This window comes from Rattus norvegicus, chromosome 19 (assembly GCF_036323735.1).
Source record: "Rattus norvegicus strain BN/NHsdMcwi chromosome 19, GRCr8, whole genome shotgun sequence".
NCBI classification, from domain to species: Eukaryota; Metazoa; Chordata; class Mammalia; order Rodentia; family Muridae; genus Rattus; species Rattus norvegicus.
This window is the reverse complement of record NC_086037.1, coordinates 33765277-33837365: the sequence shown is the minus strand read 5'-3', so window position 1 is coordinate 33837365 and position 72089 is coordinate 33765277. Positions and strand designations below refer to the sequence as shown.

At 44.4% G+C, this 72089-nt stretch overlaps 1 long non-coding RNA gene across 1 annotated transcript; it reads left to right on the top strand.

Moving 5' to 3' along the window:
* Positions 1-37153: 37153 nt before the first annotated feature.
* Positions 37154-71579, top strand: LOC120098563 (uncharacterized). Its single transcript, XR_005496886.2, has 5 exons — positions 37154-38115; positions 57456-57881; positions 60659-60740; positions 61322-61687; positions 61887-71579. It is a non-coding gene; the product is annotated as an uncharacterized LOC120098563 (long non-coding RNA).
* Positions 71580-72089: the final 510 nt, after the last annotated feature.

Sequence of the window (72089 nt, the reverse complement as noted above, 5' to 3'; positions counted from 1 at the left end):
ATGTCTTCAAAACAAATGCAATTTGGGAGATACTTATACATTACCAAGTCTGGCTAACCATGGTCTCTCTTGGGCTATAGCTTCTGGGTGCTCACCTCAGAAAATACTTTCCATAGAATTTCACTTCAGTGATACTGGTTTCATCTTAACCACAGCTAAATTTTCAACCCCAACTAACTGATATCATTCATCCATATTAAATAAAGATTTCATTTTAGTGGTTCTGGTCTCTTGTTGATCATAGCCAATTATTTATCAACAGCTGTTCAGAACTGCAGATTGTTATTATTATTATTATTATTATTATTATTATTATTATTATTATTTTCACACGAATCCAATCACAGTCGTACAGGATAGTCAGAATTCCTCTAAAACTTTGTAAGTCAAGAGTCCATCATCTGCACTGTTGTCAGCATTATCTTCCAAGTTTCAACAATACTTCATAAAACTCTGAACAAGGAATTTTCCAACCCAGATGTCTAAACTCCTCCAATCTTTCTCAAAATATTGTGGTTAGGTCTGTTGCTTCAAAACCCCACTCCTGGCACCAATTTTGGTTTTTGTTTCTTATTGTCTAAAGACAATGGGGTGAGTGGTATATTTATCTTGACAATCACAGAAACTAAAGCAGAGACCATGGAGGGGTACTGCTTACTTGCCTGATCTTCACAGCTTGTTTAGTCTGCTTTCATATACAACTCAGGACCACTGGCCCAGGTATGGCACTGCCCACAGTGAACTGGGCCTTCTCATGTCAATCATTAATCAACACAAAGTCGCACAGACTTTCCTATAGGTCAATCTTTTGGAGGCAACTCCTCAGTTGAAGTGCTGTCTTCTAAGATGATCCTCACTCATGTCAAGTTGACAAAAAACCAACCAGTACAATTCAGACCCTTGAAATGAAGCTAGCTATTGATTGATCTTTTTCAAAGGTTTAAATACTGAATTTATAAAGGCTAGATGTCTACCATTTCACACCTCCATAGTCCAGCATGAGAAAAGGGAGTCTAGGAGTCTAGAAGGGTCATAGATTCTGGAAAAACATGAGTAATAATGATCTCCCTTTCTTGTCATGGCTGTGGACTTTCAATAGGTGACTTAAAATTTCTTTAACATTTTTCAGGAAAATTGGTGTTAGCTGAATCACATGCCATGGGAAAACAGATTATGTACAATTCCATACTTGGTGGCTTTTAAGTAGGCAAACATACTTTTTTGAAAAACAAATCTTATTCTACATGACCCACTGCAAGAAACAAAGGGCAGAGTCTAGAGCAGAGATTGAACAGGGGAGGATTGCAGTAAAAGAATATTTCCATTCTACTCCTGTGTCCAGCACTTCTCAGCAAATAGGAGTTTCCATTCCTTCATCCTTTCATCTACTTTCCCCCATAGACATTGACTGATGCCTATTGATCTCTATAGAGACTAATGACAAACACCAATGTGAATTCAGTAGAGATTGAAATCATAGAGTAGTAGTGCCCTTAAGCCTACTAAATGAACTCATTTTCAGCTCTCTGGAACAATAAAATCTGTGATATTTCACCCAACCATGCAACCAATAACAAAAAAAAAGAAAAGAAAAAGAAAACTTTCTAGCTGTACCATGGCTAAAAGACAAAACATGCATTATGCTTACCACAGGGTTTCCTCATGATACAGTACATCTCAGTATGAATAATGATTGCATCTGCTACTACAACTACTGTGTGATGGCCCTTTAAAGAACTATGGTGTTGCTGGGTTGTGGGGCACACCTTTAATCCCAAGTTCTGTGGGTAGAGGCAAGACGATGTCCATGAGTTTCAGGTCAACCTGGAAGAAGACCTTAAAACCCAAACCAAAACTCCCCTCCCCAACAACAGAGCTATGATGTTGACGGGGATATTAAGCAAAACTTGATTCAGACATGGCATGGCCTCATAACCGAAGACAACTGTGGACCAATTGTTCAATCCCTCTACGCTTTGATTTTCCATATTTGTTAAATGACTATGAGCTGAGTGCCTGACTCACAGGGTTGTTGTAATCGTCAAGTGATGCTTTGTCTGTCGAGCCACTCACATAGCACCTGAAGTGTAGCCATTTCTTACTGCAACCAACAGAGTTACTGATGAAGCCTGCATCTCCTTGTGCATTGATGACAACCTTTCATTGACCGGGTCTCATTTCATGTTCAGAAAATGATAGAAGGGTTACAGACTATTATTGCCTTCATCCATTTTACCTGTTGACGAGAAGGGGTCAGAGATTTTCTAAGGTCATCTGGCAGGCGAGCAGTGTTGATCCCGGCAGCTATCACTGGGTTCACGGATGACTGTTGAAGTGACTCTTTGGCCTGAAGATTGTGTCTCAGTTTCGATGGTCGAGGGACTCAGCAGTGACCAGGGCATCTCGGAGATGTCCTTACTGCATACACATTTTGGTGAGGAATGAAGAGTGTGAGTTTAAAAAAAAAAATTTCTGTGTGGCAAGATGAGGAACCTGGCCATGGATGCCATGGGTGTGGCCTTTGCTGTTCTTGTGAAAAATCTTAGTTCCTTTGCTTCAGCTTCAGGCAAAACAAAGATATGTGGGCGTCTAAGCTGCTCCTCTAAACATCTTTCCTTGTTGCTGTGGTGTCTCTTCACTGTAGCCATGCCAACTCGGTTTCTTTAAAACACTAGGAGGAGGAGGGGGGGAGGAGGAGGGGGAGGGGGAGGAGGAGGAGGGGGAGAAGGGGGAGGAGGGTGAGGAGGGAGGAGAAGGGGGAGGGGGAGGAGGGGGAGGCAGGAAGGAAGAGGAGGAGGGGGAGGGGGAGGGGGGAGGAGGGGGAGGGGGAGGAGGAGGGGGAGGGGGGTAGGAAGGAAGAGGAGGAGGAGGGGGGAGGGGGAGGGGGGAGGAGGCAGGAAGGAAGAGGAGGAGGGGGAGGGGGAGGGGGGAGGAGAAGGGAGAGGGGGAGGGGGGAGGAGAAGGGAGAGGGTGAGGAGGAGGCAGGAAGGAAGAGGAGGAGGAGGGGGAGGAGGAGAAGGATTCTTTTGCAGCATCTTCTCCCCAGACAAGGATGAGAGACAGCGAATCACAGTAAGACCCAAGTCTAGCCTTTGCAGACCTTCTGGCAGTACACATTTTAGTATAAAATGTACACATTTACAAAACAGACTCAGAGGAGGCAAATATGGATGACCATATCACCTGGGTGCGGTCATCTCAGCTGTGACCACATGTGTGATTCCCTTCTGAGAGCTCTGTGAGCTAAGAAACTGGATTCGCAACCCACGAGAGCAGAGTAAGCCGAGGAAGGACAGGAGCTGGTCCTGTAGGAAAGAACATCGACTCAAGTCTACCCTGGAGGCAGAGGTCAGGGAGATAGGAAGAGGTGGAATCCTGTTGCTCATTAGGAACCGGTGGGGCCAAGAGCCTACCAAAACCATGGCATCTTGAAGGAAACCGGCTAGAAGTTGGGACTTTGTATGGCACTGCTTATTCGACTCAGACAAACACTTCTTATTACTGTCTTGTCACCACGGAGCCTAGTCTCAGTGCAGCACCAAAACAAGGGAGTTTCTGCTCTATCAGACTGGATTGAGGGTCCCGCTTCCACTCTTATGACCTCTCCTGTCTAATCCTTTACCCCTAGTTTTTTTTTTTCATTTTACACCTAAATGCCCCGTTTTTAACTGTCACTGACTAAAAATCAGGAACGTGTGACATTAAAACAAAAAATTAAAAGACCCAGTTTTTCATTTGTTTGTCTGTTTTTTGTTTTGTTTTGTTTTGTTTTTTTCTGGGAAGCATTAGGGTTGAGGTGCCCAGGGTTGTTTACTTTTATATCTACCTAAGGAAATACTTCCCCCTTTCTTACTGCTGACATACATTTTGAGAAATGCCGCCCTCGGGTTGCTGTTCTGTGCTCCTTGAGGTCACTGTGACTTGACTGCCACTCGTTTGATGGCAAATTGGCATGGGATTCAAGCAGTGTCCCTGAAAAGATATTGGCATTGCCCTGCTCCCCCATCCAATGCCCCCACCCTCGACAGGTTTGCCCCACTCCAGCCATTTTAAGTTTCCAAAGCCATCCTGTTGAACGGTGGCCTTGGTTGGTGGCAACTGTCCCTAGGTGTGGGTTCTCCAAAGGCCAGTATACATTTGTTATCAGAGAGACAACCAGAACATCCAGGTTGTCACACTGCCACCATGACTTTAAAGGGAACAGGATTGAGATAAGAAATCGCATACTGAAGAAAGAGTCCTGTATTGATCCTGGGAACGCAGAGCTCTTATTATAATGTACAGTGTTCTGGATTTAGGGGGATTCTGCACTAACTGGATTATCTATCGAGCCTTTGGCCCCACCCCCTTCTTTCTTCAATGCCAGCAATTTCTTTCTTCTCATCTTCTGCTCTTACTTATTTATCCTCTGAAAGGAGAATAGAGACCACCCTTAGAGAGGCTAACTGTGCAAACCCCCGGGCCCTGTGGACATGGAGACTTGACTACTCTTGGGATGAATGAGTTTGTGTGCTGCTGGGTAATGTGTGTTGTTTTCTAGGCAAGCTGAATTTTTTTCTGAAGAATCGGATTTTGCATCTGGCCCTTTTGCAATGCTGCAACTTTTACCCCTCTCTCTCTCTCTCTCTCTCTCTCTCTCTCTCTCTCTCTCTCTCTCTCTCTCTGTCTTTGAGATGGCAAATAAATCATTTCTTTCAGATTAGATAAAAGTTGGCCTTGCTCTTTGGAAGCAAAAGACTTCTAGATAATTCCATGTTTTCATTGTAAACTATACAGTCAATTGCACATTCGTGGGGGGAGTAGATTCAGGCCAGATTTATGCCCCAAGAAAGTTCTATTTTTTCCCCCATGATTTAAAACAAAAAAAAATCTGTCTGCACAGTTTTCCTCAGCCTAATTTATATAAAACCGGGGTTCTGCCACCTGGAGTTTTAGGTCTGCTCTGTAATGAAAGGACCTAGCAAGAAGGGGGGATGAGTCAACTCACTCGAAAGAGAGACAGGCGTCCCGGCCAACTGAATGGGGTGCACTCAACCAGCTAGGAGGGAGGCTTCTGCACTGTGCCTTTAGTATTGCTCTTGTGTACAAGCAGAAAGGCATCTCTTCCTCAGGGCACGCTTGTCGCGGTGATCTGTTCCCGGAGACTTGTGTGCATCTCAAGTGACCAGTCCCTTACTCACCCGACAGGTGTTGGTTGCTCCGTTCTCAAGCCCACAGCATCTCGATCCCGAGCCCTTCCAAAGCCCACCTGCATCTGAGAGTGTGTGAGAAAGAAGTGGACCTAGAGCAGTCTCTGGCGGTCTGGGATCGTTCACATTCATCCTTACCCAAGCAAAATGTGTACACCGTACTTTGGTTTTGCCTCATTTTGAGCAGTAGACATCCTCTTCTAAGGCACTCTTTGTGGGTGACTGTGCTCCGTGCTTTCCTTGTATGGGGGCTGTTTGTCCAAGATCTGCACATTTTGAAGCTGGCGGGGCCTCTCCAAAGGTCTGCTGAGTACTTTTGAATGGTGGTTACATGTTCTAGTCTGGCAGCGCACCTCAGGAGCATGACCCAGGGATGGATGAAGTAGATGTGTTCATTGTTGCTGAGGAGATCACAGCTGAAGAGAAAGAACTTCAGGTCCCGTCACCACAGTGAAACGCACAGTCTGCACAGAGTCCTGTCTCTCTCAGCACTGGGTGGTGTTGGTGACACCGCTGGATCTGAGACAAGACGTATGCACCAGAAACCTGAGTTGTCAGTCCTTGGGTAAAGCCATGTAGCTCTTGAAGGATGCCCTTTGACCCAGTTAGCGACCATGACTTGAGTAAGAACACTCTGCATGCCAGTAGCCATGTTGACAAGAAGACTCTCCTGCATTCAAGAAGCACTCCTCAGAGTTCTGAGTCTGAGGGTCTGGGCCTGACTTCCAGGTCTGCCTGATACACAGCTCATTCCTCCAATTCTTTTCTCTTTCCTCGTCTGTGGGATGGGAACAGAAATGACTGCTTCTATACAGGGATGCACGGAGATAAACTTCAGATCAGTATATAATATGTTTGTGCAGAATAAAAGTTACTACAATGATGGATTCTTATTTCGTCTTTGAAAGCACGTCTATAGGAGTGAAAGAAAAAGAGGTTTTCCTCCAGTACCCACCCCAAATCTTTTATTATGAACACACGAAGAAAGAACCATAAAGGTTGTTCAATCGTGCATAAATGAATCCATTCAAAATATTTATTTATTACGTTTTCACAGTGGTAGAAGGCATTAGAGAGGAAAAGGGGGCTCTGAGATAGGATCCCTGCCCTCAGGGTCAGGTAAGCAGCTTGAAGAGTGCCCTAGTTTCAGAGAATCGGTGTGAGGACTGGGGTCACAGGGAATTGTTAACAGTTTTACTTTTTTGCTTCCTAGGTGGGCAAACTGAGATTGGCCTGTGAGATTGGAAGCTGAAAAGTAGCTCCCGGTGATTCCTGTGCATTTTCTGCCCATGATGAGTGACCAGCCAGCAGCCCCAGGATTAGCAGTGTGGTCTAGTGACCAGTCAGAGTCCCTGGAATTAGCAGTATAATCCTCGTTCATCCCCTTTAACCTACTTTGACAGCCATCGAAAGATCCCTGCAGAGGCCTGGAGAAAACTTTCCACCCTGTTTCTTTCAGGAAGAACAGAAAGGGTTCCCATCTCCCAGTATTCTCTGAAAGTTTCATTTGTTTTTGGAGATAGGATCTCTGCGTATATCCCAAGCTGGCTCAAACTTCCCATCCCCCACCCTTAGCATCTCAAAGGCACAGATTACAGATGCACACTGCCATACACACACACACACACACACACACACACACACACACACACACACACACACACAGAGATTTAAAAGATTTTTCCCTTTTTTTTTCTTTTTTCTTGGAGCTGGGGACTGAACCCAGGGCCTTGTGCTTGCTAGGCAAGCGCTCTACCACTGAGCTAAATCCCCAACCCCCCAAGTTAAAAGATTTTAATCTTACATTTGTGAACGTGTCTCTATCTGTGTGTATGGCACACATATGTGAGTACCCTCAGAGGCCAGAAGAGGGAGCTGGGTCTCTTAGAGTAGTAGTTATGGGAGGCTGTGAGCTGCTGGGCACGTTTGGTAGGAACTGAAATCTTCCAGGGAAACAGAACTATGTTCATCTTCGAATAGCAGCCAATGGTGTAACCACTGAGCTATCTCTAACCCCATCCTCTGGAATTTTATGAGTTCATCTGAGGTAGGAATGATGCGGGGTACAGGCAACTGGATGTCCCATTCCTTAATGGATGGAGGGCTTGCTTTATGGACATTTCTAAACGCTTGCCAGCTCCTCCTAGCTCAGGTGTCCCATCCCAGTTGCAAGCCCTCCCCCCACCTCGCAGAATGTGGTGGGTCTCTGGGCTTAATTATCTGAAGTGGTCCTTGCCATATGGTCATAATGCATGCTTTACTCTCTAAAGGGGTCATGGTCTAGAGACAATGAAAGCACTCTCAGAGGATATGGGTGAAACCTACACCCCGAAGAAACGGCTTAGAAACACCCACCTGGCACCTCCCCAGCCAGACTTCACTTAGCTGATGGTTTGGAGAGTGCTTCTGTCTTTCTGGAGGACCAAACTCATAATTTCTCAACAGCCCACGGCTGGTGGCAAGTCATTTGTGATTCGTTCACAGGTAAATGTGGAGAGATTGCACAGAAGTGGAGCCATGCTTGGTCCCGAAGTCCTGAGGAGGTCGCAGGCGATGTTACCCCTTCAGGTTGTACCATGCTTCTCTGGAGGAGAAGCTCTCCCTGTTGGGGGCTCTCCCTAACCCTGCAGCTGGGCCAGTGTCTGGGATCCTTCTGAAGTGGCACAGAGCTGGCTTTAGAGCTTGTGGAACTAACTTTGGCTCCCTGTGTTGGTTTTGGGCAATTACTCTGGAAGTCCTTCCTGTAATTAACCCCAGCTTCACCGACATTGCTATTTGAGCATCTCTCCTAAACACGCCTGCCTCTCTGCCATTATTTCCTGGGAAGACGAGGCCCCCAAAGGAGCTGCCTTAACTCAGGTTGTAACCAGCTTTTGTCTCCCAGAGAAAACGTGTGGTTGTTACTAGGGATATTTCAAATCAGACACTTCTCAGCCCCACTTCAACTTTTTCTTTTTCTTCTTTCTTTCTTCTTCTTCTTTTTTTTTTTTTAGAAAAATAACATTTTCTTCCTTTGCCCTTTTATATTTCTTCCTCTCCCTCCCATATTCTTTCATGTATTCAGGATGTAATAGAAACAGCATCAAAGCCCAGAGCCCTGGCGAATCCTCCTCCCCTATAGGAAGTGTGCCCTTCTCCTGTCTGATCATTGACTCAAAACCACAGAGGTTTTCAGGCCTGGGTTGGGAGGGGAAGGCTGAATAAGCAGGGACCACGGTCTGCAGCCCTGGGAGACAAAAGTGGAGGATTTGTTAAACAGGACTTTCTACAACCCAATCCCCCCACCCTACCCCCCCTGTCGGAGATAATTGTTCAGAACTGACCCGGGGGTGGGGAGGGGGAGGGGGGAAGCAAGCCTACCACCCCCACTTTACCCACTAATGATTCCAATGTAGTGAGACTCATCTGGTCTGGCTCCAGGATCCTGAGGCCAGGGCAGCATTTTACAACCACCTACACCACCAAGACGCTCTGTGCGTTATTTAATTCCTTGGCCCTGGAACGTGCACACGTCAGTTGCCTACTAAGTGTTGGGCTTTTAGTGGGCAGGTGACAGCCAAAGGCTTCAACACTGAGGGGAAGTTAATGTCCCTGTCTTTGAAGGCAGACTTCAGGCCAAAGACAGCTTGGCTGTAGCCCACCAGCCAGCACCCCCCCCTCTGCCTCCATTGTGGATGAATGGGGACCACATCTGTTTCTTTTCTTACTAGAAGTAAGAGGCTAAGACCCTAAAATGTGGACAGGCCAATACATACCTGGGTGGTCTTTAAGTCAGAAAATACGGTTTCCTCCTCCTCCTCTTCCTCCTCCTCTTCTTCCTCCTCTTCCTCCTCCTCTTCCTCTTCTTCCTCTTCCTTCCCCCCTCCCTCTCTTTCTCTCTCTCCCCTCCCCGCTTCGTTTCTTCGTTCCTTCCTCTCTCTTTCTTTTTAGCAGAGTCCCTCATCTGGGCTTTTGTTCTCAATACTCTGCTCTCTGCCCCTGTCTGTGCAGAGTTGGCATGGGGCAGGGAAAAATCTGGATGGGTTCTTTGTTCCAATGTCCTCTTGGGTGCAGGCCCACCCCTACTCACCACACTTGCAGCACTGGAATCCCTGGTGGGCTAAGGAAGCATGCTTGGGGGTGCTACCCTGCATAGACAGAGGCTCTGGGTCAGGTGACAGAGAGGCCAGTGTTTCGTCTTCATCATCACTGTACCCTTCAAAGTTAAACTGTCCCTAGAGTGTAAGCCCAGGATCTAGAATCAGACTGTATGGCCTGAATCTCTATTTCATAGCTGCATGGTTGCTAGATGCTGTATGCTCTAAATTCTGCCTCAGTTGTCTCATCTGTAAAATGGGAATGGTGTCAATTCTACCTCACTGGGTAACTGTGAGTTAATCCTGATGTTGGCTGTTAAGTTTGGCAAAGTGACAGCCTGAGATGATCTCTCTCTCTGCCTTCTTGGCTCACATGGAACCTCCTTCAAAGAACTCTTGCCTTGTAGAGAATCCTGGAAATGGCAATTCCGCTCAGCAATCCCCCTTATAAGATGCACAAGGCCAGCACTCTCCTAGAGTCCAGAAGCTCCATTCTGGGCTTGGACTGAATGTATTTGCTGATTACCTGAAGTTTAAATTCAGTCAGGCACCAGTATTGTTATTCACTGAATCCATAATCTAACCTGGGTGTCTCCTCTGGTGACTGCTTTGCTGTCGTGCCATGCATGCTCTCAGCTGTGCTCTCAGAACTGGCTCGGCTAGGGAAGTCCCAGATCAGGCAAAATCCAGATTGGGGATTTCAGCAGAAAGTCAAGGCAAACCCTGTTTCTCATCAAGTGAGTAAAGGAGCCATTCCCAGCATTGCTGTCTATGGCCCCGCAAGGGATCAGAATACGCCCTCTGAGAGGCTGGTGGGTTTGTAAGACTTGCCTGTAGTGTGGAACCTAGAGACGGAGAGGAAGAGGAAGATACAGACAAAAGAGGGAGGCAAGAGAGACTGAGCCAGCAGAGTGGCAGCACCGACAGGCGTTATCCACATAGTCTGTCTGGGTTGAGCTGGGCTGTAGAGTGCGAGCATGTGGCATATGTGCCTTCTGTTTGTGCATAAGCACAGTGTTTAGCTACATGGCCAAACTGTTTGGTGTAATTCACTGAAGCTCTCCATGTTCCTTTTGCTCTGTTAATTTTCAAATTACCAGAAGTTCTAAGTCCTCCCTGAACAGAAGAGATCCCATGGGGGGGAGAGATCAACTCCAGGGCTAGCTGCTGTGCTTGTGTTTTAGAATTTACCAAGGGAATCATGTACGGAGCCTGTCTAGGCTTTTGCAACCTTATCGGAGGGTCAGCTAGCAAAGATGGACTATTATAGCTGCTTACACACGTCAGTGAATACAAGGCAAAGTTGTAGGGAGGTTCACAAAGGGTGTTCACTTTATAGAGGACGTTTCCCACTGAACCAGATTGTCATCTGCTGGCTGTGACACCATATAAGAAAGGCTAGTGAGAAACCTGTTAGTGTGCGTGTGTGTGTGTGTGTGTCTGTGTGTGTGTGTCTGTGTGTGTATCTGTGTGTGTATCTCTGTGTGTGTGTGTATCTGTGTGTGTATCTCTGTGTCTGTGTGCATGTGTCTGTCTGTCTGTCTGTCTGTCTGTCTTGTCTGTCTGTCTGTCTGTCTGTATCTTTTTCTTTTCTGGAAGAGTGTTTCGTGTCTGGGCACCACAGTGGTGCGATTCAGATCCTAGTGTTTACAGAAGCACACCAGTAGACGTAGCAGCATACTAATGTGGAGGACAGTCTGAAGAGGACACAGAAGGAAGGAGCCATCACCCCTGGAGATGGTTGAAGTGCCCAGAGACCAAGGGAGGGTGGGGCTCAGCTAGAGGAGCATCCAGTCTGCATCTCTGTAAAGGAAGCCTGAGTGGGTGATTATGTTTTCTAACTTCTCTCTAATTTACACAAACTCCAGAGGAACATGTGAAAATAAATCTACCCCTTGCTACAGGACTAAATTCTCATCTGAGGGCCCCCAACGAATAAGTAACAGAATAAATAAACGGCAAAGGGGAGATCACGATGCCTTCCTGAGATCTTGAGAGGTGACAGCTAGGCAAGGGCTCACTGACATTTAAATTCCAGTCTGTGTTTAGAGCTGTTAGAGAAATCCCAGCCTCGTTGTACCCGACTGCCTTCTAAAACCCTGTGCTCATTAATTATGGTCCTTCCCTTTAAAGGACAGGGGTCGAAGTTATAGGCATGAGTTTGTACGGGGCAGGAAGCCAGTGACCAACAGATTAAAGGACCTGGGGCTTGGTGGTAAAGAGTCAATGGAAGCCACATTTTTCTCTCTCACAGAAACTGCCTGTAGCACATCCAGTTCCAGGGGGCCAACAACAACACAGTTTGCATCTCCTTTCTACCTGCCACTTCCTCCCGGTTAGCTGGTTTGACAATGAACCTTCCTAGGAATCACAAGGAACTTTGTCATGAACTTTGCTCCAACCGAACTTTCCCAGAAGTCTGGTTTCTAGGCACAGGAGCACCTGCACTGTGGGGTGCCTCTCCCCCCCACACCATTTAATTTTTTTTTCTTTAACTTAGGCACAGAAAGATGGGATCTTCCTCTGTCAACAACTGTTGGTACCTGCTGGCTTACCCTACTCCCTCTGACCCAAGGCCCATCCTTTTCCTTCTCAAATCCTATTTAATTTTTGCATTTCCTGATTTTTATCTTGGGAAAACAAAAGCCAGCTGCAGTCACTAAGGAAACAGCTGAGGGTGCTGGCAGGTAGAGACCTTGCAGGTTTGCAGCCCACACCCGTGAGAACGAAATCGACGTGTCAGATGGCAGGGGTTTGTCCACGCCCCAGAGCCTGTCTTCTGTATGTGTACACACACACACACACACACACACACACACACACACACACACACACACACCATCCCCCCCCAACAGTGTGTACACACACAGTCTCCCTCCTCGCCTCTCACCAGGCGTCTTCCTCAACTCCCTACAGCTGGGTCTCCAATCAGCAGAAACAGCATCTTGCCTGCAGCCCACACTCCTTTCCTCTGCATTTTTAACCTTCTATCTTATGCATGGATCACTGGTTAGCTTAGAAATGCGCGGACACAAAGGAGGAGCTGACATGTGAGGTTTGACGGCCATAATGGCTGTTTATAAGCCTAATCCATCACGTTTAGTGGACACCTCCATTTTTGTCCCTCTGAAAAGGTATAAATAATAAAATGGGATAGCTCGGGCTCGGAGGTGCCTTGGTAAATATTTTAACTATTTACAAGCTCGCACCACCAACAATAGCAGCATCTGTAGACTGCAGAGCTCCCCTCACCCCCTGCCCCCCACCCCTACCTATCATTCTGGGAGACCCAGATGGCCCCTACCATTCAGCCAACAATAACATTGCTCCGTGGTGGAGTTTTCGGTACTTGGGTTACATTTCTTTTTTTTTCTCTTTTTCCATATCACGTTATGATATTCTGAACTTGTCCCCATTCATTCTCTACAACCCCCAAGCAACCCTTCCAAAGGAAATATCCCTAAATAGCTTTTCCAAAAGCAAGCAAAGAGGGAAGTCTGGGAGCAAGCTGGCAAAGGGCTGGTTTCAAAGTGGAATTCAGACACGAGTCTCAACAGTTATAAACCAGCCTCCTCAAAGTCCAAATATTGACAGGGCCCACTCATTCTGTGGTCCAGCTCAAGGTTAGCCTTGGGTAAACACCCTGCTAAGTTACCAATCTGCTGCACCAACTCCTATAGGTGTGAATGTGCCCCTGGGCTGAGGCACAGAGTGGACGGGGTTGCAGGAGGTTGGGGGTGGGGGTGGTCCGTCAATTCTTTGGAAGCTAAAGGTACTTTCCTTTGAGGACACCATGTCTGAAGACCAGTGATGGAGGCATAAGGCAGCTTTTTTTATTAACCCTTTTATTCTTTCTCGTTCTGTGTATCAACAGGCAAGGAGAATCTGCCGCAGACCCTTGAAAATCCCACTTTTACCCAAGCTCCCAAGGAGAACTCTACAGATGCAAAGAGAGAGGCAGCCAAGTGGCTTGTTCAGCAACCTAGGCTCTGGGGTCAAGGAGTCCCACTTTAAGGCACTACACTGGTTCACACTTGTTTTAATCTATAACGTGGTCAGGAAGAGATTGCAGGAATTACTGGGTGGGGTGGATTTGAGGCCGGGAGTTTATAATGGCTGTGGCAATAAATACTGACGAACCTATCTTAAAGATATTGAATCTTCTGAGTCTAGCACTGCGTTTCGTTTCGCAGCTTCCTCTAAGGGCTGAAATGAAAACAAGACAAAAATACAAAAGGCTAAACAAAACGAAACAACGAAATGAAACCCCCTAACCAACTCACCCTGTGACCACTCTCCAGAACCCAAAATGGCTATCGCTCTTCCAGAATTCCCATTTAATTACGGAGCTCCCTGCTTTCCAAATTCGGTCAATAAAATTAACAGCCGCCCTTTGAGTGGCTCGTCACACCTCCAAATGGGCTCAAGCTGGCCCGGGTGATTGTCCTGTGGAATGTGAGGGTTACATTTCACAGCTCCTCTCCCAGGGATGGAGGAAGAGCTTGTAAACAAACTCCTCTCTCCCCTTGTTCTGTGGCCCCCCAACCTGGGGTGTGTGCTGCAAAGAAAAATATTTATCCTGTTTGTGTGGAGCTGGGTTCCTGAATGGCCCACCAATAAAATAACACCACAAAGGGCATTTCACAGCTGAGCTTGCAATTTAATAAACAGATGCAAACAGGAGGCTTTGGGGGTCAACAATTAAAAAAAGAAGCAGGCTAAGGTTCTGTAAAGTCCAGGAGCAGGGCCCTGCAGCTGTGGCAAAGGAGGGTGCGGGGTAGGAAACACCATTTTCGGACACAGTGCAGAGCTCGGGGAAGCCTCAAGTGGCCTGCGGGATAGGTCCAACAACCCGGTTTCTAGGAAGAGAGGGAACCAGTGAAAGCCAAGGGATACCAGAATGAGATGGGAAATCCGTGGAGCATCTCTCACTGACAGGGCTAATGCTGTGTCCGTTTCTCTATTTTTCTGAGCCAAAAGCAAATGATCAGAGACAGTGAATAATCAGTCACTTTTATTTAATTGGCTTTGGAATATACCTCTTTATTTAAGTCAGTGTGTGTGTGTGTGTGTGTGTGTGTGTGTGTGTGTGTAGAATGTGTGTGTGAGTGTGTATATGTGTGTGAATGAATGAGTGTGTGTGTGTGTGTGTGTGTGTGTGTGTGTGTGTGATGTGGCAAAATTGCAAAAGAAAACCAGAAAAGCTGAGCAGGCTTTTCGATATCTGCCTCTAACTTGACCCTCATAACTCTGTAGTCACTGTAGTCACTGCTCTGTCCAATATGGGCACAGCTCTGACTATCACTCCTCCTGCGGTACCTCAGGCTGTGCCCTCTTCCTGCCTTAGTTTGCTCTTCTGTGCAGTGGGTGAATAGTAGTGCCTTGCTGCTTGAGACAATGTCTGCTAGTAGCCAGGATTCCACATGTCGGTTTGCTTTAGGGGTAATGTGTGCTTTAAGGGCTCTTGTTTCTGTGAGTCTGGGTGATTGCACTGTGGTAGTCAGGACTGACTTGGTGTGTGTGGGCATGTGGATATGGAGGCCTGAGGGCAACTTGAGAGCTATTCTCAGGAGCACTGTCCAACTCCTTTGAGATAGAGTGTCCCACTGACCTGGTGCTTACCAATTAAGCTAGACCAGCAGGCTTACTGAATGGAGCCCCAGGAATCATCTTGTCTCTGCTTCCACAGCACTGGCACGAAAGGTGTGTCCCATTCCTGACTTTCCCACGTGGGTGCTGGGAGTGGAACGCCTTGTGTTTGCAAAGTGAGTCCTTTACCAACTGAGCCACCCCCTCAGGCTTTGCTATATGCTTTATTTGTTTGCTTTGGTTAGTTTTTTAAAAAATTTTATTTGTCTCACATTTGGAATGTTTAGTTCTTTCTTTCTTTTTTTTTTTTTTCCCCCGGAGCTGAGGACTGAACTCACGGCCTTGTGCTTATTAGGCAAGTGTTCTACCACTGAGCTAAATCCCCAACTCCAAGGAATGTTTAGTTCTTAAAAAATGTCTTCTTTGGTTTACTTGGCATTTCTCTGCCTGTGCCATTTGCATTTTTTTTTTTTTAATTTCGTATGGGTGAAATTATTTGAAGCTTCCAGGAATTGAGAGCGATACCTATTCTGGATCTCTGAGAGTCTACAGAGCTCACCCTGGTGGCCTTCAGGATGCATTTAACCTACACTGTTTAGCCTGGAGAGTTTAAGGATGCTTAAAGCCAATATGGAAATCAATGGCATCCACCCTGATCCATGCCAAAACCAAACCAAAGCAAACCAAACCAAACCAAACCCAACCCAACCAAACCAAACCAACCCAACCAAACCAAACCAACCCAACCAAACCAAACCCAACCCAACCCAACCAAACCCAACCCAACCCAACCAAACCAAACCAAACCAAACCAAACCCAACCCAACCCAACCCAACCCAACCCAACCCAACCAAACCAAACCAAAGACAAAATCCAAACCAAGAATTTTATACTGACATGCTCTGCTAGAATCCTACAAATGGGTGGTGGTGCTGGGCCTGGGCTCCTACAGCACCAGTGAAAATGTATCCGTGGAGCAGTTGTCTGTTCTAAGGGGCCCATAGCACCCTCTGTGCCTTCCCTGATCCTGGGACGAGCATTGCCTGCCATTTGCAATAGCACTGATGACACTGTTTTCTGACAAGGGAGAAATATTTCCTTAAGAAAAATAATGGAGCCACAAATGAAGCTGAAAGGGAATTTTCATCTATTTTTCTAGTCATCGAGGTTCTGATGAAAGTCTTTATCCAGTGCAGAATACAACCTTACACCCTGTGACTCGGTTCTCAGCTTCAAGCCTCTGCTGTGAGTGGAGTAAGGTACACATCTCTGGCTTTCCAGCCCTTTAGGCCCCATTTAACTCTTTTTTTTTCCCCAGCCACACCTCCTGCTGTGGGTATCTGTGAGGGGTAAGGCTTAGAAATCCTGTGCAAACAGAAGTACCCGTATCTTTCAAGCCTTGCTGTTCACTCCGTGTCTCCTAATTTGGGTCCATGCTTCTGCTTCCTACAAATTAGTCAGTTTCCATCTCTGCCTGTGTTCTGTGTGTCAACTTGACACAAGCTGGGGTTATCGCAGAGAAAGAGCCTCAGTTGTGGAAACGCCTTCATGAGACCCAGCTGTACGGCATTTTCTCAACTAGTGGTCAAGGTGGGAGGGCCCAACCCATTGTGGGTGGTGCCGTCCCTGGATTGGTGGTCTTGTGTTCTATAAGAGAGCAAGCCGAGCAAGCCAGGGGAAGCAAGCCAGTGAGAAACATCCCTTCATGGCCTCTGCATCAGCTCCTGCTTCCTGACCTGCTTGCATTCCAGTCCTGACTTCCTTTGGTGATGAACAGCAATGTGGAAGTGTAAGCTGAATAAACCCTTTCCTCCCCAACTTGCTTCGTGGTCATGATGTTTGTGCAGGAATAGAAACCCTGACTAAGATACTGTCTTTCCCCTATCTCCTCCCCTTTCCCTCCTTTCCCCTCCCTCTTTCTTCTTTCCTCCTCCCCTCCTTCCCTCTCTGAGATGGCGTCTCACTCTATTAACCAGGTTAGTCTGGAACACATATGCCTTGGCCTCTGAGTAGCTACACTTAGAGGTTGCGTCATTGGCTTGCCTTTTGTCTTCCTAGACCATTTTTCTGCTGTTCCTTCTCATAACTGTCACCTCTGTGCTCCAGGTTGCACCAAAGTGTCTCCACATACACGGCCTTCCCTGGACCCCACACCCTGTGTCCATCGCCCGAGGTCTTCTGCATCATTACGTTCATGCATTTCCATTCTAAAGCATAATTCCTTCTGCTCTGACTTATGACTATGTCCAAAACAAGAGACAGCTAGTGGTTACGGAGTGCTTAATGCATGCCAGGCACCGTGCCCCCTAGTTGGCTTGTGGTTCCTTCATTCCCACAGCTGCTCCTTGAGTCAGACAATGCCTACTGTCCCCATTTTACAGATGGGACTGTGATCAGAGAGGCTTGAGGTCCTAAGGCTGGGATTGTCACTCCCAACATTTTGGCCTCGGGCCTCAGAAGTCTACAGACTATGCGCGATATATCTGTAGAAGGTGATCAGGTAAGAACTGTCTGCCTTTTGTTCCTTTTCCCAGTTGACCTAATCAGTGTTTGAAGCATATGACAGGTGACAGAGGACTCTGCTATGACCTGCTTCTGATCTCATCTCTCTTTTCAGAGGTGCACTGGCCTGGCCGGGGGTAGAAGGCTACCCTTCCACAGGACTTTCTAGTGACTTCCACATTTGTTACTTCCAAAAGAAACAGCCCGGATAGATGTAGGCAGGGTATAGGGTGGTCCCAGACAGAAAGAAACACACTGCATTTGTTCAGTGGCACAGTGTATGGTGCTGAGAGTGAACAGATGAGCAGGACTCCTGTCGATGAGCTCACAGACACTCTTGTTTATTCACTCTGCAAATGTCTATCCCCATGACTGACATAAACCGGGGGGCACCTAGACTGTGGAGTGTCAGCCAGGAGCACCAGAACATGCAGGAGGAAACAAAAGGTTTGCTGAGGTGAGAGAGTTGTAGCCAGTTGAGGCAAGGTTTCCCAAACTTTGCAGGTCTGACCTGTGCTTTGGAGGAAATGGTGTTGGGAGGAGGAGAAGGGAAGGATGTAGAAAGGGAGTCAGGCCAGAGGGAAAGGACTGCATACCGGCTGGAGGCAGAAAGGGCCTGGTAGGTACATTGGAATTTGAAGTTGGCTCTGGCTCGATCACAATGTTAGAGAAGGTTGGGAAAGAAGCTTTCAGGGTAGGCTGGGCTGAGAATGCAAAATGGGTGGGTGAGTTACTTAGTTTAAACTTCTGAAGTTTGAAAACTGTAGGTACCAAGGTATCCATTCCCTTGAAGGTGCCTTATGTCACTTCAAGACTTCTTGGCTTATTTTGGCTTCAGTGCTGATATTGGTCAGGACCATGTTTTCTTTCTCATCCCTGAGGCCAAGGAGAGCCCGTCTTGACTCCTGCCCTTCCTCTTCCTTCTGAAGTATTTGCAGAGAGATTTCCACTATTATGTGGTCAGTTTATGGAAGGGGAGGGGCTCTGAATAGCTGTCTTTTCTATTCTCTAGGTCACTCAGTGCCTGTACTTTAGTAGAAACTCTTACAGAGGGTGTGAGGATTCCCAGACTGTGGCAGGAATATGCCAGACCTCATTAAGGCACCAAATCCCTTCCCTGAAGATCTCACAGCCATGTTGAGAAGCCAACACCAATCTGTTCAATTTCCAAGTGTCACTTACTCCTCTAGAAGGTCTTAATAGGTTTTCGTAGCAGGAAATCTCTTTGGCCATATTCTTACACTTGACCTCCTCTCTTCAATAGGTGTACACTAAGTAGTGGCTAAGAAAACCAGTGGGAGTAGCCCAGACTTTGAATTTCATAATTACTAGCCTTTCAGGTGTCTGCTAAGTTTTGCTACAGTAACAAAGGACTAGGAGATTTCAGAGACTCAATAAGTTTATTTCTCACTAATGTCTTCTGGCCCTCTAGGTAGGAAGTTCTCTGTTTGTCGCGCACATACACCAGGATTTGTTTTAGAAAACTAGCCCATCACACAGTTAATTCTTATTTGTACTACTGTGCAGGTGTAGACCCCTGACACTGGATTAACAGGCAGCTGTGTGCGGCCATGTGGGTGCTGGGAATTGAACCTAGGTCCTCTGGAAGAGCAGCCAGTACTCTTAATCACTAAGCCATCTCTCCATATTGCTTTGACAGACCCGTGTTTACTCTTCACATCTGGTTTGGTGGTCTGGCTTGTTTTATCAGTGGGATTGTGAGAAAGGGGATAACAGAGATTTGAACACTGCAGTCAGTTGTGTACATCTGACTTTCCTCAACCCTATGGTAGACATAGATCTCCACAAGCTCCCCAGGTCTTCCTCTGAGCCTGTGAGCTGAGTAAGTGTATATGCTCTGTATCCCCTGATACTCTGTGACTGTGAATTATGCAGTAATAACTAACAGCTAGAGTGATGTGTGTCAAAAGCCACACAAAAGGGCTGGAGAGATGGCTCAGTGGTTAAGAACACTTGCTACTCTTCTAGGGGATCAGAGTTCGATTCTCAGTAACCATATCAGGAGGCTCACAGACACCTATTCTCCCCATTCCAGGGGATCAGAGACCATCTCTTGGCCTCCTTGAGCACCTGAATGCATACTTGATGTGTTCCTCCTCTCTCCATAGATACACACATGCACACATATGCATACACACATTAATAAAAATATAAATCTCTAAAATGTATGTCAAAGGTGGGAATGCCCACCCCAGTCAGCTTTCCTATTTTGCTCCAATACAACTGAGAAATTGTCTATGGTTCCAGAATATTCTCTTGGGGTAAAAAAAGAAAAAGTCAAAGAACTTAATGTCTAGAGATGATAATTCTAGCGGTGCCTGTTGACTACGTTTACTAAGCAGAATTGTGTCCTGGGCTTTGTGACTGGTGGTGGAGAGGGATCACACTTATGAGTTAAAACTCCTCCATCCACCAGTCTCCTCTGCCCTGTGCTGTTGGAAAATGGTGATGCCTACAGGGTACCCATATGCAGACTGTGCATGTTTTGGTTCCTGTCTAGACCATTCAACCCAAAACCGAAATAGCTGAGCTGACCAAGTAGCTGAATAGGGAGCTAAAGTTGGGGGGGTTGGGGGGTACAGGGGAGAACAGGGGGAGGGGGCAAGACCAGGAGGTAGGCAAGACCGGGAGGGGAAGGGGCCAAGATGCTTAAAAATAGTGGGAAACACGTTGCCCAAGGGCTCAGAGATAAACAGTGCAGTTTCAACATCTAGTCCCACCACTAAGGTCATGGGACTTGGGGAAATTGGTTGTTTCTGGGTCAAAGGTGCCTATAAGGGAGGGACTAGAGGAGTGGGAGGAAGTTGGTTGGGGATGGGGGTAGGAAAAGGTCTTCACTTGCCTGAAAAAGTAAGAGGTGAATAGGAAGAGGTCACAGTTGGGTAGATCCTATCAGCCAATAGTCCCAGTTGTAACTAGCACAACGCTCAGCTGTATCAGGAGAATGCTGTGGTCATTCATTATCCAGTGAAGGCCAAGACGGATGGTGGTGTTTGTAGCCCCTTTCATCAAAGCTCCGGGAACTTCTTCCCGTCTCGCTTCCCACCAGCCCTTCTTAGATGCTCAGGCTCCCTGCCCTTGTGGGAGAAAGAGAACGGTGGCCTTGCATGTTCACTTCCAGGAGCTGGGGAACTCCTTTGAATGGCGTCCTATAAGTTTACCGGCTAATGCTTTGTAGACTGCTTGCTGTGTTCTTTCTGTAGCTCTGAGAACTCCCCACATGGTGACTTATTTAATCCTCAAGACAAACCAACGGGCAGCGCAGTTAGGACTCTCATTAACAGTTAAGCAGTGAGGCACAGCAGCTCCTTGAACTTGCCCAAGAGAGAGCTGGGATTTGAACCTGGAAAGTCCAGCTCTAAAACCTGTGCTCTTAACTACTGTGTTGGTAAGGACTCTGTGTGGTCAGTTAGAGTGCTATTTACCCAGGATGTGCCTGCACTTTGTACATTTTCTCCAACTGACACCAAAAGAAGCTGTCATGTGTGATCATTACGAACCTCTACCTGTGGAAACTGAGGCTCGGTGAGCATCAACAGTGGTCAAGTCACAAAGCCCATAGCAACAGACTACACTTTGGTTTTGAGCATAGACCCAGGAAACAGAGGTTAGCATTCAGCAGAGAATGTTCAGGAGGAAGGACATTAGTGAAAGAAACGGAACATTGTGTGGCCTTTAAAACATCAAAGCACGAATAGTATTTTTGAAGCAACGTTTCATATGAAAAGCAAAATTAAATACCCAATTACACACATACATACCTCAAATCCCCCAATTCATTTAAGTCACATATAAAAGAATGCATCTGACAGAAAAAAAATGTGATAGATATAAAATTCATTCCAAGTTCCCAACAGCAGAAAAGTAAGGATAAATTCAATGAGGAGAGAAACTAAACTCTCCAAAAGCCAGAACACCAAGGACAGTAAGGTGGATGGCAAGTTATGAACATACAATTCTTTGTTTCTAACTCGATAACAAGGTGGCCTTGTGCCTCTGAGATGTTCATGGCTGGAGAATATCTCTGTTCTGGGGAAACGTTTCTTCCTGACTCCAGTGCCGTGTTTCCAACTGCGTGTTCCATCCCGCTGTGCCAAGATTCCCAGGCTGTGGTCTTTGGTCAGCTCAGCCTCCTTCCCAGTGGCAGGCAGCTGCAGTAGAAGGCAGGCCTGAGCTGTGTGGTTCGATGATATTCCAGTCTCTGATCAAGAGTTAATGCTCCTATTGAACAGACAACGTTTTGTGAGTCAGGCCCATGATAAAGAGAAGCCAGAGCCATATAGGTAGCCTCAGGAGGCAGACGTGTGCGTGAAGACTTCTGAGCGGAGGCCTGAATGGCAAGGGATTGGTATCTTCCATCAGCGGTCCAGGGCAGATGTCACTGTGAATGACGAAGATTTGGCTAGAAGTTACACAGAGAAGTGATTCCTCACAGGCTCTCCTGCTTTGCTGTGGCATGAGGCCACCTTGAGAAGTCAGGTGATGGCCAGAACAGAGTAAACTGATGTCTGAGTAGAAGCATTGAGGCCTGAGAAAGAGGCAACAGGGAGCCATGGGAAGTGCTTGGGAGAGAGATCAACTGGTTTGCTTGACTGTGAGCCTCAGCTAAGAAGTCTGGCTAGGTGACAGGGAGGGAGATGGTGGCAAAGCGCTGGGAATAAGGGTGGTGACTGTCCCTTCTCCCTATAATGTTGGGAATAAGAATATAAGAAATATAAGAATATAATAAAAAATAAGAATATAAGAAAGGGATGAGAACTTTAGACAGGGAGAAGGGGGTATTAATGGAGAACCCCTGGGGGAAGTACACACTCAGGAGGCCCCAAAGACCATGTTTTGTTTTCCGGATGGAGATTTGGGGAAGCCTTTCAGGGTTTAGTCTTTAGAACCTTTGCCTGAATGCTTTGTGTAGTCACATCAGAGAAGTGAAGAAGAAGCAGGGAGAGAGAAGGGCAGAGGAGAGAGGGGATAGAGGGACGAAGTGACTGTGTGAGAGTGGAAGAGGTTGATGGGTGAAGACTGGCATAGAGGAATCAGTTAGGACTCCTGAGAGCAAGTCCCTGACCTATGGAGCCAGCTACGGCTGACTTGTCTGGAAGGGGACAGAAAAGACAGACCACCATCTTTATAGCTCCTTCCTCTTGGGCCATCCCAGTGGAACTGTTTTTCAGTGACTACAGCACGGAAGGAGCCAGCCTGTGCAGCTGGGTCAAAACCTTTCAGACTGATTTTGTTGGTATCACAGGCTCACTCCCTTAGTTCTCGGTGTTGCCAGCTTCTTCTCTCTGATGTCAAGCCAGTGACCTTTGCCTCATGTTCTTAGCTTCTCCCTCAGACTGGCTTGACATTCTACATGCCCAGCTGTGTGTGTGTGTGTGTGTGTGTGTGTGTGTGTGTGTGTGAGAGAGAGAGAGAGAGAGAGAGAGAGAGAGAGAGAGAGAGAGAGAGAGAACAAATTGGTGTGATGGTCAATCTTTGTGCCCAAACTGGGTATTCTGATATTTGGTCACTGATAGATGTGTCTGTGAAGATTCTCTGGATGGGACTCTATTCCCAATTGTGATGTGGGATCAAAAAGATTGCCCTTCCCAGTATAAGCACCTTCAGTTGGGGCCTGACTGGAGCAGAAAGGCTAAGCAGGAATCGTGTGTGCAAGGGTGAACAGAGATTTGGGTCTGTTCTTTTCATTGAGACACCAGCTCATCTCCTTTCCCGACTTGCCAACTGCAAATCTTGGAGCTTTTCAGACTCTGAAATCAACTGCACCATCTCTGTAGGAATAAAGACATATATGTGTCTGATCATTGCATTTTTTGGAGGCTTTGAAGATTGTTCTAGAAAGGAGGAAGAATGTAGATAATTATGTTGAGTTTTGTGATTCCAGACTAGGAAGTGGTGGTTTGGAGAGAAGAGTGCTCCAGTAGGAGTACCCTATGTTAAAGGCTGGAGAGCTTAAGATGGTGGATAAGTACTTGTGGATGGAGGTACCAACATGCCCTGTTGCCCCTGTGAGGAGGATTCTGACAGCAGCACAACTGGAGAGTCTGCAGACACTGGACCATGTGAGGCCCTGGCTGGGCTGTCTGGTCAGTTTCCTGTCTTTCCAGAAGTTATCTTAGGAAAGGGATTCTATTGAAAACCAGGACAGCACTTTCAAACATAGAACGACCCAGGCAATCACAGCGTGAGCCATGGGAAATGGCCTGGAACATTCTAAAGAAAGACATGACATCCTCTTATCAACGTTTTAAGGCTTCTGGTGGCTTCTGTGTGGAAGGCAGAGAGGAAACTGTAGCCTGGTGACAGAGAGCAGTGAGGAACATTCATCTCTGAGTCTGCTGCTCAGAAATTCACTGATTATGCTACTCTGAGTGTCTGGGACTTCAGTTAACACCCTTACCCATGTTTCCAGCTTGCTGTACTGTCCCAAAGATTCCAACTTGATAAAGTAACAGCAGAATTAGCTAAGTCCTTCAAATCTCCCTGTCAAGACATATAAAATATATGATCTATATTACATTAGTGTACATATTACTCATTTGTGTATATACATATGTGCATGTATATACATAAACTTGTACGTATGTATGCATATATACAAGTTCTATTAATATGAACTACATATTGAGACATCCTCACTGTCTTTTGGCACACATTTTCTGCAAGCCTTGGGACCTCTCAGGTAGCCAGAGTGTCTTTTCCATGAACACTGACTGGAAACCTGTAGGTGTCTTTACAATAGAAGCTCTTCAGCAAAGAGACCATGACAGGATTAGAGGATTAGGACTCTCTGTTGCAATTTCTTGGGGCTGGAGGTTGAGAAGATCTCAGTGCCCAACAATGTAATGAATCATAGACCCTTCAGTGGGGCCTAAAGTAAAGCAGGAGGAGGTCAGTGCTGGTGAGCTTTCTAATAGCAGAGCATAGATGAATGGAAGGCAGTACCCAGGGAAGGGCATGGACAGTCACCCTTCCCACCGCTGTGGCCTGTGCATCTCCTCCAGTAGGCTGCTGTTTTGTACCAGAGGTACATAGATTAGCTACCCTTGTCCACAATGCCAGCAAGCAGAAGCATTTCATAATGAGTGCTTTTGATCATGTATTGAATATTTGCATGTGTACGATGAGATGATTTGGGAATGGAATCCAAGTCTAAGCATACAATTCATTTTTGTTTCATATGCACCTTATATTCCCGGCCTGACAGCAATCATGTACATTTCTGGTGTGCCTGTGTTTTGACTGCAGCCACCACTTGAGGGCCACATAATAATTTTCACCTATGCCGCCATGTTAATGCTTGGAGAGTTTCAGCGTTCAGAGCAGTTTGGATTTCAGATCTTCCAGGTTCAGTCTCTGACAGAAGATCATTGAAGAATGAGACCCAGCCAGTAGGACTTACCCTTGAGATTTTGAACTTCATGGTACCTCATGTTCTTGTGAGTGTCTAACTAATGCTAATTTTAAGTTCTATACACATGTTCATAAGGTGGCTAAGCTGTGACACTCTGAAAGAAGTTGATAAAAAACCATTTCCAGATTAAAACGGCATGCTGGGATCCATGCCTAATGTCAGTCTGCATGCATCTGTATATGTATGGCAGATTGTCATTAGTCTACACTTAGGTGTTGCTTAGCCAGGAGTGCTGGTAGACCTGTCGTTAGATGGTTCCTTGCTGTCTAAATATCAGAGAGTGTTCTTCACAGACAATCCCTTTAATTGACATTATGGAATACCATCTTATGTGGGTACTCTATACAGCATAGGATGGTCTATGCATTCCCATTGGCATTTTGGGTTTTGTGGTTGTTGTTTTTTTTTTTCTTGTGAGAACCCCTACTAGTGCAGAATTGTGCATTGTGGCTGATGTGGCAAATGTCCTTTGATAATTGCAATTGAATGCTACCATAAGCCAGTGAGCTCAGAAAGCAGCCCATGGCCGGTCAACATCTTTTCGTTCGGAGGGAGCAAGATTCAGTGTGTTCCATGATGGCACCAGCATGTCCTATATTCAGAACTATGAGTCACAAGCTTCTGTCATACTATAATGCCTTGGTGCTATGTTTCCTCTCAGCAGCTCTAGGAAACTAATAATGCAAAATAATGATATGATACTATCATAAAATATTAGTGTATTTGTGGGGATAGAAGCTTGGCCTCTGGGGTTTGCAAAGGATGTGTCACCGAACAGATCTGCAGGACCCAGGGAAGGCTTCACTGGCACTGGGGGCACTGAGTCAGGGAGAAGTTTGGAGCTTTGGTTTCCACTGTCATCCTTTACGCTGGGCCCTTTGTCTCCACTGTGCTTACTCTGCACTGTATCCTGAGGTTTCTCCCTCAAGCCACACAGTCTTGAGCATGCTCTTTGGTCAAGTGCTGAAGTCAACTGTTGGGTGAGAACATGACGTACGGGCTGGAGGGACGCTCAGCTATTAAAGGCTGGGTTCACAACCCAAAATATGAGAAGACATGAATTGGTCATTAGGACAAACATTGGTCTTAATGCAGACCTGGGGTTTCCCTGGAAGTCAGGATCCCTTCCTCAAAGCTCTGAGGGAGGTCACCGTACCCAGGCACTTCCAGCAGGTGCTGAAGCTTCCAGTCAATTCTTTTCCATATTGTTGACTGAGAAAAACCATGCTTCCGTGAGCATGCTCGAGCTTTGGATGCAGTCGCAGCAGGTCAGAGCTAACACTTGGTCAGTGCTCACCATGGGCTGAGCAGCATGCTGGGGACACTTTCTGAGGATCACTTAGTTCAAATGTGACACCCATTTTGGAAATGAGAAAATGTGGACTTTGGTAAGTCTTTCTGGATTGATATGCTAGGACGCATATCAAGGGCCGGCATTTAGACTACCCTAGGGCGGAGGCAGCATTTACTATTATCTTCCTGTTGTCTGTCTGTCTGTCTGCCTTTCTGTCTCTGCTATCTCTGTCTCTCTCTTATACACAAACACACACACACACACACACACACACACACACACACACACACACACCCCTAAAGTCAGTGACCAAACCTTAAGTTCTCTAGCATTCTCAACACAGCATAGTTCTGAATATCCCTTCCCAGTAAGCCATGGAGACTAGTCCCTTATACAATCCTGCTATTGGGCATAGATGAGAGACACATTATCTATCGACTACCTTTAGATTTGAGGCTTGAAGGCCTAAGAGGACCCCCAACCCACTGCAGGCTTCCTGGGTTGTTTTTCATTCCTTCTGTTCCTCACCAGAGGAAGCCAGCTCTCCCTTGTTGGGTTTACAGTTCACCATGCCCCTTACTTATATTAGGGGTTTTGGGGGACCCCCACCACCAGTATTCAGATGATGGAAATCTAAAATTTGATGCTTTCCAACTCTGGCTGGGTGTGCCTTACACCCAAAGTAGACACCATTCTTTGTTGTTTCCCTTCTTCTGTCTTAGATGCCCAGGGTGAGGATGTCTCTGTCTTCCCAGGCCTGAGCTATCATGCTGTACGTGACCACTTGGCATTTTAATCTTGGAACTAATTTGCCCTGTCCATACAGTCCCATGTTGTTAGGGAACTGTATACTTAGGGGTATTTAGAAGCATCCTTACCAGCGTCTGCCTTCTAAATGTCAATGGCATCGAGCTGCACTGTGACAAGCCCTGGGGAGAGAGATACTCACACTGGCTGGCCTAAGCACTCATCTGAGGTACTTGATGTTGAATCCTTCCTCTTTGCCCACACAGTTGCTTTTTAAGAATCCCCTGTGGCTCCAGTTAATCATGGAACCCTCTTCTTGTTAGATCAATCTGTTGAGGAACATGGAGAAAAGATCTCTCTAATGTACAAGAGGGGACTTTTTTCCTCCACAAGAAAGGAACAGGAGCTGATTGGATCTGCTGGCCCCAACATCTAGACAAGAAAAATAAAATTCAGAGACAAAGTAGATAGGACCCAGGTTACTAGTGACATTGTAGTGACAGTCACCTCACCAACCTAGAATCGGCAACCATAACTGGTGTTGGTTTTGCTATATGATGCTGTTTATTGGAGCAAAGGAACTAGCCTGAATAAACATGGAGGGTTTTTTTCATCTGAGATCAAGGTTTACTGTACAGTTACAGGTACTAAGAGTGTGAAAGAAAATCACAAATTATGGAAACAGGAGAATCTCAAAAATGGTCTCACCTGGCAAGAGTTGATTAATCCTTCCTTTCTCTTCTCTTCCTTCTCTCCCTCCCTCACTTCTCCCTCTTTGTTCTTTTTTTCCTTTCAAGTAGTGGGATTGCAATGGTAACTCCGTTCAGGTGACCCACTTATTTCAGACAACTGAGTATATAGGGCTACTGTAGCAAGCACGAACCACAGTGACCTGCTTAAGCTGACTGCTTGAGACAAAGGGAATTCAATGGAGAAAGGATGGTCTTTTTAGGAATCTAAGGATCATATGCAAAATCATCATAATTATTATAATGATGATAATAAACTTGACCCTTACCTCATATCTCTTACAAAATGAACTAAAAAATGGATCGTCAGAAGTATCTCAGACCTGTACTAACATATGTAGCACATGGATGCAACTAAAATACATCTTGCTAACAGAAAGGTGCAAGACCCTAAGACTATACAGTATTTAATTCTACTTAGTGGTGAGATCATACAAACCATGACCAAGAGGCTGAGCAGACAGCCCAGTGAGTAAGTGTGAGCTGTACACATGAAGAACTGAGTTGGGTTCCAGGGTTCATGGAGAAATCTCGGTGTGATGGAATACTTCTTTATTCCCAGTGCTAGCAGGCAGAGAAAGGAAGCCGATCTTTGGCATTTGCTCAGGAGCAAGCCCTACCAGATCTGTACTCCCCAGGTTCAAGGAGAGATTTCTCAGAAACTAAGTTGGAGAGTGACAGAAGAAATCACCCAAAGTCAAGCTTTAGCTTCCACATGCGTGCGCACCACAAGCACTTGTACACACACACACACACACACACACACACACACACACACACAGAGAGAGAGAGAGAGAGAGAGAGAGAGAGAGAGAGAGAGAGAGGCAAATCTTTATATGTAAAAGATAAAATAAAAGTGGAAGTGGATACATTTCGATACCAGCGTGGATATGTATACTTAAATTTATATTTCCTTAGAAAGCATGAAAACAGCAACATCCCAGTACCAACGAACATTTCTAATCCTAAAATAATATCTCATTGCCATTAATAAGAACCGTGGCTTAAGTGGAGGAGATGAAGAATTAGTTTGGAGCCCGTTGTGGATTTGACAGTGAGGGGTAACAGGAAAGCACACTACTCATCTATCACACAGCATACTGACCGCAGTTCATACAAGGCTGACCACATTTCAACTGTACTCCTATACATGTACACATGCCTGGCACACGCCCACACAATACGTAAGGCAGTAAGAAGCATGTTACTTAACTCGATCTGACCATTTCACAATATACATGTGAGTATCGCATATACCCTTAATGTATACATTTATTCGCCAATTCAAACAACTCTTTACTTATTTATTTGTTTGCTTGCTTTTGAAGACAGGGTTTCTCTGTGTAGCCCTGGCTATCTGGGAACTTGCTCAGTAGATCAGGTTTTCCTTGAATTCACTGAGATCCACCTACTTCTGCCTCCCAAGTGGTGGGATTAAAGACATGTAGCAGCAAGGCCCAGATGATTCAAACAATCTTTAAAGGGCTTTAAAAAAATTATAAAGGAGTGGGGTTGGGGATTTAGCTCAGTGGTAGAGCGCTTGCCTAGCAAGCGTAAGGCCCTGGGTTCAGTCCTCAGCTCCGGAAAAAAAAAAGAAAAAAGACAAAAATTATAAAGGAATAAGTGTGCATTGATAAGGCATACCTCCTTTGTGAGAACATCCCCAATGACCTGGGATTATCTGTGCACTGGGAAAAACATAACTGACAAGCTGAATGAGGGTAGACTAGAGCCCAAAGAATGAAGTAAACACTGGACTGGACTGTGAAGTGACAAATGACTAGGGACTACAAGAGAGTATGATTCTGCTTTACAGAAGAGTTCTAGTGACCTGAGCAAAGAGAGTCACCACAGGTAAACCCCTGATCATCTCAGACAACCTCCAGGGGACACAAAGGCTTAGGAAAAAAAATCATACATTTGCACAATTTCCACAAATAAACACCTCTTTATTGCAGACAGAAGAATGATCGGGGTTCATGGTTCAGTGGCTAAGAGCACTGTATTTTTCAGAGGACATGAGTGAGATTCCCAGCACCCGCATGGTGGCTCCTGGCCATCTGTCCCTCCAGTTCCAGGTGATCCAATACCGTCTTCTGGTCTCCAGCGGTGCCAGGCGTGTACTTGTTTCACACATATACATGCAATCAAAATGGACACAGAAAATAAAAACTAACGTATCTTTTTCAATGGAAAAAGATAGTACCATCTTCCTCAAGTGGCCACGGCTAACACCGCCAGTGACATTGAGGAGAACCTCATCTTTTGCCTGCTGACCCCGAGTCTTTCATGTTTGTGACATGTTTACTAATAAAGTGTAATCAGAGTCTAATCATAGTAAATGATCACACAGTCCCAGACTGAGGACCAGCACATAATGTAACCGGCTGGTAGCTTCAGATTTTTCCAGATTATTAAAGAGCAGGAAAGTGTTCTTGAGAGCATCTTCTGTCAAAAGCCACAGACGCCCTTCTTTGCGCGGGAGACGGTGTGCTGTGTGCGTGCCCCATCTCCGTGCTCCAACAGTTATTCATGGGATTTTCAAGGAAGGCCCACTGATTTGGAAGCCAAAACTTAACAGTATTTTAAAAAGGTGAATGTGAATGTATTCTAGGAGGGAACTGACAGACAGTAGGACAAACCAATCTATAACTTGCAAAGAGTGCAGGGAAGCTGCCAAAATTAAAGTTGGCAGAAAACTATTCGCTAAGTCTCCAAAAAAGAAAACAACAACAAAAAGAGAGGTTATATTACAAATCCTATAAATATTTCAGGAATGGTAGGTAAAGCATTCTTAATACTGATGAACAAAGTTTTAGCTTGTTTTGGAAAAACAGTTTCTACTATAAAATTACTGACGACTGGAAGTTATCCGCAAAATTTTATACCTAAGTATTTGCAGATGTAATTTATTTTTCTGACAGCACGCCTGTGCAAGGAAAGTTGCTTTTAATAAACCATGAACGCAGTGGGGTTTTGCCAATTAGGTTCAGAGGAGCTGTAATCAGTCTGATTCGACGTGATATGCAGCTCCTTCAGTTCAGCACTGACCCATAGAAGGCTTCAAGCTTGCTAAGAGTTTGTGAAAGATGAGCTCCCCAGGCTCGGAATGCCCAGGCAACATGGCTGACCCAGGGCACAGCCCAGGCCCCAAAGCACCACACAGGTGGGGACTGAGTGCCACATGCTTGTTCAGGCTTGAACAGTCAAGCAAACTTGCTCTCTATTTTAATTTATTCTTGAAAACATGGACATGATGGTAATCCATTTATTATCTTTTCTCTATTGATCAGCCAGAAGATAAAACCCAGTTCCTAACAAACTGTCTTCCCTTTTGGTGCTGTTGAGGATTTCAAAGTCTTCCTTTTGAGGACCTCAATAATTTCACACACACACACACACACACACACACACACACACACACACACACACTCACACACTCACATTCACACACACACTCACATAACACACTCACACACAGTCACACACACTCACACTCACACACTCACACTCACATACTCACACACACACAGACACACTCACACACTCACACACACAGTCACACACACTCACACTCACACACTCACACTCACATACTCACATTCACACACACACTCACACTCACACACTCACACACACAGTCACACACACTCACACTCACACACTCACACTCACATACTCACACACACACAGACACACACACACTCACACACTCACATTCACACACACACTCACATAACACACTCACACACAGTCACACACACTCACACTCACACACTCACACTCACATACTCACACACACAGACACACACACTCACACACTCACACTCACACACACTCACATAACACACTCACACACACACAGTCACACACACTCACACTCACACACTCACACTCACATACTCACATACACTCACACACACACACAAAGGCACACACACACACATGCACACAGACACATATATACATGCATGACCCAGACACCAACACATATATATATACACACACAGATATGTAGACACAGATACAGACCCACATATACATACACACAGAGACATGCAGACTCACAGACAGATACACAGACACATACATACACACACGTTTCTTTGTGTAGCTTTTAAGTACTAAAATTGAACGTTCAGAAAATATTGAGGTCCTATTCAGAAAATATTGCAAAATGAAGCAGCAAATTGGCTGAAAGATTATTAAACAAAATTTGAAGACTTTTTAAATTTAAATTTTTATTTATCCATTTGTCTGTATTTTACCAGTTGCTTTGTTTTTCACAGTTAAAATCGGCAATAAGCCAGGCATGGTGCCACATTCTTGTATGCATTGTAGGCTGAGGTGGAAGGTTTTCTGCTAGTTCAAGGCCACCGTGGACTACATATAAAGACACCTTTTCTCAACAAAGCAAAACCAAAATGACTAGATACATAAATAAACAGTTAATGATAATAATTCCTCTGTCACCTAACCCCCTGGAGTTATGGGACTGATTTTAAGGGAGGCACTTTAAAACTTTGCTTTGGAAAGCAAATTCCCACACAACCTGCAATTAGACTGAAGCCTCCTGTCTTTGAAACCTCACAAGCCACCCCTGAGATTTCAGGTTTGTATTAAAGGCAGGATGCTACAACGAAACCGAGGCAGAAGCTGCTCGCATTTTAGTGCGATCGCTCAGCTGGTCTAAGTGGAGACAGGCATCATCTTTACTACTGGGACTCTGGGAGCTTTCTCAAGACATCTCTTCTAGGTTCCAGCTTGCTAGAGTGGCCTTGAAAGTGAGGGGTACGTGCAGCTGGAGCTCCCAGACAGGAACTGAAACAAGCCTACTGGCAGTTCGGGCACCTCCAGTAGTTTCTACTTTCCTGTACGCAGTCTACTTCCAGGTTCCGGCCCTAAAATGGAAGGCACTGTGAGAAACAGACACACAAAGCTATTTTGGTCGGGGCTGGCTTGAAAGGTCCCATCTCACACCTATCTCCTCCTGCAATGCTAACTGATCCCAAAGCAGAAGGAGAAGGAGTGTTTGTTGTCCTAGGTCTAGGTTTGATACTTAACAACCTTATACAGACAATGGGAGCGAGGGATGGGACCAGCTGGTTTCTGGTCAGAGAGGGCAGGAAACAAAGTCCTCTTCAGCCTGCGTGGCTGAGGTAGTGTGGGCCCTCCCGGAGTTAGAATTAAATATTAGATATCCAGTGGCACTTGAAGGACAAGGAAGACAGAAGCGTAGGACCATCGGTTGAGGGAAATACTCAGGGTGATATAAGCACCACAAAGTTAAACCCACAGGGACATGCTTTGTCAATTGCAGTGTTTAAATAATTGCAGTAGTAAATGTTTAAACTACTGAACTTAGATACTGAGCATGTTAATTTTTGACAGTTTTGTTACCTGCTTAAATTTTGCATAAGAGACCAGCTATTACCTACTTTGGTTCTTGCAGAATACATACCTACTATGATGCCAACATGTCCCCAAGAGCTTCAGGTGATACTCATGGAGCCCAAGCAGTGTCGCTCAAAGTGCCTTCATCGTTCCCAAAGCCAGCCATTGCTCTCCTTTTAGATCTCCTGTGTCCTTGTGGAAACCAGCCACCCGAACCCTACTAAGATATATATATATATATATATATATATATATATATATATATATATATATATATATATATTCAAATGGAGAAGGCGATAGGGTTTGGAGGTGGCTTGAGTGAGCCTTTCCCAGCGTTGTTCCCAACATGCCGAGGTTGGAAGCACAGCAAAGCTTTGAGAGACGAGGCCTCGTGGAAGGTGATGGGCGATGCTATCCTTAAAGAGAGCCGGGTTTCACAAGAGGGTTATCGTAAAAGTTCCAGACCAGCCATTTTCTGGGCTCTGACTTCACCCCTTGCCTGTAGTCACTCCTCCTGCACAACCCCTGCCCCTGCCACCGTGATGATACCATGTCTTATCTCTCAAAGTGGCCAGAGAGCTGACCCCTGGGATCTTCTCTGAGCTGTGTAAACTTCCAGTCTTTAAATGAACCTTCTATACATGTTACTCAGCCTCGGGTATTTTGTTATAGTAACAGAAGATGGACAAAGAACAAGGCTAGAGTGGCATTTCTGACAAGTCCCCAGGGGGTGTTAGCATTGCTGCCCTCTTAGCCCCATTTTGAATATCAAGGGTCTTCAAAGTGGTAGCCATGGTCAGCTTTTAATATATCCTTCTGAAGAATCCAGAATATCCTGTAATCTTGGACCAGACTCTTCATGTGTCAACAAAGGACTGGAGGTGGAAGGCTGAGGAAGTAGCTTGGTGGTAGACCACTTGTCTAGCATGCTCAGAGCCCCATGTTGGATCCTTAGCACCATATAATGAAGAAAATTATGGGATATAATAGGAGCTGCTCCTTGGGACAGGGCACAGGTCTTTAATATTCCTGGAACCTATGATTCAATCTCTCTCTCTCTCTCTTTCTCTCTCTCTCTGTCTCTTTCTCTACACACACCCACACCCACACCCACACCCACACACACACCCCACACACACATCACATATGCCACATATGCCATACACACTGCACACAACATGCAGACACCTAGATTTTCTACTTCAGTTATCACTGGCCTGGACCATGTGGCTGTGTATCGGCCACCTCTGTGTACTGTTTAGTCAATCAATATATTGATTTGTGTTCACCAATATCAGAAACTTAGCACACCTTTCTCTGTTGACTCTGTGATTCTCACACGCTTGATTTGTGTGTTTTCTTGGTCTCATTAGCAACCGACAATCTATCAAAAGGCTGTGTTTAAACTCAGTCTTCGAATGAGAATAAACAGCAGTCAATTAACCCTGTAAAGCGATCTAGACCCTAATGGCTTTTGGCTTTGGAAGCTACTAGAAATTTTTATGTTAATTAAGTTGAGAACTCAAGAAGAAATAAAAGCACTGTTTTCTAAGTCGTGTTTAATTTGGGCTCAGTCCATGGCACTGTTTGGAGCAGAACATACGGGATTCTTCTTTGGATTTGCAGCCCGAAAATGAATAGTACTCACGTTGATATAATTTGAATAGCAATTATGGAGTGGAAATGATGTTCTGGACGCAAACATTTCACCTACTCTGGTATTTATTTATTTTTGCTGATATTGTTGTTGTTTCAACCAATAGCCATAACTAGTTGCTTCTTAGGGTTTGTCTGTTCTGTCCCTAATTTTCCTCTCTTCCTCCTTCTCTCTAATCAGCCATGGCTCATACTCTAAACCTCACATTGATTTCTGGACAGGGTTTTTTGTACTTTCTTGGAATCAAGTATTATCTTTGTACAAGTGATCTCGTACCTTCCTGTGTCAATGAATTAGCCAACCCGCATTAAGTTCTTCTCATTGTAGATCGTTTTAATGGGTGTCTAACACTCCAACCTGAAAGCAAAATCCAAAACCCTTGGCTGTTATGCAAGGCAGCCCTGAGCTTATCTGGCCCTCATGATACCCCTCTCTAACACCACACAAATTCCAAGAACTCTGTAGGCCTGGGAATTTCCCACAGTGTATTAAACTTCTGCCTTGTACATGTTGGTGTCCAGAAATATTGGACACTCCATAATGTGCTTCCACACAGCTCTCATCATATACAGCCAGGTGTTGCTGTGCATTGTGCAATGTATATGTGTGTTGGAAGTTTGACCTTCAGTATAGTAGTGATAAGAGGCGACTCAGTGGAACCCTTAAGAGACACGGCTTAGTGGGGGGGGGGTGTGTGTCATTAGGTCATTGGCAGAATGGTTGGAAGGGATAATGTGGTTCCTATAGAAACCTGAATCAGTTTTAAAAGAGTCAGAAACCCTAGCCACTCTTTGCCTTCTGTCTTGTCATGTGATATCCCCCTTATGTGTGTTTTTGTGATGATACCCTAGGCCATGATTTCTCCAGATCAAGTTTATGATGCTGACATGCACTTTGAACATATAGAACTATTATCTAGAGAACCATATCACTCAATAATCACTTAATTAGTTGATCATTACTTAATAAAACATCACAGATATTTCATTATAGTAAAAGAAAGTGGGCATACACCACAGGCTTTAAGGACTACGATTAGAATGCAGAGTCAAAAATCACAGGAAATTCTTTTTATTATCCATTGGGTGGCAAATATTGTTTAGGATGTTAACAATGCTAATCGTAGCTACATGATGAGCAAGGGCCCCTTCAGTTGATTCCGTGTTAAAGTAGTTGGCTTTTAATTTTGGTTGAGACTCAGTTTCCCAAACTTTAGAATGAAGGAATTTAAACAATCATTAAACGTCTCATTTTGGTGTAATATTCCGGAATAAGAACAAAAACACACATACCATTGATGTTGCTGCTCTGAGAACTGTGTAAGATTTACCACTAGTCAAAGGTAGCAGACTGAAGGTGTCTTTACTGAGTTGGCCTAAAGGACCCCAGTCAGACAAGCCTGACAAATCTGTTCTCCCAAAGAGAAGCAGTCAGAAGCAGGGGATCTATTCACACTGCTCTTCTCAGATGGGAGGCAGAGAAGATATCTTGAAACCTGGACTGACCCCTGAGCTAAATGGCAGTCCAGCAAGATGGTGGACTGTAGTGTGGGAGGATACTGCACCTCTCCATCCTTCCACAGACCCTCAAAAAGTAGATCCAAGCCAAAGGTGATTGGAATTTCTGAGGAAAACAGCACAAAAGGCTGAAGTATGGCTCAGGTAACTCTAAAGAAAATGGGGTCTGAAAGATGATGCAGGAAAAATCCTTTAAAAGACAAGATTCCAGGAAAATTGCAAAAAATAAAAGAAGGGGTGGGGCCTCATCCTGACTCAATGATTTTCTCACTCTCAGACATCCTTCCATTTTTTCCCCCTAAAAAGTGCTTCTGGGACAAAGCAGGGCCAAGACGACAGGTCAGACGCTCTAGCTTTCTTGCATTCTGATGAATCTATTTTCCAGGGTAGCAAGTTTCAATTCCCTCCAGACGATGTCCCAAGGCCTCTTTCTATTCATGAGAAGCTGTGGGGCCAGAGGAAACTCATTTTTACTCCTTTTCATCGCCCAGAATTGTTACAACAGTTTCCATTTGAGGGTTGTATGGTGGTTCTCTCACCACCCTCCTCCGCTCACTTTTATGCTGTTCCCCTTAGGCTACTTATCTGTTTGGTTTCTGCCTGTTTTCAGATGTAAGTCTGTAGTCTGTAATAGGTTTTCCTGGTTTGTGAGCATCATTCTGACTTTAAGCCCTGGGAGAAGTCATCTAATCAGCAAGTACATGATGCTTTCTCCAATTCTTCACTGGGAAAGAGTCAAAGAAATATCGGGTATAATCTATTCCTCATACGCTTATTGCTCTGGCAAATTCAATCATCTGTAGCAACGAGCAGATGAATCATACGTCATAACATTTTATAGCTGACTGGAAACTTCTAGATCATCTTGTGGAGCCCTCATTTTACAGAAGCCCCTAGGGTTGGGTTGATTTGGAGTTTGTCCCCAGGGCTGTACCCTGCCAGAAACAGGACCTCCCCACTTGCCTTCTTGATCAGCAATTAGTTTCTCGAGGACCACGAACAACTACCAGCGTGGTCCCTTGATCTTCCTTTCAAGCCAGAGGCCACCAAACCTTAATTTCCAAACGCAATAGGGAGATGCTGAGGAAGGGAAGAGGATTGTGCGGTGTGGCATCCATCTGCTTTATCCGTGCGTCCATTCTGCTCGACAGACATTACACAGGTGGGGATCAGTTTAATCCCTCCGTTCTTTCCAAGATTTTGCTGTAATCTTTTTTTTATATAAACGTCTAGGATTTTTTCTTTTTCTTTTCATACACACTCCTTGATTTTAAAAAAAAATGAACGTAGACTACTTCTTTTTAAACAGCAGATCTTTAAACTTTGGGCTAGAAAGGAACTTATTCTTTGAAGCAGTGCTGAAACTTAAAAGACTCTTAGGATTTTGAAGTTGGACTGAACACATTTTATGTCAGGAGATGGCCACGAGCCCATGGCGACAAGAGGCAGAAGGTTATGGCTTAAAAACGATTCATTTGGGTGTCAAGTTGCCAAGGAGCGAATTTGTGCTACTTCAGATTGTCAACCTGACAGGCTATGGAATCCTTAGGAGACAAACTTCTAGGTGTGTTTGGGAGAGTTTCTAGAATGATCCTAGGTGAGAAGACCCGATCTAAATGTAGGTAGCACAACTCCATGAGCTGGAGTCCTGGCTATAAATAAAGGTGAAAGCAAGCTGAGCTCAGCATTCATTTTCCTCAGTGTCCTGACTGAATGTAATGTGACCTGCCATGCCTTCCTACCATGGTGGGCTAGACCTTTGAATGTGAGGCAGCATAGACACTCCCTTCCGTTGTTTCTTGTCAGTAACTCACAGCAACAGGGAAGTGATTAATACTGTCCTGTTCTGGAGGAGGGATGGGAATCTGAGCTGCCAACACTTCGATCGCCAAAGAGCGTGAACATGAGAACAGAGTAGGGACGCACCGAGATTAAGTCAGTGAACAAACAGGAAGAGGCCGGGTGAGTTCCTTGGGCTGCGTTCACTGCAGAGTATGCATTGATTAGGTACCTTGAGGTTGGGCTACTGTGAAATTTCACATTCATAAAAAGAGGGTTAAGAGCACTGCAGCAGACAGGGAGGGCCACAGACAGATAGATGTTGCTTTGCTTCAAGGTGATCAATATTTAGATTCAGAGTGTGACAGACAATGGCCAGAGGATACTGGTAATACAGGTTTCTCAGTTAGAGTTTTACTGCTGTGAACAAACACCATGACCAATTTGAGTTTTAAAAAGGACATTTAATTGGGGCTGGCTTACAGGTTCAGAGGTTCAGTCCATTATCATTAAGGCGAGAACATGGCAGCATCCAGGCAAGCATGGTGCAGGAGGAGTTCTACGTCTTTATCTGAAGGCTGTTAGTGGTAGAATGACTTCTAGGCAACTCGTAGTAGGGTCTTAAAGGCCACACCCACAGTGACACACATAATTCAACAAGGCCACACCTCCAAATAGTGCCATTCCCTGGGCGAAGCATATACAAACCATCACACCAAGAACCTAGATTGACAAGGAACTTGCTCTTTCAGCCATGATGGAGCACTGGCTAGAGACTTTGAAAATTTGCACATGAGCCTGTTTCTGGGGGAGATGACTATGTACCACTGTGACCCATAAAACTGTAAAGTTAGGATGGTGTTCCTGTCTCCGCCGAAGATTTGCGGCCAAAACAGAGAAGGCTAAGGCAGCCTGCTCTGTTAAAAGTTCTGAGAGTAGCCACCACAGTTTACAAGGAGACCCACTATCCAAAGTCACCTTGGAGCGGGCAAACACGGGGAGTCCCTGCCTCCACCTGGACCACTCTGCAGGTTCAGCCCCAGGAGAAACCGTTACAGCGGGTGAGCCCTGGCAGACAGTGGCTATAGATGTCTGCCCAGAGCTCAAGTCAGTATGCGAGAGCGCTAAGATGACTGCCAGAGCACCCTTGTCCAAGGAGACAGGCGTGGATCTCTCAAGGACAGCCACTCCTCCTTTTTCGTTTTTGGGCCTTTAAAATTTTTGTCACTTTTGATCTGAAATTGAAAAACCACAAGTGTAGAAGATGCAGAGAGCACTTGGACTCCCGATAGAACCTGTTGAGGAGACACTGGCTGCAGATCCCCTTTGTCAGATCCCAGGGACACTTTTCCCTTCCCACTCCCTTTCAAGACCCCGTCCTTTTCTAATGAAGAAGTCTTTTTTGTTTCTCCCTTAAGAATGTTCATTATAAAATAGGGAATGGCTTGAATTATCTCTCTTTGCAGGGATATCCATTAATTTGCCATATTCACCAAAATTAGCTACACTTACTAGTCAAGCCTCATGTGGAAAGCCCGCAGCAATCTCAACAAAACAGCAAAACAGCCTTTAACCAGATCCTAGTGAATATTTTGGTTCTTCATCTAGGTCAAGGAAGAGCTCTTGATGAGGAATTACCTGAAGAGTGCTCGAAAAGATATTTCAAATAAACATAGGTCCTTGAGAAAGTGGAGCTATTGGATTTGTTCAGAGGCTCTTCTTTTGCAGCCTAGGCTGGCCTCACACGTGTGATTTTCCTGCCTCAGTGAGGAGGGGATGTAGATGGGTAGCACCACACCCGATCTATATAGTCAGAGTTTATTAAGGTGTGTCGGGAAGGACTATATCCATGTGTGCGTGCGTGCGTGGGTGCGTGCGTGCGTGGGTGCGTGGGTGCATGGGTGCGTGGGTGCATGGGTGCATGGGTGCATGGGTGCATGGATGCATGCATGTTGGGGATTTTAAGTAGACATGATGATGCTCCAGTGGCCCCCACAGACACAGGACTTGACTGCCTTTGGGTTCCAGTCAGTGTGAAATGCAAATACAGGTCAGAGTCCCAGCTTTGACCAGCTTGCCAAGCCAGGAAACAAGCAAACGTCCCCACTCTCTTCCCTGACAGCAGGAAAGCTAACCCTGAACAGGGTTGTCACTGAACTGGAAATGCTGGTGTCCAGTTACTGGAGTCTTTTTCTTTTAGTGCCCAAGGGCAAAGAGCGGCGTTAATGACGCCTGCACCGGAAGGCAGGTTAAGAGGGTTGGCAGGGCGGTGGTGGTGCAGCTTAACACTTATTTGTATCCTCTGACTCAATGTGAAGATGCAGTTGATGCCTTGTAGCTTCAAGGAAAACTGAAATTTAGATGTCTGTAGGCGGTAGGAGTGGAGGTAATGAATCACTTGTAGAAAAAAAAATGAAATACATCTTTTGTTTTTGTTTTGTTTTTTTGTTTTTTTGTTTTTTTGAACTCAAGAACAGCCAGTGCCTAAATGAGAATGTGTTAATTACAGAGGTTTCAAAGCAAAACCATAGCTTTCAGAGGGCAAGCACTGTTTTACTCAGAGGATGAACAATACCTTAGAGGAAGTGCGCAGTAGCTGGAAGGAGAGAACGTTTGTGGAATTAAGGGACAGGGATGCTGGGAAAGCTATACTCTAACACGCATGCACTATGAGAAGTGGCCTGGGAACCCCACCAGGGAAAGTGAGAGAATATTCTCCTCTCCTCTGCCCCCTTATAAAGAAGCTGTCATTTTCTCCTGGGAGCTAACACCTAGACTCCAAAACCTAGAAAACACATTTAGCTGAGAAGTTTGATGGAGACGGAGGGCTTTGCATCTTGGTCCTGCCTGCCTCAAAGGAAGCGCAAGTGGTTTGTGTTAGTGTGGGAACTAGGGTCAGTTCCCTGTGGACTTTGGGAGCCATGATGGATGAAAGCGGCTTTGGGGACCTGCACTCTTTTCTCTTCTCTTCTTTCTTTCTTTCTTCCTTCCTTTCTTCCTTCCTTCCTTTCTTTCTTTCTTTCTTTCTTTCTTTCTTTCTTTCTTTCTTCCTTCCTTCCTTCCTTCCTTCCTTTCTTTCTTTTCTTTCTTTCTTTTTTTTTTAATCAAATTTTTAAAACTGCAAACCAGCCCTGCTAAATGCCTAAATGAGACAAGACACAAAGGCTGTTTAATCTAGTCCCAGCTCTATAGAGAAGGCTTGGTGAAGGCTGGTAACACACTTAGTATTATTTTTCAAAACATGTGTAATGCCCCAAATCAACCTATAAACCTCACCTGCTCAAGAACCAGGTAACTTCTTGGAATGCTGGGGATTGTAATTCTTGGCAAGTAACGCCTCATGGGAAAGTATGGTGGCCTATAGGTTTGTCCTAAAAGCCTCTGCAACAAGTGGCTTGAGGCCCTTCTCAGCTGGGAAATTTGGGGACTGGTCTGCAACTAATTCCATCTCTTAGTCAGTATTTAATATTGTAATAAAGCTTGCTTTGAGTTTGACCCAAAATGGTGAAGTTGGTTTTTCTGCTGAGTCACAGGATTAACACAAGGGGTCAGAGGTAAGGGGAATCCTGGCAAAAGGAGGCAAAGTGTTCCAGGCACGAATGTTCCTGCCACATTCGTGCCTGGAAGACTCCAAAAGAAGTCTGAGCCTTTTCCATCAAGGTGGTATTTTGAGACCATCTCACCCATTCCATCGTTTTGCCTCCAAGAGCCTCAAGGAAGAGAACATTTCATTGAGAACCAGGATGAACTTCATGCAAGGAAGAGGAACAGATCCCAGGGCCCATCCTCCGGGTAGTTTTCTTTCATTACATTTGAGTGTGGGCCTAGGTGCTTTTAAAAATGCTTAGCATACAGAGCCAGAGAACCGGAAAGTTGAATCCAGGTCACTCTCAGAAGGTACTGGAGTTAGCGTTACGGAATTCTTCAGATGGAGCATTGTTCTAAACCATCCTTTGTGTGTGCGCCCGAGTGTGGCTGATGAATGGGATGTGTGGTATGTAGAGCTGTTTGTAGCCTGCAGGTATGATTGACTCACATGGGACATATGTGTGACAATAGTAGTTCCCAGCAGAGACTTGCCTAACTTCCAAGCCTCTATCCTGGCCTTCTACTTCTAAATCAACTCAGCTGCTAGAGTTGTCTCTCACTGACAGGCTCAGGAGACATCCATATGTCTTATGGAAGATTGAATTCTCTCTGACACTGTTTGTCAACATGCCGGCTGTAAGTAGGACCAGCTGAAGACTTGAGGGAAAGCGGACAGAAATATTCATAAGTCATTTGGAGAGCTTCCAACAAAGGGCTTCCCCAAGGAACAAAATAAAGACCTACTAGACATCAGATATGCTTGATGAGTGAGAAGGCCAGGAAAAGAGGAATAATAGAAATTCTCCACATCATTCGGTTTGAGAGACTTAGCTGAGGGAAATCTTGTCTCATGAGAGCTTCTATTTGGCGTGAACTCCTTCACTTGCCAAGTTCCTTTTCTAGAAAGAGCTTTTAACCCAGTTAGAGTTACTTCAACTAACACATATTCCATATTCAGGGCAATTACTCATAAGCTCATGAGCAGCCCAGGCTAGCTCAGAAGTCTCCTAACCATAAAAGCCATGGCTTAAGTAACACCGAAACCAACCACCAGAGACTTACATGCACAAGAAATACATACACAAGCCTCTCAGTGCCAACTCAGTAGCTGAACAACCTTGGTGCTTTGGACAGGCTTTTCTAGGATACCCTTAAACTTCCTGTTGTGGTGCAAAGATGGCTATAAAGGGTCCAAGCATCGACCCTTCTGGTGGACATGGGAGATAGACAGCCCAAAAGGCTTCATCCTCGCAGCTCTCTACTCTCCTTCCTTGGACGAAAAGCTTTGCTGGGGAAGCCAGACTTCTTTCACTGGTCTAGTTCTAGTTTCATAGAAAGCTGCAAAAAGAATTTTCTCCAGCCAAAAAGTAGGATAGAAATAGATTATCAAGATCTCATTCTGGACTTCCTTTTTTGCCCACAAAATAAGACCAAAACTATGAAGCCACACACTGGGTGGGGAGCAAGCAGTCTGCTATAGTCCTCTTCCCAGAATTTGCTGCTGGCCTGAGATCTGATGAAAGGCTGTTGAAGATCATAAACCTGGGGTGAATTTAGACAGAGGCAGAACCAAAAAGCCCTGAAGGTTAACTGACCGTGATGAGGAGTAATTTCTACCTTATCCAAATGACAAATCTCCTCCAGCAAAAGAAGCAAGACGCTGGCCACCTCTCTACTCTCCCGGGAGAGTGTTTCATACCTGTGTTGAGTTTCAACACTACTTTGCTGTCCTGGTAATGGCCACCCTAGAAGTCAACCCAAGACATGTCATCCCACACATCCAGGAGACTGCTTTATGCAGAGCACTTTGCTAAAGCATCTGGGTAGATTTAATGTTGGGGAAGAAGAGTAGGCAGTCAGGGTTTATGAGTTGGGCTGAATTTCTTCCAGTCCTGAGGACCAGGTTCTGAAATAAGTAGTCCTGTGACAACATCTCGAATTTTCCCATGTTAAGACAGTGGAGTAAGGATAAGACCATGCTGAACACAGAAAACACATAGAAACTACTTTCTATTCTAAGGGTATGTGGGTGAGTGTGTGAGATGTGTGTGTGTGTGTGAGAGAGAGAGAGTTGTGTATGTACGAGTGCGTGACTTGTGTGTGTATGTATATGTCTGTGTGACACACAACACACGTGCATGTATTCACCTGTGGAGGTCAGAGGTCCTGAGGCGTCATGCCTTGGGAGCCATCCACCTTGTTTATGGAGACAGGCTGTTCTCTACCTCCCCAGGATGGGATTACAAGCACATGATAACATGCCCAGCCTTTTACATGACTATTGCAGATTAAATTCCAGTCCTCAAGCCCTTAATTAACTATGTTGCTCCTCAGTTCCTGTTTTAATATTGTAATCCAAATTTCAGCACATAGATGTCTACACGTGCATGCTTTAGATTAAACCTGTACATTCTGTAAAGCTTTAGATTCGGACTCAGTTGAAAAGAACATCGTGATAACTCATTGTTTATTAAAACAATTCTAGGAAGCAAGACTTAGTTGATATATGGAATATCATGTTTAAATGTCTGAGTTTTGAGCATCCCCTCTTCAATTTGGTAGCATTATCGCTGCTTTTCTAAGTGTTGGTTCTGTAAGATATACTGTAAGGGTAGTTTTACAGAAATGTTAACTGTAGGTTGTTAGTTCTTTGGGCTCTTCCACAGCACTGGCATGTGTCGGTTGAAAGGTAGGGACTTTTTGTGATTTTAGAGAGAAATTTAAATTCAGGACTGTTGAAATGTCTCCACAGGGAAAGGAGTTCACAGTCCAAGTTGTATTTCTGCTTGGGTTGTCATCTCATCTGGTCATACATGTGCTGGTGTGTACACCTACAAATGAATGCTCTTGTGCATACGATACACAGATAAATGCAAAAAAAATTAAAAACGTAACATCGCAAACATTTACTACTTTTCAAATGGAACTCTTTTGTGGGTTTCTGGGGTTGAGGTAAATCATCATGATCAGAGGCAACTTGGGGAGAAAAGGATTTATGTTACTTGTACTTCCATATCACGGAAACATCGTCAAAGAAAGTAATGGCAGGAAGCGAAGTCAAGAACCAGAAGGCAATCTGGGGTTGGGGATTTAGCTCAGTGGTAGAGCGCTTGCCTAGCAAGTGCAAGGCCCTGGGTTCGGTCCTCAGCTCCAAAAAAAAGATCCAAAAGACAAGAACTACAGCAGAACCCATAGAGGAGAGCTCCTCATTGGTTTGCACTGCCTGTTTTCTTATAGCACTGAGGACCACCAGCCTAGGGGTGGCACCCTTGACAGTGAACTGAATTCACATCAATCACCAGTTAAGAGGCTGCACCACAGTCTTGTCCACAGCCCAATCTCATGTTCTCAATTGAGGTTCTTTCTTCCAAAATGGCTACCTTGTATCAAGTTGACATAAAATTAGCCAGCCCAAAATCTATTACACATATAGCAAAATGATGACGCTTAGATAGCTCATTTAACTATTTGCAAATATGGTCCTTGATCCATGGTGGCTTGACCTGTCTGTGATATTTTGTCCTTACAGTGGAGCCATCCATGGAACTAGGGCTTGGCTGTTGAGTTTGGAATTTTCCCTGGGTCTGTGATGTAGTCTATGTGTACTTTAAGCAAACGTCACTGGTTCTGCTGTTTTTAATAGTATCAACTGTTTCCCTACAGTATGCTGTGCTACTTGTGATGGTGTTTGGTCTGCAGTAGTGACTTTTCTCATTGTCCTGACCTCCATACCTAAAAGAAAAATGAACCTAAAGGCAGAGGAGTTCACTTGCAGTTTGAGGAGATACGGAGCTGGTGTCTGAGAAGGTTGCATGGTAGAAATAAGGTAGCTGGTTACTTTTTATTTGCAGGCAGGAAGCAGACATTAATACCGGTACTTAGCACATTGGATTTCTCCTTTGGATTCAGCCCAGGACCCCAGTCACTTGGGTAATGCTGCCCACATTCAGCATATACCCTCCTGAGTCAGATCTTCCTGGAAATAGAATCATAGACACACCCAGTAACCGTAGTTCTATGGTGATTCTATGGTAATTCCGAATCTGGTCAAGTCAACATTGAAGATTAAAACCACAGTTATGTTAGGCGCGAGACATACTTTTTGTTCTTGGGTATTTTCGTCCTATAATGGCTTTGTTGGGACACAATCCCACATCAAGTTCAGGGCCATTGTTTTTAGTATTTCCTATTGTAGTTCACTTGTATGAGCATTGGAAAGTCCACTATTGATAGCATGGTGCACATTTTGTTGTTTTCTTCAAAGATTTATTTACTTGAGGGTACCCTGCACACTACCAGAGGGAAAAAGTCATCACCAATATCACCCAGCTACAAACCCAATGGCAAACAGTGACCTGCCTGCCAGGCATACTAGTACAGTAGTGCCACAAGTGTTATGAGGGTGAACAATCTCTTTCTGGTTTGATTTAAACTCACTCTCTGAGATGGAACCCATATCTGACGCTGCAAAAATGTCTAAAACTGAGACTGGATAGGTCATTGGTCTAAGGGAAAACCTAATAGTATTATTCTGCTAAAGGAGCATTACAAATAAAATAAAATAAAAGTCCACAGTGATTTGAATGAAAATGGTCTCCATAATCCCATAGGGAATGGCATTATTAGGAGGTGTGGTCTTGTTAAAATAGTTGTGTTGTTGGAGTGGGCTTTGAGGTTTCAGAAGCTCAAGCCAGGCCCCATGTGGCTCTCTCCCTTCCTGCTGTCTGAGGATCCAGATACAGAACTGAAAGTTCCTTCCTTAGCCCCATGTCTGCCTGAATGCTGCCATGCTTCCCTCCACAATGACAATGGACTAAACCTCTGAACTGTAAGCCAGTCCCAATTAAATGCTTTCCTTTATAAGGTTGTTGTGGTCATGTTGTCTCTTCAGGAAATATGAACCCTAAGGCAGATCCCCAATGCTGCACTGCCTAATGACATACCATATGTTAGTGCCTTGTTCAACCTTCACTAGGGAAGGTTCTTGTAGGAGATAGAAATTAACAGAGAGAGAGAGAGAGAGAGAGAGAGAGAGAGAGAGAGAGAGAGAGAGAGAGGGAGAGAGAGAGAGAGAGAGAGAGAGAGAGGAAGATGAAGAGGGGGAGGGGAGGGAGAGGGAGAGAGAGAAACTTTGGAGGTTTCAGTATAAAATGATGTCTTCATCAAAGTTCCTCCAAGGATTAGAGATCTATTTGGAAGAGGATGTAGAATGATTCTAAGAGCCAGTGGTGATAGAAGACTCCAGGCACACCAGGACCTACACACATAGAAACACAGAGACTGTGACAGCACATACTAGACATGTGTAGGTTCAAGACTGAAGTGGTCCCAGCTAGGAGAGGGAAGTAAGACACATGCTCCTTAATCTTAACCTTAACCTTAACCTTAACCTTAACCTTAACCTTAACCTTAACCTTAACTCTTAACCAAAAAGCTATCTGCAACTGATGCTCACTGGCAAAGGGAGTATCAATTTCTTCAATGGAGTGTCACTGAGTATGGCAACCACACATCATGCACATGGTCATAAATGAATGGCTGGTCAATCAATGCAAAACAAATTCCATGGGTTTGTTTCGTTTTGTTTTGTTTATTCTTGTTTTCGTGGGCCTTTTAAAATGTTTGCTCTATTTTGGATATTTTTTTCTTCTTATTGGTTTTGCTTGTGTAGGGGTTTTGGAAAAGAGAAAACATAAAATTGAGTGCATGAAGAGATGTAGTTGGATGAGAGAGGGAAAACTCATGACTTAAGTGATGTTGTACTCGAAAAAGTTTAAAGAAAAAAATCATCTATCTATCTATCTATCTATCTATCTATCTATCTATCTATCATCTATTCATTGGTGTGTGTGTGTGTGTGTGTGTGTGTGTGTGTGTGTGTGTTTATGTGTTCTATGTGTGGGTATGTATGCCACTGTGCACGTGTGGAGGTCAGAGCAAAATTTACAAACCTGGTCATCTCCTTCTACCATGTGGGGTCTGGGAAATGAACTCAGGTCCTCTTACTTGAAGGCAGATGCTTTAACTCTCTAGTTGTCTCACCGGCCCAGCTCAAAGTTCTTCAAGGAAGGAACCAATCACATGATTGACCACATTAAAAGCTTGTCAACCTTGACTCTTAAAGTCTTACTATATCTCATAATTTGGTGACCAAAATATTTCCCCTCCTTGCATGCCATTTCTTTCTTTTTTTTTCTTTTTCTTTTTTCTTTTTTTCGGAGCTGGGGACCAAACCCAGGGCCTTCTGCTTGCTAGGCAAGCGCTCTACCACTGAGCTAAATCCCCAACCCCATGCCATTTCTTTCTGAGTTGTATGCATGCCTAGCATGTCTTACCTCTTGCCATTGAAATCAGACATGTTAATGGCACTTTTGCCCTTTCATGGTTCTTTCAGTTAAGGTCATTACCCTTTAGGCATGTACTTAAATAACTCCTTCAATCTATACTTTGCCTTTTAATTGTATTTCTATTGTTTACTGGCAAAAATACTCAATAAATTTTCAGAGGTGACTATCTTTTCTTTAAAAAATGTTTCCATTTTTTTTTGTTCAAGAATCTTTTGCCAATTCTGAAATAACACAATCTTTGTTGCTTCCTGTAAAAAAAATAATAAGGCAAAGAAAGTAGAAATGGTTATTTGATTAGTTGGAAGATGGCTTTTTGAATGTGGTCTCCTCGCTCTCCATTTGCTCTCTGTGGGCAATTTTAGTGATGGTGTGTGTGTGTGTGTGTGTGTGTGTGTGTGTGTGTGTGTGTGTGTGTAGGCACACTGTGTGGCTGTTGCTCATCACATTGGGAAGTAGGCCACACAAAGTGTACTCCACGACTTTCTCTACTATCTCTCTGAACTTGAAGGTGTGAATGACTGTCAAGTGTTGAAGGATTTCAACGTTGGCTTTCTTTTCTTTGGCCTCTGTGGTGGTTTGAATGAAAATGGCCCCCATAGGCCCATAGGAAGTGGCACTATTAGAAAGTGTGGCCTTGTTGGAGTAGAAAGTGTGTCACTGGGGATGGTCTTTGAGGTCTCAGATGCTCAAACCAGGCCCAGTGTCTCACTATCTTCCTGCTGTCTACTGATCTGGATGTAGAGCTCAGCTACCTCTCACATACCATGTCTGCCTGCACACTGCCATGTGTCCTGTCATGATGAAAGGGACCAAACCTTTGAACTCTAAGCCAGCCCCAGTTAAGTTCTTTACTTTATAAAAGTTGCAGTGGTCGGTGTCTCTTCGTGGAACTAGAAATCCTAACTTAAACCCTCTCATTTTTCATCTTTTTTTGAATGAATTTTCCCCATAAAATATTGACTTTCAGTAAACTTACACGATTCTCTTTCCCCAAACAAGACCTTTTTTCCCCCACTTAATTTTATATTTGATCTTGAGCATCCGATATGGACAATGCTCCCAGTGCTGCTGTGGAGAGCTTCTACTGGACTTTTACGCAGTTTGTTTTTAGCTTGGCCCCCAGTGCTGGTCAGGGACTGTATGCAGAGTGTCATGGATCCCTTGGAGGGCAAGAGTGTTTGAAGCTGCAATCTTTCCCTTCTATTGTTTGTGGTTACCTTACGTGTTGAGATGGTGAGAACACAAAATAGCCAGAAGGTCAACCCAAACACCACCAAGCCCTGCCTGGACACAGGGTAGGCATTCATTTCCTAAATTATGGAGATTAAGTTGGCTCATGTGTCTCGGCCTCCCACATACTAGCACACCGGGTCTATCTTAGACTCCCTCTGTCTCATTCAACCCCATATTCGTTCCATTGCTGAGGCTTACACCCCCACCTCTAATATTCAGACCAAATTTGTTGTCTCCTCTTCTGTTGATAAAATCTTTGACCAGTGGACTTGAAACTAGGGGATCTTTTGGGTCCGTGGATCACATGAGAGTTTCTTCTAAATCCTTTCTTCCTCAGGCATAGCTGGTTTACAGGGTCACCAGCCTAGTCTCCTTTCTATTGCTGTAACAGAGTGCTGGAGGCTGGGTGACTTACAAGGAAAAGAGGTTGAACTCCCCTACAGTTTTTAGATTCTAAAGGCCATGTACCAGCCTTGTCTTGGCCTAGTGGAGGGCATGTGTTGTGTCATGCCATGGTAGAGAAGGAGAAAGATAGAGCATCTGTGTGTAGAAGGTACAAGTGTGTGAGAGAAAACCCAAGGAGGCTTTCTAGCAGATGGCCTTTTTTTTTAAAACATCTGTTCTGAGTCCTAGAGCCAGAAATCTTCTGAGAGTATTAGCCTGCTCATCCAGTGGAGCCATGGGTGCATCTAATGTTGCTCAGTGCTCCTTGTCCTCATCTGTCACTCAGAAAAGATCAATCAGTATCCATCCTTGAGCTGAGTTTTGGACCACGCCTTGTGGTGGCCACCCCTGGGACTCCTTCCTCAAGGCTTGGAAAAGAAGGCAGCTAACACGGTGGGAGCTGCGCCTTTCTCAGTGTGTCGTGCTTAGGCAACTTGGAGGCGGAATGAGATGAACTGGTCCATCTTTGGAACTTACTCTGTGGCTAGAAGAGCTTGTTGTATCAGGGCTTATAATTCAGGAGTTCGGAGCACGCACAAAGCTTTGTTGCAACAGAACCCCTCCCTTCCGCTAATGCAGTGTCTGTGAATAAGTCTCCTCAGCCTCTACATCAATAAAGGGAGAAGCAGGAATTCAGTTGATGTCGAATACTCTCTCATGCTAGCAGTAAATAAAATTCATGGAAGAAACAGAGCCCTAGGCCTCATCCATCTCTCAAAGACATGTATTTCTAATAAAACCATGTTTATGACTAATCATTATTCAATGGCATTTCTAACCTGTTTATGCTGTTTTGGTCAACCGTGTTTGTAATTATGATTATAATCTAGCCAGAAGCAATCCATAGTCAGAGTTTCTAGCCATGGGATTTTTGTTTTAATTTGAAATATTACATGTATTTTTTTGAAACAGAGAATTGTGCCAGAATAATCAAGAAAAGATCTTGAAATGTTAAAACATGTTACATTAGTATAAAAATCTGTGCAGAAAACATAATAGCAATTGAAAGATTAAAAAATTGACAGTCATGGAAGAGCTCATTAATGTATTTTTTAAAAATGAATACAGGAATTTAATGGTTTTTTATAAGTTACTATTTAGAGTGAATTGATGAACTGGAAGAGTTTCATTTGAAATGTCAATATTTATAATAAACTGAAATTACATTTTTTTCCGAACTTAGACTAAGAAATTGTAGCTGTTAACTTAAAAAATGGCAGAAGCTCCCAGGTTGTCTAATATCTCCATCAGGGTGAACTAGAAGAAAACATTTGCAAACCTACGCCCCGGAAGTGCAGTCCTCTGATCCTAGTTCCTTACTTCCCAGACTTTCTGTTTCTGGCTTTTGCCCTACTGGGAACTCTTCTTCTTGCCCCGCCTCCACTCAGCCAGAGTGGGATTTCTTGTTCTGTTATTCAGGTAAATTTGCTGACGGTAAGCCTTACAAATTTTCATGGTCAAATGACTTCCGATGTCTTCTACCTTCCTCTGTAGCTGACCTTAGTAATACATTTCCTTCATTGCCCTGCTCACCTAGCTCCATTCTTACCATTGGGCTTCTCTGTTCCAAAACATATCCGGAACACCAGCGCTAGTACCCAGGCTCTTGCTGATTTCCTTTGTCTTGTCATCCAGGTGTCATTCACGCAAAGAGACTGTCGTCATAACGCTTCTTATCCTACTTGCTCCTTACTTTTGTCTACTTCTTCCCTGGCTTCAGTTCCCACATGGTACGTAGACCTCCTATAACGATGGTGTATGTTTCTTCTAGAAATGTTTGGCTGAGTCCCTAGATAAAAGTAATTTCCATGAGGTAAAGCCTCATTGCCTTTCTGCCCACAGACCTTAGAATAAAATGTGCCGGGTACTCAACAATTAGCATTTGATGGTTTATTGATTAAAAGCACCCACTGCTCTACATGAGGACCTGAGTTCAGTTCCTAGCACTGATGGTGGCTCACTACACAAACATCTGTGCATTCATGTACATATGGCGTGTGTGTGTGTGTGTGTGTGTGTGTATACATATATATACGTATATATATGTATGTATATATGTACACACCTATAAATACTTTAAAAAATAGTTAAGTACTTATTAATGAATGATTCATAAAAAATTATACTGCAACATGCTCCTATATTCCCAGCTATTTGGGACGGTGTGGCAAGAGGATTGCTTAAACCATGGTCCCCAGCCTGTGTGACACACAGAACCCTATTCTAAAATGAAAAATTACAAGTAATTATTTTTTTTTTTGGTTCTTTTTTTTCGGAGCTGGGGACCGAACCCAGGGCCTTGCGCTTCCTAGGCAAGCGCTCTACCACTGAGCTAAATCCCCAACCCCAAGTAATTATTTATAGGTCCATAATAAGGTAAATATTTTCTTGAATATAATATTATGTAATAACATGAAATCTTTAAAAACCATGTAAAATTTGTCATAAGAGAAAAAGTTAAGCATGTAGTATTTAGTGGATAAAGATGGTTAACATACTTATTTTCATACATCTATCTAAGTGTCGGCACAAAGGAAAACACTAGTTTTAGTCCAGTAACAAAAGATTAGAATTTTGTTTTGTGGCCTTGGGTTATTGCTATTAAAGTAGTACTTACATAGGGAGTTTGCAAGTTTGAGAAGGATAAAAAAGGAAAAATGGACCTTGTTTGTTGACAGCTTGGAAAACATCCTAGTGTGCCAAGAGTGTTTTGGAAGTTCTATCCTGGATGGGACTCTGTGTCAAGGAAAGGCACTTGGCCGGGGTGTACCATGACGGGCTAGGCAGTGTCAAAGACAGTATCTTCAGTGAAGAGGGTGTAAGGCATGATTCTCTTCAGTGTTGGGCTGGTTAACAGATGGGGTGTCAACATCTTTGGTATAGACACATCTTCTCTTTGATAACATGTCACCCTAGAAAACCCCAGAGCAATGTGCCCTATCTATGTATAGTCTGGCTTTGCTTTGCTCAATGTCCCAGCTCAGGGCTCACTGTGTGTGCCGCTCTCTGCTTCCAGCCTGCTTCCATGAACCCATTCTACTCGATGCTCACACATCGGAAAGGGATTTACCATTCCTTGGGGTGACCCCATTTGGCCAATGGGAACGGGAAGGTTGGATAAATGTTTCCTCTGCAGTACTGTAAGCAAATACATTTGTGGAACATTCTAGAAGCTAATCGGAGGCTGACAACAGTAATTCTGATTGGATGATTTTCTATCAACTTTGTTTTTCCTCTGTGCCATTTTCTCCCTAGTCCCTTAGCAAGTCTTGCCCAGGTTATAATCTAGAAAAATTTTGCTGCACAAATCTCAAACTATGCTTTCTAGGGGAAACCAAGGTGAGAAAAGGGCCCTTCCTGAGTGTTCACTTGTGGAAGGAACCATGCATAACTAAGGAGATTCAATGCATCTTGATATGCTGTAAGGCCTTGGGGGGGAAGTGTGATTCTAGCCCCATTTGTCGTACTCTGTATTGCACATCAGAGACAGGCCACTGAAGGCTTACACTCAGCAGGATGGATTCCCAGCCTTTCCAGCAGAAGGCTCGCTGCTATCTCTCTCGATCAACCCACACGTTGTTTCTCACTTTCCTTCCCCTACATCAGTTGCACCCTTACTGGTGGATAAGGAAGCCACCAGGCTAATGCACAAGACTATATGGTCATCTTAAGTGCTGGTGACAAGAGGCTGGTTCAGGCTGTCTGTACAGCTAGACGGGGGGTGATCAGAGGCTTTGCTTAGACTTGGAAGGGGACCTTGTGGCAAAGCATGTCCTACCACATGGATCTGGGAGTGGAGAACACGTACCTCCATCAGTGAGCCTGTCTGCTGCGTTTTTAAACCATTGCCTGTGTTTTCAATGAACTCTCTCATTAACGGCAGCATTTAAGATTATTTTTATCAAATCATATCTTTTAGGTTCACTAAGGACAGCCCAGGACATGGACTGTCCTAGAATTTTGCCTGGCACCACTATCATTTTGACAACTCCCCCGGTTCCATATTACCACACGCCCTAGTTTTTTTTTGTTGTTGTTGTTGTTTTTTTTTGTCATCCCTAAAACAGTCTTCTAAGCTTGAAGAATTATAGTATTTGGCCCAAATAACCCAGGAAGATGCCACATGCATTTACGTGTTACAAAAACAGAGCCGCCTAGAATAGCGTGCTTAGAAATTAGAGGCGGCAGACATCTAACAGGTCATTGGCAGCCCTGTACAATTTGGTTAAATGCCTGGTATTTTTACACAGTTCCCTTTAACATTCTCTACTTTACTAACTATTTCAGTCACACCTATTAGGAAACTCAATGAGTATCTGCTGTGCAGACAGTGAAAAGTTCCCTCTCTCCATCTTAGAACCCAGAGAATTTTCTAGAGCCCAGAGTTATCCTATATGAATAGCAGCAGCAGCAACCATAGTCAAACACTAATATTTTCCCCCTAGGAGTTGGTTCATCCAAGCAGATCACCATTTATCAGAACTTGGGAAGCAGTCTGCATGCTTCAGAACAAAGGTTAGAGTGAATAAGCTTCTCTCCTCCGCTGAGGCATAATTGCGGTCCCTCAATGGCGATGACGTACCGGTGAGTTTATCGGTTCTAAATAATGGCCACCCTAAATATGCGAATGTGACAAAAGCAGTCGTGGAACTGTATGTGCTGGCCTGAGCAATGGTCCTTACTCACTGTTGAAAGGCTCCAGACCGCATCTAATGACACTTTGTAAGATACACTAGGAATTTTGAAACTCCTATCGGCTAGATGTTCTGATAGGTGCATCATGAATAGGCCCTGTTTTTATAAATAAATAGTGTTCACTTATTGAAATGCTCCTCCGCAATCACCTCTTTGAGACAGAGTATTACTATATATCCTCGAAGAATTCCAGGATGACAAGTGTATGTCATGTGCCCAGCCATTCTTCTCTTTCCACCTCCTCCTCCTCTTCTTCGAGATTTCATAAAGAGGGCTTAGTTTCCATTTTATTTATTGAGAGACGACCACTGAGGAATGAATTTTCCAAATGTCTGTTTGCTTTCTTGCTCACCCCATCTTGGGCCAAACACCAGCTCCTCAGAGTTTCTCAGGATTGAGTTGTAAAGGCATCCATTGGGGTCTTGCCGCGCTGGGGAAAATACCTTTTAGTTTTCTTAATCCCGCCAGGTGTCTACTCTGACTTATTCAAGCCTGGGCAGGCTTCTGTTCATTTACACAGGTCAGTGAAAGTCACAGCCCCACAATGTTCCCCACAGACTGGGTCAGGGTTTCTACATCACTTGCACGCATAAGTCCTCACTTATGGGGCAAAAGGGTTATGCCACGTGATTTCAGGATCTGTCTGTGTTCACGGAAGTTCAGTTTATAACCCAGCCAAAACAAAAAACAAAAAAAAAAAAAACAAAAAAAACAAAAACAAAAACAAAACAAAAAAACAAAACCCAAAACCCAAAACAAAACAAAAAACAAAACAAACAAACAAACAAAACACACACACACACACACACACACACACACACACACACACACACACACACACACACAGGAAGCCGCAGAGCAGCCAGGGCTGTGAGCGAGCATTGTTTTCTGGAGGAATAGGCTCAGAGTAATGTAACTCTTTCCCATCGCCCTCCCAAGCTTTCAAACCCCAACTTACTCTAAGTGTTGTTGAAGGTCACTGAAGTAGAAAAACAAACTATGCCACCTTGATGCATTCCTAATTGCAGATGGCAGTATGCGAGGAACAATGGTTTGGGGACCTCGACATTTCTTTGAACCCCAATCAGGAAGTGGGCTCTTTCTCCCTAGTCATCCTAAGAAAGGATTACTGACGATTTAGAAACCGCTATCAGCTTTCTTGGCTATCCTGAACTAATCCAAAACCATTTATCAAGTATCAGCATTTCTGACAAAAGTTTAGCAGCTGACACTGCTTTAAAGGAACCAACACCACAGATTTGATGGAAGAAATATGAGCTGACTCGAGATTATAGTCCGGCATGTACACTGCCTGCACAGGGCAGCGAGGATGGACAGAAGACAGTGGCTGGAGTTGATAGGATTGATGCCACTCTGTGCAGGAGCCTACAGATGAAAACCTTCTATTCCTCTCACTGACAGTTATTCCTTTCGTTCCTCACAATGAGCAATGTGGAGGATCAGCAGCCATTGTAGGTGTGTGAGTGTATGTATGGTGTGTGTGGTGAATGTAGTGGGGTGTGTGTGTGTGTGTGTGTGTGTGTGTGTATGTGGTGTGTGTGTGTGTGTGTGGTGTGTGCGCGCGCGTGTGTGTGTATGTGGTGTGTGTGTATGTGTATGTGGTGTGTGTGTGTGTGGTGTATATACTGTGGTGTGTGCGATGTGTATGGGTGTGTGCATGTGTGTATGTAGTGTGTGTGTGTGTGTGTGGTGTATATACTGTGGTGTGTGCATGTGTGTATGTAGTGTGTGTGTGTGTGTGTGTGTGTGTGTGTGTGTGTGTGTTTACCAAAAAATTCTGGGGGTTAAACCTGGGGCCTTGAATATGTTAGCTATGTACTCTGCCACTGAACTGTAGCCCTGCCCTTCTGAACATTTTAAATGTATCAGGCAAAGCATATTGAACTATTCCTGGTATAGTCCTTAGTGAGATGAATTGAAAGGTGTGTTTGTTTTATAAGTCTTCCATTAAACCTCATTGCTAAGACAGAAAGACAGAGCGAGAGCCAAAGAGGACAGCTCCCTTAACTGCTACTCCCTACTCTTAGAGGAGACATGGAGAGTTGGCAAGTACCTGGCCTGACCTTGCTGGGCACTTGTCATGGAAACAGACATTTCTATTGGACAAGGTGACATCACAACGTGATTGCTGCTGTCATTTGAGCTGACTGATTCCAAGGGCCAGGCTTTCTTGGATCAAAATCCAACTGCAGGAAGGAAAATGTCTACACCAAAAGGCAATCAAATGGTTGGAAACAAAAGTGGCTCTGAGGATGAGGTCTGTGCTGATGGCACATGGACCATCTTGTCACTGTGCCAAGCCTCCATCTCCACAGAATACACCAATCCTTGCCAAATGGCCAAGGTACTAGAAAATGCTTTAAAAAGCATTATATTTTAACAATGTTTGAGCAGCAAAAATGGTTTGTGTTTAACGACCATCTGTATAAAGTCTCTTTTTATTTAGGAAAATCTATTTTAAATTAAATATCGTAAGCCCACAAGCCATAGCAAACAATATTTTGAGCATATGCTCTGAATTAATATGCCAAACATTGCAACCTCTATTTTCTTCACAGAAAGGCCACCCCTCCCTAATGGGGGTATGGTGAGCCGGAGGGTGTGGGAGGGGAGGAATTTTCAATAAGGCCATGTGGACAGAATGGTGGCAGGAAACCAAAGTACTAGGTTACGTCAGTATCCCCATCACGTGTTATCTCTACGTGGAGGCACTCCCCTCTTAAGAAGGTCCCTCAGATCTACTTTTCTCATTTGCCTAGACTTCCATATCTTAGGTCCTAGAAACTCTGACTGCACCTCACTGACTTCAGCAAACCTCTGTGATCCCCCACATCTATGATGTACCTACCTTCTTCACACCCATATGATCTGAAAGTCGGGCTTCTTATCAGGTGCCTGGCAGGAAAGGAAGTTAGCGATGATACCTGGTGTCCCTGCCTTTGCTGAGCACCTGCCCATCCTTCTCCAAGTTCCTCTAGCAGCTGTCCCAGAAAAGCATCAGAACGGGGGTGACCTGGGAGTCTACACCCTAGGGGACCATGAATTTAGTGCGCTGTTGTTATAGGTTGACTAATTAAGAAGAGTTCCTTAGGGTACCTGACTGCCTGTCTTTATATAGGGAGGGATGGGATGGCTGGGCACAGATTCTGCTGTTACATCCTAACCTCTGATCAGGAACTTTTGACCCTTTATAAGGTCCGATGGTACAGTTGCTGTAGTGCTCATTCCTGGTTGTCAACTTGACTCTATCTGGAATGAACTACCATCCAGAACTGGAAGGCTCACCTGTGATCCTGATCTTGAGGCTGGGAGATACAAGTTTCTGACCTGGATCTTAGCATGAAGGTCTTGAGGCATAGTGGCTGTGAATCCCAAGCGACTAAGGCAAGGAGATCTCCAAGTTCAAGGTCCTCTAGGACAAAGCAAGTCCCAGATCCAGGCCTGGTGGTACACACCTTTAATCTGGGACACACCTTCTTCTGGAGACCTACATATGGACATTGGAAGAAGGACGATGCAATCTTCTTTGACTGCCTGCCTTGTAGGACTGAGTCACTGCTAGATCCTCGGACTTCCATTCACAGCTGCTGCTGACCCTTGTTGGGAGTTGGACTGTAGACTGTAAGTCATCAACACATTCTCTTACTATATAGAGACTGCCGACAAGTTCTGTGACTCTAGAGAACCCAGACTAATACAGTTGCAATGGTTGTGGGGTCATAGGTGCTTCAGACTGTGGAGTGGCTTTTTTCATGGAGACTCAAAGCCCATTGGCAGAGTCAAGACTCAATTAAATCTTACCTTTGCTTGTTCTTGCTTTTGCTCTTTACCTCTTGTCTTTTCTCTTGGTCACCTTCTTACTGTTTCCCCTTCTTTTTTTCCCTTTCTTCTTTGCCTCTCTTTTGGGAAGTCTTTGTATATGTCACCTTGGTACTGTTGTCATTATTCTTAATATGATTATTTAGGACCAGAGGGTGCCTGGCAGGTGCTATGCAGCTTACAAATCTCTTAAAACTCAAAGATGGAGACTTGGGCATTACTTAGTACCTCAGTAGAGTCTAAGGGTGGTACATCTATGATTCCAAAGTGGTCTCTTTCTCTTCTGTATCTAGAACTGCCATTTGGTTTCTATCTTAGTTAGCTTTCTGTTGCTGTGATAAATTACTCTGACGCTAACCAACATGGGGGAGGAAAGTGTTTATTTGGCTTGTAGATTATAGCCTATCACCAAGGGAAAACAAAGCAGGGGCTTGAAGTAGGAACTATGGAAAAGCTGTGCATCCTGTTTTGTTATTGTTAATTTGTTTTTTCAAGACAGGGTTTCTTTGTAGTTCTGATTGTCCTGAAACTCAATTTGTAGATCAGGCTGGCCTTGAACTCAGAGATCTACCCTCCCTTTGCTGGGGTTAAAGACATGGGTCACTGCCTGACCAACCATTTTTCTTATACAGCTCAGGAAGACATTCCTAGGGAGGTTGGTTCCATGCATAGTGGGCTGGGCCCTACTGAGTAGATTTTTAATTAGAAAGTGCTTCACAGAAGGCCTCCAGGGAAGTCTGGCCTCCAGAGAAGACAATTGTTCAGTTAAGGTTCTTGCTTCCTCGGTGGCTCTAGTTTGTAGAAGGTTGACAAAAGGTAAACAGCACAATTGAATTTTTGTCAGGTCAAAACACAATCGCATCAATGTTAAACCATAACCTTTCCTTTCTTGTTTGTCCATAGACCTCATGTTAATAACACAATGTAAAACATGGTACGGCTTTAAAAGTCTTTTAAAAAAAATCCAAACAATTCAAAAGTTCAAGTCTCTTTAAAAATTCAAAGTATCTCAACTATGGATGCTTGTCAAAAAATAACAATAGCAACAACAACAACAAAACACATTAACTACTCACTATTCTAAGAGAGAACAACTATGGTACACTTAGAGTCAAATCAAAGCAAACCCAGCATTCAGTAATGTAAATAAAGTTCCGTAGTTCAATGTCTGGCATCTGGAACTCATTTGTCATCTTCTGGGCTCTAAAAGACTTGGGAAGCACTATGTCTCCTGCTCTGTCGTTGGAAGCACAAATAGATGTCTTATAGGCTCAGGTCAGGGTCCACTCCACATTTGTCACTGTGATCACCTTATGGGACCGAAATTTCGACAGCTGAGGTCTCTATTGCAACTGAAGTTGTACTTTCTCCAGTGGCCTCTTATGGCCTCTCCCAGTGCCAAGCTCTGGCTGCTCTCTGTGACCCCTATAATAACTCATTAAGTTCTGAGCCCCTTTCTAACCCAAAGTTTCAAAACTTCAGTTATTCCCCCTCCCTCAAACATCAAGGTTATGTTCATTTCTATGAGACTCTGTTTATGGTATCAGTCTAGTTTGCTTTCTGTTTTTGTGGTAAAAACAGACCAAAACAAACTTGTGGAGGAAAGAGTTTGGTTTACAGGCAGCAAGTCCACCAAGTCTGGCTAGGAACTTGACTGGAAACACAGGAGAACTTGCCTTACTGGTTTGCTTAGAAACTGTTTTTATATAACACCAGGCCCACCTGCTTAGAACTGTCGCTGCCCACAGTGTGCTGGGCCCTCCTACCTCTATTAGACATTAAGAAAGCATTTCCCGGGGCTGGGGACTTAGCTCAGTGGTAGAGCGCTTACCTAGGAAGCGCAAGGCCCTGGGTTCGGTCCCCAGCTCCGAAAAAAAGAACCAAAAAAAAAAAAAAAAAAAAAAAAAAAAAAAAAAAAAAGAAAGCGTTTCCCAGATTGGTCAGTAGGCTAAACTGAGCTGAGCAATTCTTCAGTCGAGCATCCCTCTTCCCAGGTGACTCTAGTTTGGGCCAAGTTTATAAAAACTAGCCAATGCAGTCTCATTTCCTGAAATGAAAGCTTATGGCCCGAACTACTATTGGGCTTTTCCAGTTGGGCCACTTATTCTTCTGTGCACTTGTGTCTTGCTGACTAGGAAGGCAATCATCCATCAGGCTTCTGATGACTTGGGGGAGAGTTTCATTGAGTTTGCACCAGTGTTACTTCATCCTGTTGAGACAACTTCTGACATTGTAGCCAGAGCTTGCTTGATATTTACTATATAGCGCAAGCTAGCCTTGAACTCATAATTCTCCAGCTTCAGTCTCCCACAGGCTGTGATTACAGGTATGAACCAGGCATGACGCCAGCATTAAAAAGTAATTCTTAAACCTCAATTTCATTTTCTTCCCTTAAATGAAGAACTGTGGGAGCTTGAGGACAGGAGCCATCACTTACTGGCTTGCTGATGAAGGAGTTAGTATGTCACAGTCTTAGGGGACAAGTACTAGTAATTTCCTTCCCTCACCAGCCTCACCTTGAGCCCTAGGCCCCTTCAGTCTACACTTGCTCAATGTTCCAATTCGTTCATTTGTTCCAGGCTACACAGAACAAATGTCTTTCAGAGTCTCCACGTCTGGTCTGATGCTTTCCTTCCAGTTTTGGAAGGGCTCAATATCAAGGTATTTACTTATAAGTTAAAGAAAACAAGCTTGTTAATGTGGATGAGAATAAACTGATCAACAGAACATGAAATAGTTTATAAAATGAGCTGAGAAGCTGGAGCACAGAGAATTGGGCAGGAATCCACAGCCTCCAGACTTGATGGTGTAAAATCTTATTTTACTTATGACTGCCTTTGGAGGCAGAAGTCAGAGGCTATGAGAGATCACTGCTCCATGGAGCATCATACTGTGGCTTGATGGGGACTGGGTGTACCACTTACCTTATGGTTCACTCATGTGACTGGAAAGCTGATATTGGCTAGTAGCTTGGAGCACAAATGGAGTGAGAGCTGGGTGCTGGGTGCTGCGAGCCTTAGTTCTTCTATAGGTTCTAAGGATTCTTGAATGTGTGGTGAAGCTTCTGGTACTGGCCTCATTGTTGTGGGCCTTAACCTTGGAAATAATAATAATAATAATAATAATAATAATAACAACAGTATTTGTGCTTCATAGGAGCTTGGTTCTATAAAGGAACAGTTGTGATAAGACTGCTTTGTGCAATCTTGCCTCTGATGTCACGTACGTCATTTCTGTCTTAGTTTCCAGACTACTCGGATTCAAGGAGCTCAGAGAACATCTTCATGGGAATACATTAAGGCCACACTGCAGGACAAGTAGGAGGAGTGGAAGCCATCTCTGTAGGAATCTTCATGAACCCTGCCCTGCTGCATTGTGGACAGCCGTGGGATCCTGTCAGCAGAGCTCAGCATCGTCCATAGACAAAAACTCTGATTGGTGTAAATTGAAATGTGTGTCTCTTGGGTCAGCAAATTATGACACCTGGCAGCCCCTCAGATCACACATAGGCAATATTTCAAAAGAAGAAGTCCTCCAAGTGTCAAAAGAACACATGTGTGAGACACCTGCTTAATGCCCACTGCAATGTTTATTCCCATGATGTACAGGTAATAATCTATTCACTGCCAACTTGATAGGATTTAAGATCACTGAGAAAATAAGTCTATGGGCACATATGGGAAGGATTATAAAGACTGGGCAAACAGGGATTAGAGGACTGACCCTAAATGTTTGTGACACCATTTGATAACCTAGGGCCTAGACAAGTCAAAATCAACTTCCTTTCTAAATCTGCTTTTGTCAAAGGTTTCATCACAAGAGTCAGCAACGTAACAGAAAAGTAACCAATCTCCCCACAGCTGCTTCGGCCTCCGAGTTATGTCTACACCACTCCCTCCACTCTTCCTCAGAGCACACCCTTCGGCTTAAAGGTAAAGCTGATTTAATGTCTCTCTTCTCTGCAAGTTCAATATGCAGATGGGCAAGTGTGTCTGTGAGGTCCCCTTTTGCTGTACATTTCTTGGTTTCTAATTCTGAATCCTCTCAGTCTCGCCCATTACTCCCATTGAGGAGGCATTTCCAACCATGTCTTGAAGTAATTTCTATGAGCTGTCTGTCTGTCTGTCTGTCTGTCTGTCTGTCTGTCTGTATTTGGTGTGTGCTTCAGACAGAGGGAGAAAGGCAACTGACTTGTAATAATCTTCCTAGATTCCTAGGCCAATTGAATTCTAGCTCTTTGGCCAGCAGGAGACATTGGTTCCCACCTGAGGGCAGGAAGCAGGGAGGAGTGTCTTTCTCCCCTTTCCTCTCTATTTCTTCTGGTCACTAGGGCACTGGCTGAGCAGGAGACAATCTGCTAGCCCTCCTGCGTGATGTCAGCTTGTCATTTAAAGTGTTATCTCTGTTGGGTTGGAGCACAACTCCAAAGTAGACAAGTACAGCCCCAACTCCCATAATTCTGTGAGTATGACTTGAGTTGTGGACAGGACTTTTTGATGTAATTAGGCAAGATGAAATCATACTGTGGCAGGAGAAGCCTGTTCTGTAAAAGTGCTCCTTGTATAAGAGAAGACAACAGAAAAGGAGACCAGGTGATGACTGGGGCAGAGACTGAAGTGATGCTTGGAGAAGCCAAGGAACAGCAAGCGTTGTTGACTCTGTGAAGAAGCCAGGAGACAGGCATGGAACAGCCTTCTCCTCAGAGCCTTCAGAAGGGACCTGCCCGAACCCTTTGAATATAAATAGTTGGCCCCTGGGACTGTGGACAAATACATTGCTGTTGTTTAAACATTCCACGTCATGGTAACTTCTTAAGGAATGCAAGGGCTTGGGGGTACCCTTCTCCCTACACCTCCTTTCTCCTCATCCTGGAGGGCTAATAATGGAAGATGCTTGTTAGCAGCCAACCTCTAGGATGCCCAACTCTCCTTCTGTCTTCTTCTCAAACTTTATAGAACCTGTAAAACCGACTCCTCCTGCTAAGCACTCACTGCTTAAAATGGCTGCACCGGTTTCGGTTTTCTCACGGGGCCCAGAGTGACACTCGAATATCTCTGATCTTCATAATGTGCTTACTACATTCCAGGCACTGCGTTGAGTATCTTACCAGTATCATTGCATTTAATCCTCTCATCGATCTTTTGACAGAAGCTCCACTTACTGCTCTGAACAGACAGGGAATGAGGAAGAGGAAAGAATGCAGTCCAGGAAGGTCACATAAGTAATTAGGGACAAATGGGGATTCAAATCCAGGCTGGGCTGACTAGAGAAACCAAGGTCTGGACACTCTTCTACTGTGCGACTGTGCCTTGCCTGGGCCTTCTCTAAAGCCAATTACTAAGGATCCAGTTCTCTTACTTTGTACCCAATGGCTCCTTCCCTTCTCTCTGGCCTCAGCATTCTTGTTTGCTTTGCTCAGAGTCAATGCTCTGCCCCACCAGTCTCTGATGGAGCGAGAGTCTGATCTCATGCATCCCTTTGAGGCCTTTGCAGCAGCATCCAGAAGGGCCTTCCAGCCATTTGTTTTTTCTGTTAGAGAACTAAAAATGATTTCTTCCTCCAGAGTGGATCTTTCCTCAGAGTTGTCATAATAGACTAGAATACAGGACAACGAGATAATAACAAGGTCATGAATGCAGCTCTGTGTCCATAACTTGTCAGCGTGTGTGTGTGTGTGTGTGTGTGTGTGTGTGTGTGTGTGTGTGTGAGAGAGAGAGAGAGAGAGAGAGAGAGAGAGAGAGAGAGAGAGGGTCCATGCATGGAGATCAAGGGCAACTGAGAATCAATTCTTTCTCTCTACTTTTACATGGTTCCTGAGATAGAACTCAGATCAGCAGGCTTTCCTCACTGGATGAGCTTTACCAGCTGAGCTGTCCTTCTAAACTGTGGCTGAGTTTAAACCTTCCTCATATTTGCCTTACATTTTTTTTTCTGCTAAGAATGTTCTAGCTGTTAGTACCCTTTCCGCCCTTAGCCTCCCAAAGAGCTGGAAGTAGAGAAGGACTAGATCTCCAAATCTATTCTATTAAGTACTCTACCTAAGGCAAGCATGGATAAGTCATGGAAGGGAGGAGGGTGGGGCCATGTTAGAATAGAAATGCATATGTCCTGGCTGCGATACAGTTGTCTGGTATCATAGAGAAGATAGTTAGACAGAAGTCAGGTGTAGACTCTGAGTGCTAGCAGAATTCATGGATGCAGGAATATGTTTTGAGACACAGTTTTACTATGTTGCCTAGACCAGCATAGATCCTCCAGCCTGTCTTCCCAGGGTTGGGATTGTAAGTGTGTGTTGCCATCCGTGGCTTCTAAATTCAACTACATCGTAGAAATCCAGTGAGAGTATAGACAGCCAGCACAATAGTTATTATGAGGAAAATCCACGCACTTTTGACAACAGAAGTGTCAATTATGGTTCCTAAGTCCCTCTAGCAGCATAGGAAGCCATTCACAAACATACAGACCCCACGTCTGAGTCCTGAGTATCTTAGCCCTGCCCACCCCTGAAATACCATTTGCTGTTCCTTTGCATGAGGTTGAATCTATTATGACTTCAGTTTGACTTATTTTTTCCTAACAATTTTGGAGTCCCATATCTACGGATAATTTGAGTATCTGTTTATTTCTAGGCAATGACCCTGGCAGCTCATACATATTGGTAACTGACGTTGGTTGGCTATATAAATATTGATTAGCCTCATAGTTTGTTGTATAGTTTCAACTTATTTGATATTACTTTTTTGTTCTATAGAAGTTTGCATTTAATGATAAATTCATCATTTTACTTTATGGTTCATCTCTGTATAATTTGCTTAGGAAATCGTTCTGCTAAATCATCTTGTTCAATCTCCGAAACTCCCAACAGTCTCCTATCTTACTTCCTACCACTATTTCACTAAACCGTACAAGGTTCTAGGACGTTCTCTTAGGTGGGACTGTTCTTGAGTGCCTATTTCCAGTGTGTGTGTGTGTGTGTGTTTGTGTGTGTGTGTGTGCGTATGCATGTATGTGTGTATGCGTGTGTGTGTATGTATGTGTGTATGTATATGTATGTATGTGTATGTGTATATGTGTATGTATGTGTGTATGTGTGTGCATATGTGTGTATGTGTATATGTGTGACTATGTGTGTGTATGTGTGTATGTGTGTATGTCTATGTGTGTGTGTGTGCGTGCGCACGCACATGTTTGCATGCGAGTGCGCATGGGAAACTCTACATTTAGAACTGCTTGTTCTTCCTCCAGGGGTATGTCTTAGGACTATAATGCAGAAAATACCTCAAGCATCTCTACAACACAATTACAAAAAGGATCTGTGGTCAATTAAAAACTGCTTTCTAGACAATGAATATGTAGCATGTTACAAACCCCAAAAGACTACAGAAGAGAACCCTGGTAACTGTCCGTAACTCTGCTCTTTTGAGCACAGCATCTCCACAGGGACCTTGCCTCTTAGCATCTTGTAGAACTAATCACTTTTTGAATGATGTTTCTGGAACTTGTGATCGACTTTTAGGAATTTGAAGACATTCCTTTCGATGATTTTGCTAATATCTTTGTTGCGTTTATGAAGCTGCAGGGTTCTGGATTCCATTCCAGTGTTGCAGAAGAGCCCTGTGAACCTCTCACTGTAGCTGCAGCGCCCACTCTTTCCTTCTCCTGAACTTCTTTGTATTTACGATCCCAAGCACTTGCCTAGTGTCTGTATAAGCCACGGCAGCACTAAGAGCCTTTCTTCACTAATAGATGAATATGAATATGAAGAAAAGGAAGAGGAAGAAGAACAACAACAAACCAGCAACAACAATAAGAAGCCATCATACACAGTGGCCATATGCAAATGCTCTGTTGTTATTAAATGAATTACTGGACATCAGCAATCAGGTTTTTTGGGGGGGCATAGAAACGGTATTCAGCAACAGAGCTAATCAACCACACTTAATTAATTTCCTGGGGACCTGGTTAAAATGAAGATCATGTTTGGGTATGTCAGTCATAGGCACACAAACCATCCTTGGTTAACAAAGCCCTGTAAAATTGGTTCTCCCATGCAGAACATTACCTAGACGGAAAAATGAATGAGGTCCTAATTTGAAAAAATAAATGTTGTCCTGAAGCAGTGTAGGGAAAAATGCATGACCACAAGGACTCCAGGCCCCAGATTCAAACAGACTGCAGTCAACCTGGGTTAAGAAGTTGTTTCAGACTTATGTCAAGAACTCTTGGGGCTTGTAGTACTAGTCACACTTATGAAAGTACTACCGCCATTTTGAATCTCTCTATTTGGCCACAGCTGTCTTCTCTTGGTTCCTAGAATATGCAGCCTTAATGCCAGGAGAGGTGTGAATGTGGTCTGCTTATTAGATTTCTAGATGGCAACATTTGACACTCTGCATTAAGTTTTCCTTACACTCTTCCCTCTTTGCTGGGACAGAACATCTGGAGGAGCAAGTGATGGGAGGCAGGGAGGGTTTATTCTGCTTCATTCATCATTGTGGGGAAGGTGTGGCAGCTGGGACTATGTCTGTGACAGTAGGAGCTAGCAACTTAGTATGTTACACCAAGAAGCAGGGAGAGCCATGACAGAAGCAGGCAAAATTACAGCTTTTAAGGCCTTGTTCCTAATGCCCATCACCAGCCATCTAGTCCCCTCCTCTTGAAGGTCTCACTGTCTCTCAAGACAGCACCACTAGCTGGAGAGAACAAGTGTCCCAACAGAGTGCCCTGAGCATCATTTTCTGTTTAAACTGCACTACCTGCGTTAGGTTCACAGTCTTCTGCAGACTTTAGGATTAATCCAAATCTTCTCCTGGATCACCGTACTTTAGAATTTGAACTTTGCTTGTCTCTTGGACAATACCTTGTCCATGCCCCATCCATGAGACAGTTTTTCTCTCCTCTTCAAACACCCTAAACTTATAACCATAAAATAAAACAAACAGGAAAAATGTACCCATCAGTCATTTGCCTTCCGAAGTTCTCTGGGCAGCTTCTTTACTTTGGTGGATCCTGTCACTCAGGACTTGGGTCAGACTTCAGAGAGCTGTTTCATGTTGCTTGCTGGTAATTACCCTCCTTTGTTTTACTCCCATTGTCAACCCTGTCTTAAGCTGTAATCTGTATTTATGTGTGCAGAGGAAGTTCTGGGCTGTGACCAAGCTGTCTCCTTTCTTGGCTGGTTTTTCCATCCCCCAGCTGCTCTGATTTTTGACAGGGAATTCTCTGAGGATCACTCATGGTCCAGGGGAGCCATCCAACTCAGAGGTCCCTACAGAACCATGATGTCCTGTGTCGACTTATAAGGCAGCTCAGAACGGATGGACTGACCAGTGAGGGAAACAGTCCAGTCACAGTGCGAGATCCGGAGCTGGCTCAACTCAGTGGGACCAGCCACAGCCCGAGCTCTGGTGGGGATGGGATGGAACGGGGACCAGACTTAGCTCTACTGAGTTAGCTACTTCTCCAACTTGGCTCTCTTGGTCTGCCCTTCCTTAGTACCCCCTACGTGACTTGTGGATTGAATTTTTCAATAACCCACATTTGAAAAGAATCTTTATCTCTGACCGTGTTTTGATAAAACCCAACTTAGACAGTGTCTTCCCACCGGAATGCAAACTCCGTGAGACCAGAGATCTTATTTTTCCACTTCTGTGTGATTGGTGCAATGATCATTAAAGATGCACTGGAGAAAGCCTGACTCTGGATTCATGGCACAGCATTTGATTAACAGTAGCGCAGTATCAGAGCTCTGTCCCATCCCACAAGACAGACAGACAGGCAGACACACAGGCAGACAGATGACAAACAGACGCATTAAAGTCAAGTGCAGGTCTCTTCACACGAAGTGAATTTCAAACTTACTCTTCCTATTTTTATCCTTATGAATGCAAAACCATAAAAAAAAAGCTGGGGGTAGGGTAGGGATGTCAGATCCCACCCCATAATAGGCCTCCCTCAAGTATCTGATTACACAAAGTCCTCAAAGAATATGATTAATGTAACTCAGCCATATTCACACTCTGACATTCTTCCCAGCCAAACACATATTTTAGCCTCACCCAGTCCTTTTCAACAAATAAGCTGTTTTGAAAATGATTTCCAAGGCGATGTCTGTTGCCATAGGAATGACATTAAATGAAAAGGACAGAAAATATAGAGGGTGATAAACTACACGCTTGGATGACACACTTGACTTGGAAGCCTGTGTTCAAATGAGGCATACATGCCAAGATTTTTATGAAAGACAAAATTAAAATGTATCGCTATCAGGCTGTAACTGACAAGGCATTGTGTGCAGGCTGTTAACATACTGCTCGTATATTTATTGTATGTCATTTTACTGGCCCTGACAAAGGTCTCTCGGTGCTGTAAATCACACCATTAAATCTGCCACGAGCAGCAGAGACTGTTGGAAAGAAGGGGAAAAAAAGCAAGCGTGGTGTTGGATCCCCGTCTCTGGTCCAGGCTGAATGAGCCATCATGTCTGTCAGGGGGCTTCCCCTTCGGGCTGACGCTTTTACAAGTGTCAGATTGTTGGCTTTTGACCCCTTGAAAAGAGAAAAAAATATTAATAACGAAAGCATTCACCCTTCTCCTTCCATCCCATTTCCAATTGCGTCTGCTTTTGCACTTGGGAGAGGCGCCAAGGGTTGCCCCTATCCAGCCCATCCATGCTGTTTGGGGCAGGAGACCTCAGGTGTTCTAGGGTGGTCTTTGGATTGTGCCCTGATGATAAGACTTTAGCTGCTTCCTTGAAGATATGCTGGGCTTCCCATGAACCTCTTTTCTAAGATTTATTTGCCCTTGAAGTAGGAAGTTGACACATGGGCTATCCGTACCTGCAGCACAGACCAACGTGGGCTGGGATAGGACACTTTCAAGTACTTCCCTCCTCCCCCTTCCTGTCCTTTTCTCCCCTCCCTCCCCCTTCCTTCTCTCCTTCCCTCCCTCCCTCCTCCTCTCCTTCCCACCCATCTCTCCTACTGTGGGTGCTATGGAGGCCCCACCAAGTAGCTTTGCTGGGCAGAGCGCTGTTGTGGAGAGGAGGATGGGAAGAGAGATCCAGATCTGACCACATTGAAGGTTGTGGCTTCAACCCCTTTTTAAGGTTCCTTAGACTGCAGTTTCCTTGTTTGGGGTTAGAAGGGATGAGGTGTTGGGTGTCCTTTGAGATGGCCCTGCACTTGAAATGCTTGCTTGCAAAGACTTCTTGACTTCAGCATTGGACAAAGTAGAAATTGCATTCGGATTTTTCAATTTTGATTTGTTTTTAAACAGGCTGGCATGACATATGCCGTATTTTCTTGGGACTCTGCTTGGTGACATAAACTGCTTCTGCATCTGCCAAGCGATCAAGAGGAGAAACTGTCGAGGCTCCTTGCCATGTGTGAGGTGTCTAGAACATGTTTGGATGTGTGATCTACTTAGCTTATGATGGGACCATCAGACTCTAATCCCAGCATAAGCTTTGGAGCCTCTTAGGGGTCTATGGCAGTGAGCAATGCCAAGGAGGGCTCCTCCATAGTATTCAGATAAATCTCAGTTAGGGGAGAGTCCCGTCAATCAAACAGTGTTTTTTTTTTTGTTGTTGTTGTTGTTGTTTTGTTTTGTTTTGTTTTTGTTTTTGTAGGGCAAAGGGCAAAGGAAAAAAAAAACTCATCAGGGCCAGGGTCTAAACTAGAGAGTTGGAAGACAGGAATGTAATCAGGGGCTTGGAGTGGGGACATTGTTTTCAGGATTCATTAAAAAAGGGAGTTGCCTGCCAGTGTCTCTCTCTGTAATAGCTAACATTTTAATAACACAAATGGATGTTTTGGGCAACAGATTTTAAAAGAAAGGACAACTTTCATTTACATCCTCGTGTTTCTTTCCCGAAACTTCTAGGGTAAGAACCATCTTGAGTAATGTCCAAAGACCTGTTTGGACATAATTGAGAAACAGACCCTTAAAAATTTAAAGACAAACATTTTGCTTCCAGTCAGTTATTATCAGAGTTCAGTCTGCGCAGGCTTCAAAATCGTCAACCTCTATATTGGGTTCGCGGTAATCCTGTAATTATAGATTTGAGGGAGGGTTGAAATTGCTTATAATTGCGGAAAGGGTGACCAGTGAGCCATGCCATTCTTCTGTCTTCACCCAAGCCTTCCGATTGGTGGGTGGTATTCCTGTAGGGCACACTTCCTTAAGAAGTTCATGGTCAATGTCTTGGTTCTGCTTCTAAGGTAGTATTAATTTGTCATTTCTCCAAGGGGTTCATGATTAAGTGAGCAGGTTCTAAAACCTGCCAGCATTAAAGTCATGAAATGATCCCACCATTCACTTACAGGGAGTGCACTCAAGTATGGCCCTGGAGAAGTGGTTTCTCCTCTCAGAGTTTCTTTTTTCCTCACGTGTAGCCACTGTCACTTAGGGAGAAGCATATGGGGCTGATTTATTATGCACTCAGGGAATTATAAATCTGAAGTAGCATTGGTTTTTTATTGGCTATCATTTTAGAAATGTCATGCAAATCTAAAACTTCAACATTTTTAAAAACTCTGTTTGTGTGTGTGTGTGTGTGTGTGTGTGTGTGTGTGTGTGAGGGGGAGGGGGAGACTGGGTTTTCAGATCCAGGAGCTGGACTTCTAGGCTGCTGTATATATGCCACTGTGCAGGGAACTGAGCTAAGGCACTCTGGGATAGCAGCATAACCCCTTAACCACTGACCTGTCTTCAGCACTCAGATTTCAAATCTTTCACACACACCCCGAGTCCTAATCTTTCCCACATATTAAAAATGACCTACGAGTTACTAAATCAACCAAGAAATGCACTGAAGGCAATTTGAGACTCAGGATGTTATAAGTATGGGAGAATGATTATTTCTATTTTAATCTGTCTTTGTTTTTTCTCCTTTTAATGTGATAAACACCCTGGCCAACCCAGTTGGGGAGGCAAGGATGTGTTTGGCTGACAGGAAGTCAAGGCAGACGATCAAGCAGGCAGGAGCCGGAGGCAGGAACAGAGGCAGAGACCATGAAGGGATCTCTGCTTGCTGGCTTGCTCCTCCTGCCTTGCTCAGTTTGCTTTCTTATGCATCTCAGGACCATCACCCCAGGGGACAGCACCACCCACAGTGACCTGAGCCCTGTCCCATTAATCATGGGTCAAGAAAATGTCCCATCTGATGGCGGTATTTTGTAAGTGGAGGTCCCTCTTCCCAGATGACCCTGGTTTTTGTCAAGGTGACAAAAAAAAGAAAGAAAACAAACAAACACACACACACACACACACACACACACACACACACACACACACACACACAAGAAACCACCACCAAAAACAAAACAAAACAGAAACCAAAATACAGCCAGCATACTTTTATCTTCAGTGAATTAGAATAATGGCTTTAGTTATTACCCTTTCTCAACTTCAAAATTTTAACACCATTTCTAAGTATAAAGAACTAAAAAAAAATCGTGTCTGCCATTCCCAGCATGGGGCAGTCAGCAAAACCTTAAGCCTGTGGCTATTTTCTTTGAGAAAAATCCTGAACCTAATATCTAACCTTGATTTAAGGAATAAGGACTGCATATTTTCCAGGTGAATTGAGGTGTATGTTAACGATTTTCCCAAATTTATTACCATGACCAACGAGCCAACGTTTAAGTGAAATATCGTATGTTAAGAATTAAAAGTATTACTTGTGATGTTTGGAGAAACATGAAGTCAGCCTATTCCCCAGCTTCCTGTCAACAGTGGCCCTTTAATACCTTAAAAATATGTTCTCTCATGTAGTCGCTTTGATATTAATTTTGTTTAGGATTTTTTCCTGAGGTTAAAATTACTTCCATAAAGACAATTAGTTAAGTACCAGAACAACCTGCCTCGTTTATAGTTTATAAAAAAAAAATCGAGTCAAATTTTAAAATATTTCTCAGGGGGAAAAAGGTTGGATCACATGCTGAATTTCAAGGGAAAAAGGCTTAGAGGGAAGGTCTGGGTGTTCCTCAGTTGTTTGTCTAATTATAA